Source organism: Syzygium oleosum, unplaced genomic scaffold (assembly GCF_021117445.2).
Source record: "Syzygium oleosum isolate NSW1041296 unplaced genomic scaffold, Sole_v2.1 Sole_v2.03, whole genome shotgun sequence".
In the NCBI taxonomy this organism is placed as follows: domain Eukaryota; kingdom Viridiplantae; phylum Streptophyta; class Magnoliopsida; order Myrtales; family Myrtaceae; genus Syzygium; species Syzygium oleosum.
Window position 1 is genome coordinate 585,906 of NW_026607487.1, and position 70,757 is coordinate 656,662.

The 70,757-nt window shown below is 38.8% G+C and overlaps 7 protein-coding genes, 1 long non-coding RNA gene and 2 pseudogenes across 9 annotated transcripts in view; 7 read left to right on the forward strand and 3 right to left on the reverse strand.

The window, feature by feature from the left end:
- Nucleotides 1–228: 228 nt before the first annotated feature.
- Nucleotides 229–4,028, reverse strand: LOC115678240 (flap endonuclease 1-like; annotated as a pseudogene).
- A 5,825-nt stretch (nt 4,029–9,853) lies between these two features.
- Nucleotides 9,854–14,104, forward strand: LOC115678197 (disease resistance protein RPV1-like). The gene is made up of 6 exons (XM_056309189.1): nt 9,854–10,306; nt 10,590–10,646; nt 11,193–12,330; nt 12,472–12,756; nt 12,862–13,560; nt 14,081–14,104. The coding sequence occupies exons 1-6, from the start codon at nt 9,930–9,932 to the stop codon at nt 14,102–14,104; spliced, it is 2,580 nt and encodes an 859-aa protein (XP_056165164.1). The 5' UTR covers nt 9,854–9,929.
- Nucleotides 14,105–14,147: 43 nt separating this feature from the next.
- On the forward strand, nt 14,148–18,525 carry LOC130137631 (cyclase-like protein 2). 2 transcript variants are annotated; one of them, XM_056309335.1, is made up of 4 exons: nt 14,148–14,338; nt 15,576–15,648; nt 15,844–15,938; nt 17,783–18,525. In XM_056309335.1, the coding sequence occupies exons 1-4, from the start codon at nt 14,221–14,223 to the stop codon at nt 17,800–17,802; spliced, it is 306 nt and encodes a 101-aa protein (XP_056165310.1). In that variant the 5' UTR covers nt 14,148–14,220; the 3' UTR covers nt 17,803–18,525. The 2 variants fall into 2 exon arrangements, with proteins under 2 accessions (XP_056165310.1, XP_056165311.1); XM_056309336.1 differs by lacking the exon at nt 17,783–18,525 and adding an exon at nt 17,122–17,394 and having other exon boundaries at nt 14,157–14,338.
- Nucleotides 18,526–21,239: 2,714 nt separating this feature from the next.
- Nucleotides 21,240–25,643, reverse strand: LOC115669616 (flap endonuclease 1-like; annotated as a pseudogene).
- An 8,991-nt stretch (nt 25,644–34,634) lies between these two features.
- LOC115668745 (disease resistance protein RPV1-like) lies at nt 34,635–39,358 on the forward strand (the record flags this gene model as incomplete). The annotated part of the gene is made up of 4 exons (XM_056309210.1): nt 34,635–35,293; nt 36,179–37,316; nt 37,458–37,742; nt 37,844–39,358. Coding segments are annotated over exons 1-4 (3,426 nt in total), but the record flags the coding sequence as incomplete, so codon positions are not given.
- A 13-nt stretch (nt 39,359–39,371) lies between these two features.
- On the forward strand, nt 39,372–42,138 carry LOC130137632 (uncharacterized). Its single transcript, XR_008815993.1, has 4 exons — nt 39,372–39,602; nt 39,781–39,889; nt 40,621–40,693; nt 40,889–42,138. It is a non-coding gene; the product is annotated as an uncharacterized LOC130137632 (long non-coding RNA).
- A 534-nt stretch (nt 42,139–42,672) lies between these two features.
- Nucleotides 42,673–45,000, forward strand: LOC115678196 (uncharacterized). The gene is made up of 6 exons (XM_056309211.1): nt 42,673–42,684; nt 42,733–42,801; nt 42,868–42,918; nt 43,387–43,509; nt 43,626–43,718; nt 44,501–45,000. Exons 1-6 carry the CDS (start codon nt 42,673–42,675, stop codon nt 44,807–44,809), a joined length of 657 nt encoding a protein of 218 aa, XP_056165186.1. The 3' UTR covers nt 44,810–45,000.
- Nucleotides 45,001–46,708: 1,708 nt separating this feature from the next.
- LOC115678195 (flap endonuclease 1-like) lies at nt 46,709–50,108 on the reverse strand. The gene is made up of 16 exons (XM_030601536.2): nt 50,097–50,108; nt 49,904–50,020; nt 49,728–49,786; nt 49,501–49,560; nt 49,344–49,397; nt 49,206–49,254; nt 49,051–49,098; nt 48,832–48,897; nt 48,698–48,748; nt 48,182–48,301; nt 48,031–48,115; nt 47,829–47,910; nt 47,318–47,429; nt 47,171–47,227; nt 47,008–47,054; nt 46,709–46,926 (listed from the first exon to the last, which is right to left on the reverse strand). Exons 1-16 carry the CDS (start codon nt 50,106–50,108, stop codon nt 46,842–46,844), a joined length of 1,104 nt encoding a protein of 367 aa, XP_030457396.2. The 3' UTR covers nt 46,709–46,841.
- A 4,266-nt stretch (nt 50,109–54,374) lies between these two features.
- LOC115678163 (protein NRT1/ PTR FAMILY 4.5-like) lies at nt 54,375–62,821 on the forward strand. Its single transcript, XM_030601492.2, has 6 exons — nt 54,375–54,458; nt 59,941–60,034; nt 60,241–60,458; nt 60,591–61,016; nt 61,534–61,661; nt 61,825–62,821. Exons 1-6 carry the CDS (start codon nt 54,375–54,377, stop codon nt 62,819–62,821), a joined length of 1,947 nt encoding a protein of 648 aa, XP_030457352.2.
- A 7,541-nt stretch (nt 62,822–70,362) lies between these two features.
- The window catches only part of LOC115678161 (pectin acetylesterase 12-like), a 4,120-nt gene continuing 3,725 nt past the window's right edge, over nt 70,363–70,757 (forward strand). The window contains exon 1 of the mRNA XM_056310311.1: nt 70,363–70,721. Within this exon, the coding sequence (XP_056166286.1) occupies nt 70,532–70,721 (190 nt within the window). The 5' untranslated portion in view covers nt 70,363–70,531. The remainder of the gene's footprint in view (nt 70,722–70,757) is intronic.

Here is a 70,757-nt window from a genome sequence, read left to right on the forward strand (position 1 = left end):
TATTGACTCTGCCCGACAAGAAGTACCCCTCTCATTCTAGCATAGAGGGCAAGCTTCATCCATCCAATAAAAATTTATACAACTCTTCCAAAATGGCAGTACCATAAGACATGACCCGTTTTTTAGGAAAGGAAAACGTCAACTTGCTTCCAACAACGCGCAAAAACAGCATCTACAAGTCAGGACTCGCTCAATAAATAGGGTTCTTACATTCACCAACATTTAGCTTTACGTCGAGAGGCAGACAACTGTCAATGGCCGTTTGAAGTTCCTCAAACCCAGGACAATGGTTGGCATCTTAAAGATGCCAAGGAACCAGGGCTGGAGATTTACAGAGACATGTGTAGAGAGTGTCTTAGGCTTGAATGCCAGATTGGGGGATTGAAGTGTGCATTTGCTTCCCTGTCATCCAGTGCAATTACGGTAGTTAATCAGGCCGAAACTCTTAACAGATCCGTATAAGCAGGCTGGTGCTTTTGTTTATCTAATTGATTTCATGAATAGGGTGGTGCAACACCATTAGCACATCCGTAAAGTTATATGAGAGTAATCGGGCATAAGCAGCAGTGGCATGGCAACATACTACCGTTGATTTACAACACTATCACCAAAAGGTTAAAAATGATCACAAAGATCTAATCATTTGTGCATCGCTAGGGCAATCAATGGCTTATGAAGTGAGTTAAAGGGAATACTATTCATCCATCAAAAGTAGCATATGAAGATATCTCTTCACTAGACCAACATGTGACATTACACCTTCACATACATTGAAAGAAGGAAAGTCCTGGTGCTCGGTACTCAAAGATATCAAGATGACATACCTTCCTCTTAGCAGGTACAGATGGATTCTTAGCTGGCTTCAAGAAGGGTTCTAATCTGTAGAAAATAAATGAAAGGAATCATCAGATAAAAGAAAGTGCATTTTGGAAGTTTTCAATTGTTCAAGCTTTAGTTACCGGCCTTGTGATGACTTATCCTTAGCTGCCTTAATCTTTTCTATCGCCTGATACCCATGGCAAAACAACATTGAAAACATGGATGCTCTCTCCTTCAGAGGAAAAGAAGCAACTTCCTCGAGTAGGCAACTGACCAACACATTACTGAAGATAGAAGTCATACCTTCGTCACTCTGTCAATGTTGAACCCATTCTCATTCACGAGAAAGGAAATTAAGTCCTTGAAAGGGAAAGAACAATTAGTTAGGAAACGAGTTGAGAATTCAAAAAGTGAAATGTTGCAAGTAAATCCCAACATGAAAACAGCCCACCTCCCCATTTGGAGCAGTCCATTTTATCTCATGTTGTTCTTCCGTAGAAGCTATTGGTTCCTTGAAAAGCAGGTGAGCTTCGATATAGGGCCCATTATCTGGTATCTGCTACCTATTCAAAAACAAGCAAACATTTCCTTAAGAAGGATAACCGAACTCAATAAAGACTTCCAAGTAATGAAAAAAACCTCTGGGTTTAAGGATAGAGAAACGATACGATTTTGTTCAAGTGAGAGAGAAATAACAGACAAAGCAGACATTGGAATAGATAAAAGTATTATAGTAGATCAGCACATGAAGTAGCATGGTTGATGCACTAATTGCCAGCCCAAATCTGCTAGTGGCAAATGATCTCTCAGCTTCAAATTGTTGATCAAATATATGCACGCCAGCTGAGTATGAGAGATAATTCTTTTAAGTCAAGGAATCCAGCAGACAAGACTATTATAGTGAGAAACTTTGCTGCCTTATTTTGCTTACAAGTCGGGGGACAAGATAAGAGAATAAGAAGCACCTTTGCTTGTTTATGTTCTCTAGTATGTTTTCTATGGAACCATGTTGACGGATGAGCTTAAGAGTAGTCAGCCCTTCAATACCTAATAAATTCATTCCAAAGTAAATCCACCGAAATCATCAAGCTAAAACATACGAGAGGGGAGAATGATACACAATGGCATAAAACAGTTAACAGTAGGCACTGCAGTAATATCACGTCTACCTTGAATGCTTTCACAATAAACACATCCAGAGAGAATCCACAGGTCAATGAATTGATCTATATTCAGATTCATATCCTCCAAGATCTAAAAGTCATGAAAGTGAGAAAAAAAAGATTAACCAATCGCAATGAATATACTTTTCTAAGTACCTTGGAAATTTCAAATTCCATGACTGGAACTTTTCTTGAGTTGCGATCCATCAAATGGCGAAGAAATATAGGAGCTCCAAAAGTAAGGGAATCCATATCTTCATATGCAACTGGATAAACCTGAAAAACAAAAATTAAAGCTAAAGCACCATTCACAATGGATGAATTCTGGTTACCACGCAACAATTAAGCAATGATAGGAATTTGAAGTCAGCGAAAATTCCTTGGACAAAGATGACTTGGTAAAGAACGTACCAAATGTAAATGACTACGCAGAAGGACATTAGACAAGTGAACAAGCATATGTGTGAGTGAAAAAGGAAATTAAACATGCAAACAAAATATGTCATTTCTGTAGAGGTAGGCGATTGGATTATTATGGGAAAACAATGAATTATTCTAAATCAGAAGACTATAAATAGGAAGATACGTGCCTTTCCAGCTTTGCAAAGTTCAGCACATTGTGCCTCTGCTTCTGAAGGGGCCTAACATACATAAACTGAATCTGGTATCTAACATTTTTGTTAGGAATAAAGAAGAATGAACTTCTCAGACAGAATAGCAACCTCAACTACTGGGACACCCATAAGTCTTAGTAGTTTTTTGCAGTCTTCATTGTGCTGTTGTGTCACCTACAATGGTATCAAAGCCATGTACCACAAACACACATATCCAGTTAGCTACATAGATAGGTTTTTCTGGAAAACAGAGACAACATCAAACTTCTCATTGGATAGAACAAAAATATCACATTGTAAGGAAGTGATCGAAACAAAGACCAACCTTCACAGTTCTCTTGCTGAATTTCTCTCTGTCTTCCTTGTTCTGCGACTGTAGGCAATAAATACAGAGCTCACTAAGCCTTCTTGTACTCTGTGTTTCTTCGTGCTTTTGTGAATGTGCGTGAGAGAGAGAGAGAGAGAGAGAGAGAGAGAGAGAGAGAGAGATGCTTATACCGCAATGGCTACTGCCAAGTCCTCAGAGGCATCTGCCCTCTTCAAAAAACTGCTCAGAGACTCATTAAATGTAACTAAACGTAATCATAGATAATTAAAAAAAATGAGAGACGAGAAGGCTACATAATAATAAAGTACCGTTTTGCAATCTCTTGCTTCTTCAAATCAGGAGGTTGACCATCAAATACGTAGCTATCATAACAACCGCAAAGCATATCAGAGAAAGATGAGCTTCATTCTTCTAGCACTCTATCCCAATGAAAACAGAGGAGGTAAAGAAGAAGACTTACACTGGCTGTATCCTCGCTTCTAATAGCCTAATCGTCCGGTAAAGCAAGCCTTGCAGATGACTACATGGGACAACAAATCACAAAGCATCAACACTTTCCAAGCACAAAGATGACATCGCAAGTACAAAATAATGTGAGACGCGTCGATCTAATATACATAAACCCGAGTCCAAGCAATAACATCTGAAGCATCAAAACAGAAACTTGAGCAAAGTGGATTTTCATTTCCATGGAGTATTGCGATGCCAGTAGTAGTACCTGGTCACTTCACCAGCCTCATTGGTGAGCATTTGAGTCCCCTTCGTCCCAACCACAACCTGATCCACCAATCAAAGTCCAAAAAAAACCACCAACACTCAAAATCCAAATCCCAACCGACACCGAAACGGGCAATCAATCACAGGCATCGATCCATAAAAAGAAAAGCACTTAACGAGGAACTGATAGATGCTCATGGTAGCATCGACGGCGATCCTCCTGCCGAAGTAGCTCTCCAGCGTCTGCTCCTTCATCGCCTTGGGGGCATTGTCCGCCAGTAGCTTCGTCAGCCCCTATCGAAATCAACGGGCGATTCATTTAGCAATCATATGGAGTGGAAATGATGGGATTGAAGAAGACGGAGGTCGAGCTACCTTGATGCCCATTTCCGTAGAGAGAAGAGGATTGCAGTGGAAATTGAATTCTAGGGTTCGAGCTCTTCCGCCTTCCCGCCTAATTTGGAGACCAGCGCGTGTGGGTGAAGCGAGTGAGCCACGCGCCATGTGTCGCGAGTGGTTTTCATCAATTGCCGTAGTATGATAATAATAATATTTAAAAGAAATTGTAGTCACTTTCCAAATGAATGAATTATGGTGGTGAGAATTGACTTTTTCACGGTAAACGTCAAGGTTAAGTATTTAAATTTGATTTTAAAATTCACAAACGAAGGAAAGAGTGAGAAGTGGCTTTTTAATATTGAATAAATACATAAAATTGATTCAAAAAGTTGAATTTTTACTACCTAACAACGCTGACTAACTTAATCGAACTAAATTCCCAAGCATGCCACGTCATCATTTTACTATTCACCATCCAATCATTTTGTTACATATAGATTCAACTGAGTACAAGGAAATTTACTTTTCACATTTTATTTGAAAATAAGTAAAGTTGGTCTCGAGATTTATCTTTTAATGAAACCTCCGATCCTTGAACATTTGTGTAAATGTGTCTATGTCATATCTAATCGAACAATTGATTCAATTAAATCCCTAAATTTGTCTGATGTACGCCGCGATTCCTTATCTTTTAATTGATTATGTTCCTAAAATATTTTAAAATGCTCAATATCATCTTCATTTTAGTTATTACAAGGATGGAATCCGTGTAGTGTCACTTTCTCGACTTTTGCTACTAATGTTGATTTGATTGCTCCGCCTAAATTTTCATTTGAAGACTTCTCATTCATTTGATAAGAAAACTAGGATCGAATTCGAAAGAGTTTGATCCTAAACAAAAATATCGAACTCGCACAATCTTGCATTTGCAGCTGTTACTATATTTCTTCTCATTTAGATGTTAGGAACATTTAAATTCAGGCATAAAGCATTCGCATTGAACAAAGTATGGATCCGGCTACTAGTTTCTTTGGTATTGGCCCGATAGATGGGCCCACTATGCGAAATGAGTCATGAACTCACTTGAGGTTACAAAACCGAGCCCGCGCGAGCCTAGCCCTAAGCTAATCAAACTCGCCCCCATGAAGGGAAAGGAATAAAGGAAATTCCAATTGGTCAACTCCCATTTTCGAAGCCAATTCCAGTCTGTTCTTGCTCAGCTGCACGCGTCGAAATTGGAAGAAAAGGCAAGGGAGAGTCAAAAGAAGGGAAGGGGGGGTTGCAGTTTCCATCTTGACCGAAGGGAGCAATCCCGGCATTCAGGGACCGGAATTCACGGCCAAAAAGAAAAGAGAGAAAAAGTAGAACAGAGGAGGCAGATTGTCATGGAGCAGGTGAAAAGAAAATGACAGGAAAAGACAGAGAGCGCTGTCGAGGCATGCGTGAGGAAGCGACGAAGACCAAAAGATGCAATTTCACCGTAAGTTTGTTTAGTTTACTTTCGTAAAATCTACGTTCCCTCAAAGTTCACTTTTCCTTTGCACTGTAATTTCCAAGAATTTTACTCCTCGGACTTAAATTTCTCCATCATTTCATTTCAAACCCAAAAACCAAATCAAGTTCAGCACTGTTTTTGAAGATGAACGGCTTTGGTTCAAGTTAGAACCAAAGTGAGAAAAAAACCATTTTATCTTGAAGAAAAGGTTGTGTAAAGGTGACCAGCATGGGGACTTTGCGAGTGGCCACCCTCTTCGGAGGAAACTCACTTTCCCAAATAATTTAAGCAAAAATACCAAATGAAATTAGATCAATTTTTTTTTCATTCCCGAGGAAGTGCATATTTTACGTGAATCTTCTTCAATAATGGTACAAAATAATAGTTTGATTGGAGTAGATACACGAATCACTTTAAATACAAGAAGCCGAGTGGGTGGATTAGTCCGAGTGGAGAGAAAAAAAAAGGATTGAACTGAAAATCTTTTCTAGAGATATACATTTTCCTAGAGAGATAGATAAGATATCCCAATACAGTGGCATCTTCATACCTCTAGGAACAGGAAAAACAAATTCTAAGGAATCCAAAAAATTGAAAAATTGAATCTCTATCCATCGGGTCTCAAGACTATTCGCATATTTGATGGACCAGAATCACTTGGCAACTGACTGTCATTTCTAGAATTAGCATCTACTCGTAAATCGCCTTCTGCTTTTTGGCATATCTTTCAAATGTGAGAAATGGACAAGAATTTCCTAGACAATTTCCTAACCGCGTGCCATTGTTTATTTGACTCTTCTTTGTTTTCACATTCATCCATCAAATCCAAGTACCTAACCATGCTGCAGAAGATGAAGACCACAGTTTTCACATTTTCACACACACAACAACCGAAGATATTTGCAATCAATTTTTCTTGCTACAAACCAAATTAAAACGCCATCTTTGAATTTCCCTATTCTAGTTTTAAAAATTCGAGATGTTTGACGTTAAATCAAGACCTGATTTCAAACTCTAAAAGGTCGAAAAAGAGAAAAAGCCTAAAGTTAAAGTAAAGAGACATCCGTACATCTGACAAAATTACTAGCCGAAAACCTCCCTTCAAATTAACACCTAATATCTATTTTATGTCCTCTTGGACTATGACCTTTTAACAGTAATATCAGATTGAAAACATTAATTTATGAAAGAACGTTACAACTTGTTAGAAAATATTTGTAATGCACATCATTCACAAATTACCAAATCTTTCCCGAATATCGCATGTATGTTATACATGGTCAGATTATGTCTAGAATCATGATATCATATATCTACTTTATATTAGTTTCTATATCAATGATCGTAATTACTTCTATAATGCATTCCGCTGATTTACGGAAGGCCTTTAGTTTATGTGTCTCTCGCTAACATAACCCTTCAATCAAAACTCACCACCAGTCACTTAGACAATGTCTGCCACAATTCACTATGAAAGACTTTGAACCCTAGAATCACGTTGTTGAGTCGACGCCAACTACGACTCAACTCCACCATGGACAAAAACCTCACGTGCCAGGACGAGACAACTCGTCCCGATCTTTTCCTTCATCAGACAAGTAATTGTCCTCCGAGTTGAACACTAGAAACCACGAACTTCACCTAGTCATGTGTCACTAGTCTTCTTTTGCTTCGTGCCACTATTTGGCCTTACTCTATGCTCCAGAATATGACGTCAACATCAAGGAACTACCAAATCATTAGTGCCACTCACACCTCCGCATCATCACAACATCATCGCTATTAGAGCTGGAAATTTATGTTCATGTATCATAATCAGATTTTGTAATCGTGTCAAGCAATTTTTCCAAATGCGGACCAGTCAAAAAACTGGTTCAGGTTACGGTTTGTGAGTCAACCAGTTGAACCACCCATTAAACCACCGAATCCATAAAGATGGAAAATCTACAAAGAAATTCATGATATATATTAAAGTATGCCAATTAGCACCAAAAAGATCGCTCATGTGTATAGATGCATGTTGAGTGTAAATGATATGTAGGGAAGTTTAGTGAATGAAGTTGTTATCTCTTGTTTAATTAACACCTAAAAAGAAACTAAGGGCAATCTTGCAAAAAAAAAAAAAGAGAGAGGGGGGGGGGGGGGCATTTGCATTTCTTTCTATTTTCTTCACTTTTGGAAAAAAAATAAAAATACGCCTGCTTGTGGGTAGTATGTCTCCTCTGTCTTGTTCACATGAAGAGCACTGAGAATTATAATGAAACGAGAGAAAGAAGTGTATCATGATATATTCTTCAGCCAGTCATCATATATGTCAAACAAAACCATTGAAAGCTCTGTTGCCTTCAAGATAAGATCAAACACACTTTGAACAATATCTTCAAGCACACTTTGAACGGTAGTTGCAGCTCATTTCCTTTAAGAACAATATCGAGGAAACCAAACAAGTGAACATCCAAAGGATCAAGCATCCCTTGCGACAATACATCCAGCGACCCGGTCCCATGATTTGGACAAATTAGGCATCATTGGAAAGCTCTTACAATGCACAACCCAATTGTACCCTTGATCATAATCTTAACGAGGTTAACTTTCAATCAAAATCTAGTCGAACCTCGGTAAACAATAAAGTGTTTACAGGTCAACAGTCTTCAACGAAGTAATAGATTCGATTCACGTGGAATATGTGTTTGGATTGAGGGAAGTGAAGGGAAATGGGCAGAAATAATAACCCAAGTATTTTTTCCCTTATTTGGCCGTCTAAATTAGAGAGGAAGTGGATGGAAATGATACAAATGTCAAAAACTCAGAGTCGTATTTGATGGGAATGCAAAGTCTGATTGGATTTTTAATTTTTTTCTTTTTAAAATTAAGAAAAGCTTAAAAACCATCCTCATTTTGAATCCCGATTTTACTTTATATCATCTATTTTCAAGGCTATGAATCTCCGATTTTAAATTTGTTATTAAACGCATGGGACATGAAAACTCCTAGGATGACAACCCATTGACTAACCAATGGAACCTTCTACGAAGTTTCTAGGATGACTCGTAAAACGCGTTTTATTTTTCGACACATCTTTCGAACGAGGCCTACGGACAAGAGTTTTCTGAGCAATGTCCTACACCGCGTGCCACATTTTTTTTTATTCAAACCTTCATTTTCACTTGTTCAAAAACCAAAGATATTGATTTAATTCTTCTTGCTATAAACCAAAATTCTCTTGCTATATAACAAATGGCACCACTATGATATCATGACATTTTAAAACCAAGTAGAGTTATATACTAAACATTTATTGATCATTTAGAGTTAAGATCTTGGAACCGCCTTATCAGCTAATTAAGTTCATCTTGTATGGTATTATGACAATACTCACTTCTATCTTGTTTGTCTATGTAAATTAAGAAAACCAAAATAGGAGCATAGCTAGGATTCGAAGATTGCACTGTCGACTCATGCCTGAACCAGTTAATACTTAGTAGACCTTTCACATTGTTAGGTTCTAGGGTTTATATATAATACTAGTTGCGTTTTTATTGTTGAATGGATGGGGTTGAAATCTCATGGGTTCCTTAATTAATACTAGAATAGGTATCAGCTTGATTTAGAATAGGTTCCTTAATTAATTGCGTGATCCATCTCTCGGTGAAATGAAGCAAGATTTACATCATAAAGAATTATGATTGTTTTGCTTGACTTATTCTTAAAAAGTTTGTGGTTGACTGAAATCTATTAAAATGCGTTTGGGAAAGGATTATATTCTCTATTGTGCTTTTATCATGTCAGAGACGGATTTGTTTTCTGCCTATTTTCATTTCTAAAACTTTCCCTCTACCGTAGATTGCTTAGCTTTGACACAGTCCACTTGTTAATTGACCAACTCAATTATTGAACCTACTCTCTCAAAGACCAAACTTTCTGATGATATACAGTTTCATCCCAAACACCATATAATAAAAACAGTGAATCTCACCTTCTTCCTGTCACCTTCTCTTTGTGTAGTCAAGTGGCGCTCAAACAGACTCGTCCCCGTTCACCCACAAACCCGTCTCCAAATGTCAAAAATGCCCTCAGCACCAATTATCAATTTATCTACCACCATCCCATGCAACAGAAACAAAAGTCACTCATCCAACACGATGGCACTTTCGTAATAATATTGCTAAACGAGACTGTTAACAATGGCATCGAAGATCCTGCACTCTCTCTCTCTCTTTCCTTTTCCTTTGTCTCCATTGTAAGCTACGGCACTTCTCTCTCTCTCTCTCTCTCTCTCCGCAGAGCTCTCATTCTTCAATTCTTACGCATTCACGTACTCCCTTCGTCTTTTCTACTCTCTCGCTCTTGGCTCCGCTCGAAACATGGCGGTTTCCGGACCTTCCTACGAGGTATTTCTAAGTTTTCGAGGACTAGACACTCGTCATGAATTCACTGATTTTCTTTACCATGGCATGGTTAAGGCCGGGATCCTCGTCTTTAGGGACAATGAATCCCTCCATGTCGGTAAAAGAATTGGCGATGAACTTCTACAAGCAATCAAGAACTCCAAGATCTACATTCCCATATTCTCCAAAAATTATGCTTCGAGTCACTGGTGCCTCCGAGAGCTTGCATACATGGTTGAGTGCACCTCCAAATCGAATGAGACTAAAGAGATTTTGCCCATTTTCTTGGATGTGGAGCCTGATGATGTCAAGCTCAAAACAGAATTATACAGCAAAGCTCTATCGAAGCACGAGAAAAAGTTTTGCACTGAAGTTGAGTCATGGAAAAAGGCTCTTATTGAGGTGGACGAGATAAAGGGATGGAACTGGAAGAAAGATGAAAGGTAAATGTCTCAAACTTTTCAACTGTCATCTGTAGATATCATTTTCCTCCCTAATCAGTTTACTTGTGGTATTGTTGGTGAAAATATTCATCTGGCTGATCCTATATAGTGTAAATTGTGGTCGTGGCCATTGCTGCTACTTCTATTGACCATAGTGGCCAATATTGGCTCTATCGCAGCGATAGCTTCGGTTGATGGTGCTATTGCGGTGGTAGCACACCCTACTCATCCTGATTCTGTTTCTCCTCTCACACTCAGTCTTTGACATAGTAGCCATGAACAGTAACAAATCTCCTAGCCGTTCCACCAAGCCACCGCCAGCCACCACAGCAACTCAACGGTTAGTCCCTGCCACTTCTTCGTTGCCAGCTAGCACCAAGCCGCCAGAAGCTGCGGCTCAGCCATCCGACCCCCACCATTTCTCCTTCTCACTCACGGTGACGAGTCGGATCTGGGCTCGGGATGCCAGTTCTGACGTCACCAAGCCCAGATCCGGCCTCACCGACCTTGGGTGATGCCAAATCTGATATTGCCCAAGGCCGGTTACGCCATCCCTGGCGGTCGCAAGGCCACGACCCACGTGATGTGGAGTATTGAGGCAAGGCCAAGATAAGCGGGTCGATGGGGCGCGATGGGCAACGGCACTATAATGCCACGGTGATGGCCCAGGGAGGTGAGTGATGTCAATGGCGGTGTGGCAGTGGCAGGGGCCGACGGTGTGGTGACTAAAATTGGGGGAGCGCAGATAGATTGGGAAAAATCCGGATTGTTTTGGCTTCTATATTTCTTTGCGTAATTTCTGCCAATTGAAAGGGCAATTTTGTCACTTAGGGAGTAGTTTTACAACATAAAATTTATCCCTAACATGGTTGTTCTGTTGTGGCAGCCAAGTAGATTTGACACAATCTATAATTCAATTTGTGTCGAATAAGCTGAACGTCGGATTTAAAAAAAATGTGACTGAACATCTAGTTGGAGTTGATGATCGTGTAGAAGTTATAATCAAAATGTTGCATGTGGAATCCGATAGCGTACAATTCCTCGGAATCCACGGAATAGGCGGGATTGGCAAAACAACACTTGTCAAGATCATCTTCAACCGACTATCTTCTCACTTCCGAGGCTGCAATTTCCTTTCAGATATCGGAGAGTCATCACGACGTCATGGTCTGGTACATTTGCAAAAACAGTTACTATCCAAGTTCCACGATTCTTGTTCTATCCTCGACAAAATTCACGACGTGGATGATGGGATCGACCTGATTAAGAGAGTACTTCGCAATAAAAAAGTTCTCCTTGTTCTTGACGACGTGGATGAGAAAGAGCAACTCAAAATATTAGCAAAAAAGGGCAATTGGTTCGGTTCCGGTAGTAGGATTATCATAACTACTAGGGACCAAAGTGTCCTAATGATTGAGGGAGAAGCAACAGATGAAGGCCCTGTAAAAAAGTTTGCAAATGTTTGGACTTACGAAGTACATGCAATGGAATTTGATCATGCTCTTAAGCTTTTTAGTAGGCATGCTTTTAGAAGAGACTCTCCACCATACCATTATGTCTCCCTTTCAAAAGCAATTGTCTCTACTTTGGGAATGCTTCCATTGGCTCTTGAGATTACAGGTTCATCCCTTAGCGGTAAATCCGAAAAAATATGGGTAGACACATTGAAGAAGCTAGAAGAAGCTCCTCCCAGGGGAGTCCAAAAAAAATTGATGGTATCTTATGAAAGGTTAGATCATGCACAAAAGCAAGTATTTCTGGATATAGCTTGTTTTTTTGTTGATCGGGACAAAACATACCCTCTGTACATGTGGGATGAATGTGGATATCACCCACACGATTCCCTTGAAGTCCTCTCTCTCATGTCCTTGATAAAAATCAAAGACAGCAATACTTTCTGGATGCATGATCAAGTGCGGGACCTCGGAAGGGAGATTGTTCGTCAAGAGAATTTTAACAATCCCTGCAAGCGTAGCAGAGTGTGGAATTATAAGGAAGCCTTGAGAATTCTGAAGCTGAAAGAGGTACAATAAGGGAATAGCAATTTATTTTCCTATGAATTGTTGCATACTATTCTTGCAAAAGGAAAAATTAATCGCTCTTAGCACATAAAATTGTTTGCTTTTGACCTTCACATGTGCACTTCTTGGTGTTTCCATTGTCAGGGAAGTCGGAAAATAGAAGCACTGTCTGTAGGATATCATGGAAATGAAGACGTTATTTTAAAGCATGATGAATTTGCTAATTTGCGGAACCTGAGGTTCTTTCGGGGGGATGGGGTGCTCTTTGTTGGAGACTTCAATAATCTTCTCTTCAATTTAAGATGGATTTCTTGGCAAAGTTGCCCTCCCCAGTTTGAGGCAACAAACTTTCATCTGGCTAATTTAGTCGTTCTTGACCTTTCACGGAGCTATATTTCTGAGGAATGGATTGGCTGGAACCAAATCAAAGTATGATTTGAGTCCCACTCCTTGCATAAGCATATTGTTTCTTTTGTCTATTTTTTTTCCCTACAGGTTGTTTCTTGATACATATTCTATTAAATTGTTTTGCAGGAGGCCAGAAATCTAAAAGTACTAAATCTCAGCTTCTGCTACCACTTAAAAAGAACACCTGATTTATCTACGTGGGTGTATCTGGAGAAATTGGTTTTTGAACACTGTTCCAACTTAATTGAAATTGACCCATCCATTGGTAAATTAAAGCTCCTAACTTCTTTGAACTTGGGGGGATGTTGGTCTCTTCAAGAGTTGCCTAAAGAAATAGGAAGTCTACAAGCTTTGACAGAGATTGTCATGCCTATTACGCTACGTGAACTTCCGGAGACGTTTGGTAATTTGCAGTCACTATTGACCTTAGATGTATCATATAAGGATATCATCAAATTGCCATACTCGATTGGAGGGCTGGTGAAACTTACGCGGTTGAATTTATCTGGGTGTACATACATAAAGGAACTTCCAGACTCGGTTGGGAAATTACAATCATTAGTCGAGTTGGATTTGTCACGAACAAGAATTTGTCACCTACCTGATTCAATCGGCAATCTAAAGCAACTGAAGGTACTAAGGATGGGAAGCATAGGAGGGATAACAAAATTGCCAAGTGCGATTGGGCTGGTGGAGAAGCTCGAAGAGTTGAATGCTCACGGATGTTGCAACTTGATCGGCGAAATCCCTGAAGAAATTGGGAGACTATCCCATTTGAGGATCCTAGACTTGTCAAACACAAGTATATCCGGATTACCCACCACGGTGAGTCACCTTTCTAATCTCCAAATACTTAAGCTAGAAAGATGTCCCGAGCTGAGACAATTGCCAGAGCTTCCCCCAAGTTTGACTTGGTTGATATGGATCCCTTTTTATTTCCAATGGCCCCCCTCGATAGCCCTCATCAATCCCACTAGAATTGGTGCCCTATCTCGACAGGGAACACTCGTCACCACTCTTCCCACTAGCATCGGTATCCTATCTCAGCTTAAAACACTATTATTGTCCTGCAAATACGTGCAATTCCTCCCCCGGCTCCCGTCTAGTTTAAGAGATTTACGACTTGTAGATCTGGCGACCACACGATCACCTGATTTTTCCAATTTGAAAAACTTGTCAATCTTGGTATTCTCTCAATGTTCGCTAAAACTCTCGAGTATATTTGATGCGGAGTCGGAGGAACTCCATGTGGAGCGCTGTAAGCTTAGAAAACTGGACTCCCCATCGCAGCCGGAAATGAAAAGATTGAGATTATTAAAGATGGTTGAATGTGAGTTCCTTCCAGAAGTACTTGATCTATCGCGCATGAAGAATCTATACGAGGTAAGTTTGACACGTTGCCATTCATTAGTCGAGATTCGTGGCCTTGAAGAATTGGGATCCCTTCGCTCCCTAGTAGTCGTCGATTGCCCTTCCCTGGAGAGGATGTCAGACCTCTCAAAATTGAAAAAGCTATGGAAGCTCGAGGTAATAAATTGTGGTAATCTAAAAAGAGTGCAAGGTCTAAACCACTTGGGGCCTTTAAAGACGCGGACAATCGAAGGTAATGGAGAGTTTCGGGGGTGATACCTCAAACGCTGCCACTGCGTCCGCCGTCATACACAGAATTCCCATTGGCGGCTCTGATTCCTAGATCCGCTGCATTCTTCGGCGGGTCGCCGCGGCCTCCACCCCTACTTACGCCTCCGCCATCATCGCCTCTAGGAGCCCCTTGGCGGCTGCTGGTTGGAATATGGCAGCATCAAATTTCGCACCAGAACTTGCAACTGGTAATTCTAAAATTGCACACCAAATGCTTGCGCAATTGCCTCTTTCCCTGTTCGAATCTGGATATGAAGTTTCGTTACGGTGGTTTGATGGGTGAAGTTTCTGGTGTTGAGCTAAATGGGAAAACTGTGCGAATGGACATCTTAGTTTTGATTTGATTTGATTTGGTGTGCAGAGGGTGGTAAAAACCCGACGTTTCAAGAGAAGTTTGTGTTCACGCTCGTTGAAGGGCATAGGTAGTTGAATCTTGCGGTGTGGAACGGCAATATCCTCACTTTGGGCATGTACGATCCGTTGAATCTATTCCTCTTGTTTTATGCCTGTAGAATTATGCATAAGGTTCAAAAGCAAAATACGAAAAAAAAAATGTCAGAAGATAGAGTACATAAGATGACCTTTGTATAAGAACAGTGGTGTGGTTTCTCTAATTCACTCATTTGCAATAATAATGCTAGGTTCTAACTTTGCTTTCAAAATTACATGCTGACTGCCAAATTATTGCTGTTGTCATCGTCATTATCATCATTAGTAGGTTTGATCGTTTGACCAATTTGCTGGAAACTTGGGTGCTTCATAATAGTGGCTGCATTTTCCATGTCCATTTTAGTTAGTCATTTGTGTGTTAGGGCTTGGCACGTCATATTTGCCAACTTTTATTGTTTTATTGTCTATGGATATACTATATTTTGTTTTCAGGTGAAATATGAGCTATTGGAGAATATTGTGAGTATTTATTCCTTTCAGAAGTAAAATTCTTGCACAGTTTAGTTGTCCCAGTAGTGACCATTACTGGAAATACACTAGTTCTTCTAGCTAGATTCTAATATGGTCAATTTTGCAATGGACCAAGTAGAATACTTGTCTTGGTGTGAGAACAAGCCCTTGGATTTTTCCTTTTTATTTTCAAGGATATAGTTGGGCACGTACTAATATTTGATCCGACAACTTTGAGATTGAAACATATTGATATGTCCAACCAATTCTGTAAGAATGACATGGACTATTTCCTGCAGCTGAAGTAATGGAGTCTTTACATATTCCCAAGGGTGTGGGACGGGTGTTGTTCAGAATCCTACATACTGCCAGGTAAACTTTGGTTCCTAAGCATCCTTTTGTGGGTCATGGTAAGCTGAACTAATGTGGGATTTCCAAATTGTTGGAAATCATGTCACCCATGCATGTGCTATTGGAGTACTCATCTGAGTATTTTAGTATACTGTGGTACTAGTCAGTACTATGATTAGAAGGACAAATTAGATTTGTGCTATGTTTTGTTCTTAGATGGCTTATGTACAAAAAAGAGTTCGACACGAGCCATGTGGAATTCGTGAGAGATGGAGCAAAATGGTTGGTAGAGAACATAGAAATTAAACTTGGTAGTATTCGTCCTTTTCTATTATTCTGATGCAATCTTAGTGAGAAAGCTCTTTTTCTCTTTTCTTTTTTTCTTTTTTGTTTGTGTGTGTTTGGTGGTTTGCTTCATTTTAATCTTATCTTCACCTTTTACCAAGACTCACTGATTTATAGTGTACTTCATGATGTTTCCTAATCGTTACCCAGAAACCATGTTAGGATATATTTCTCTGTTAGGTAGCTACCTTTTCTATTACCACCAATTTTTACTTGCAGCTTCACTACAAGCAAATGTTATTTTTCTTAGGCATGGCAACAAATGCATACTTTCATCTTATTTGATTTTCTCCTTGCCGACACATGAGTCGCAGTATGGTGCTGTAATAACTGTCAACATGAACACATGATATTCGGTTGATCTCTAAAGACATGGTTGTGTAAGAAAACGCTCAAGCATATGTTGCTATTAGGCTTTTTGAGCACTACACAGGTTCAATTTTCACTAAACCTACCTCTTGAGAAATAGTGCGACTTGATCATGTATTTTCTTTCTTCTTCTGCAACTTGTAGATTATTACATGTCTGAGATTGAGATGCAATCATGCATGACACAGTCTGTGCTATTCGATGCATGAATTGATTACCTGTCTGTTACCTCATATGATCATTTGATCCCATCCCACCTTATCTTCCTCGAAAGCTGGGTAAGAAATTGATTTGACGTATGACAAACTTCCCCATCAAAGTTAAGGATGACCATGTTTCATTGCTGAATTGCCATCTTAGACCTAAACTAGTGTTGGTGATTTTTCCCTAATTTCACATCGTTGCATTCTCATATGAAGTCTAGGTTCAAGACATTGACACTACGGTAAAGTTGCAAGAAATTATTCTTGTTGAGGGCTTGAAACTCGAAGATGCACCCATAGGAGTGTATACAGTCCATGTCTGCCTTTGAGATTACTTGGTGCAGAAGGATCACGTATAAGATGCATCCTTATCAAATAACTTCTCCGAGTTTTGTTCTTTTTGAGGGGAATTAATTAGACGACTGTTTTATCTACGATCATCATTATCGTCATCACACGAGATCAACTTATCCCTGATTGGTTACCATAGAGGTGTCAATTGAAGATTCTTTTGTTGTTTTCGTGACTTTGCATGTGATAATGCCAGGTGCTAACAATATTTCGTTTTTGGTTCCAGGGGAGTAGGAGTTATCAAAAGTGCCAAGTGAGAAAGGCATTGCACGCACGTTCTCCTCAGAATTCAAATTTACTTTGACAGGACACGTTTTGCAGAGATTGTGGAACTTTAGCGATCATTTGAATATGTAATATTACTATAGGCAAAGCAGAGGCTATGGTTATGTTTACATAGATAATGTTATGCTTGCAAAATAAGACTCATTTGGATTGTTTCTCATGTTTCTTCTTTTCTGTTAATAAAGAGCTGCTGAGGATTGACTTCATTTGAACATATACTTGATGAGGCCCGCCGAAATTGGTTATAGTGACTCATGAACAGAAGCCTTTGAGAATCTGTTTGTCTATTTGAGAGCAGTTCTCTCCGGTGGAATTGTACATGACAAGGGCAAAAAAAAAAAAATCATTTTTTCAAGTCTTTCCTATATTTATTTGCAAATATTTTTGTACATGACAGGCGTTTCTGGTGTGGTTTTAGATTGATTTGGCATTAGGATACGCCATTCTCTAGTGTTCTCTTTGTTGAGGTCTTATGGGGGCTGAAGTTTGCTTATATCACTGCAGTTTGATTTTTTTTTTTCCTTCTTTTACAGTCCAGTATCTTCTGCGTTCTTGTGAACTATTTGATTGAGCTAATAGGGGTCTACTCTGACTATGTCCAAGTTTGGCTTGGTCTTACTAGTCATTTCCTGATTCACATTACCCTTTTACTATAATATACCCGAAGATAGTGTTGCTCAAAGTCTTATCCAGGCTACTTTTTCTGCAGCTTCAACAAGTAGCTTCTTTACATGTCCACTGTTGAAATATTGCGCCAACCTAATTTTCTCTCTTCTTTTATACTTCACTAACTGCATCTTCTTGTTTTGTTCGGAAACCTTCATACAATCACCGGAGCACTTGGCACCCGCTGGTTATGTCAAGATACTCCCATGACTATGATTCTGTGTTAATAGAGAAAATATTTAAACACGATGACTTTTTGTTTATATCTTCTTGATGGTCCTAATTTTGTACATCTTACTATATTATCCTGTCAAAAATTTTTATAACCATTCCAAAATAGGCGTGGCCGACAATACTCTTTGTATAACATAGGAGCAATGCATATTTTCATAGATTCCCTGTTTTTAGTTTCATATGTTTGATATTATTTCTCAATGCAAAATCTCATTTCACTCACTATTGTGTCACAAAGTAAATGTCATTTCAATTAAGCAATGCGTGAATTGCCTTTCGTTTCTGCAGGACCTTGCTAACTGTCTAAAAGGCTGCAGGTATCTCCCAAAAGTAAACATTGATCTCGTGGATTACAGAAACTCAACCTACAAGGAAAGATTTGCTAACTTGCGGAACCCTGTCCTTATTATGGTTAGTTTTGTATATGTTGTTGATTTTGGATCCTTGTCTTTTGCAGCTTTGTGATGCTAACTCTTTTTATTTCCTCTAGTTTGAGCAAGACACTGTGTTGATACCAGAGGAAACATCCTAGTTCGTATACTATCTAGATGAAACTTTTGATACTGTTTTGCCTACCCAGGAGGTAATTGCTGCATTACCTTGAAATGCAGTTATCAATGTCTTTATTGGTGCCATTGAATCATGGTAATTTGGGTGATACTGATGGTCGCTGAAAAGCAGCGGTAAAGTATTTATGGTGGATGAGGGTGGAATCTCCTTGTGGTACAGAAAGCATGCATTTTGAAAGGTTCCATTCTTTTGAGATTATTTCCTGTCCTCAAACTGATTCCATAATTAAGAATTTGCTCGAGGACTTGCACACACATAAATATGTGAAAAATCAAGGGTGTAGAATATATAAAGTCTCTGGTAACATTGATATTGACTTGGAATCAACTTGTTTTATTGTGCGCAAAATCAACTTGTTTTATTGCACTTTGCGCAATCAACCAAGAAATGTAACAGAGAACAAGCTGAAACATTTTCTAAGCCCTAGATGTGAATGATTAACCATGTTGAAAGTAATACTGAGGATTGTGAAAGCATTATCTTTACTGAGCCCTAGGGTGTAGGAGGTGTATATCCATGACATGGTCTGAAATTACTTTTGGTAGTGATTTATGATTTTCATTTCATCATTGAGCATTAACTATTGACAAGTCGATAATCGAAGGAAAATTGCATTTACATGAGAAAAATGGACAAAAGAGAATGGGCGAACGACCATATTGTGATATTGTGTGGTCGCTGTGGTGTAAGCTTGTCATAACATGCTTTTACCCTTACTCTGCTACAATTTGTATCCTTTTACCATTAGGACTGGATTGGATTGGATTGAAAAAAACAAATAGAAATGTATCTAATCGATGCATTTCCTGCAGACCGAGCTTTACACCAAGGATTGGATTGGATTGAACACCTTGGATGAAGCTGGGAAAGTCAAATTCATCAATGTCTCTAGGAACCATCTCCAGATCTCTCTTGCTGACATGCAAAAATATATAGTACCTTACTTGGTGGATGATGCAGCTTTAGCAAAGAAAATGGCAACAAGAATGGCTTCTAATAGTTGGACCCCATGGGTTCAGGGATTGTATCGAAGAATGTTGAGGCAAAGATTGGTTAGGCTGTTTGAGGATTGGCCACTACTCCTCTTGGTAGTTACCTTTAGCTTCTGCTTAAAAATGTAAGATTATGACATACAATGTGATTTGAGAGATCAATTCAGGCAGAAACTGAGACGGTCAATGCAAATGAACTCCATACAGATTTTGATTTACATGTGACTTAAAGATAAAGCAGTTAGGACTTGATCATTTGCAAAATATGCACAATGTAACTGGGCTCTTACACCTACCGTGTGAGTTAACCATTTTCATTGTGGCATATACTCTATCAACAAATATAGGTGGACCAAATCAATGGTTGAATTTTCATTTACCTTAATGTACTATACACATAGGTAAATGACCCAACAGATGATAGGATTTATACCACACAAATAAATAAAATATATGATCTGATTAAAGATCATATTACAATTTACTTATATACATTATAAGCTATAGTATACTATATGTCAATTTAAATTTTGCATGCATTAGCTAATTCCGGTTTCTTGGTAACTCCTTTGCTTCTCCATGCAAATTTATTTTATGATTGCTGGCTCTTTCTAGCATCCAATTTTCGGTTCCTAACATGATAATGTTCTTATGGTGTTTCGAAATAATCCTCCTAAATTATGTTATGTAATTTGTTAATTTGGATATGACTCGATGTAAGAGACAATAAACAAGTTAAATTTGTAATTGGAGTTTTGATATGATTTGTTAGTAACATAAGTGGCAACAAATCAAAGTCATCTACTAACTATTCGATATCAAGCTGGTGTAGTTTCGTATCTCCATCTTCTGAGTTATCAGTCAACCCATCAAATGTATGCGCACTGAGAAACTTACACATGAAACACACGATAGTAGTCCAACAAGATAAACAAGTAGTCATGAATGAAAGTTAAATCAGCATTCAGCACCCATAAACCTTCCATGATATGATGGTATCCAGCAAAGACTACATGAGACTACAAACTGACATCAAGTTTCCACTCGTAATTTGCAAGCAAACCTCCTGGATAAGGCAAGAAACATAACGACGCATATATCACAATTCCAAGCGGGGAGATTTAAGAGAGAAATCGAAACCAAGAATTGTGAAGAATCGCCATTGGGAAACTCACAAGTACCTGACATAGATGTCGATGGTTTTGCTGTTCCATGATCTGTTATATGCCAACTAAACTATTTCTTACCACCACCAGCCTGGAACTCTTGTTAGTTGCTGCTTTGGCAATATATTCAGGGGTTTCCTGTTGCATGAATGACAATAATATACACATTGTATAAGTGACATATACGTATCGTAAAATGAACACTAAAATGCAATTTGCCCGATCAGAAGTACCAATCTCGTTCTAGGATAGAGAGCAAACTTCATCCATCTAATAAAAATTTATACAAATCTCTTCCAAAATTGCAGTACCATAAGACATGACCCGTTTTTTAGGAAAGGAAAGCATCAACTTGCTTCCAACAATGGGCAAAAACAGCATCTACAAGTCAGGACTTGCTCAATAAATAGGGTTCTTACATCCACCATCATTTAGCTCCATGTCGGGAGGCAGACAACTCTCAATGGCTGTTTGAAGTTCCTCAAACCCAGGACCATGGTTGGCATTTTAAAGTTGCCAAGGAACCTGTGCTGGAGATTTACAGAGACTTGTGTAGAGCATGTCTTAGGCTTGAACGCTAGATTGGGGGATTGAAGTGTGCATTTGCTTTCCTGCCATCCATTGCAATTATGGTTGTTAATCAGGCCGAAATTCTTAACAGATCCGTATAAGCATGCTGGTGCTTTTGTTTATCTAATTGATTTCATGAATAGGTTGATGCAACACCATTAGCACATCTGTAAAGTTACATGAGACTAATCGGGCATAAGCAGCAGGGGCATGGCAACAAACTACCGTTGATTTACAACACTACCACCAACAGTTTAAAAATGATCACAAAGATCTAAAAATTTGTGCATCGCTAGGGCAATCAATGGCTTATGAAGTGAGTTAAAGGGAGTACTATTCATCCACCAAAAGTTGCATCTGAAGACATCTCTTTGCTAGAGCAATGTGTGACATTACACCTTCACATACATTAAAAGAAGGTAAATTCTAGGTTCTCAGTACTCAAATATATCAAGATGACATACCTTCCTCTTAGCAGGTATAGATAGATTCTTAGCTGGCTTAAAGAAGGATTCTAATCTGTAGAAAATAAACGAGGAATCATCGGATGAAAGAAAGTGCATTTTGGAAGTCACTTTCATTTATTCACGCTTTAGTTACCGGCCTTGTGATGACTCATCCTTAGCTGCCTTAATCTTCTCTATCGTCTGCTACACATGGTAAAACAACATTGAAAACATGTATGCTCTCTCCTCCAGAGGAAAAGAAGCAACTTCCTCGAGTAGGCAACTGACCAACACATTACTGAGAATAGAAGCCATACCTTTGTCACTCTGTCAATGTTGAACCCATTCTCATTCACTAGAAAGGACGTTAAGCCCTTGAAAGGGAAAGAACAATCAATTAGGAAATGAGTCAAGAATTCAAAAGTGAAATGTTGCAAGTGAATCCCAACATGAAAATGGCCCACTTCGTCATTTGGAGCAGTCCATTTTATCTCAGGTTGTTCTTCCGTAGAAACTATTGGTTCCTTAAAAAGCAGTCGAGCTTCGCCATAGGGCCAATTATCGGGTATCTGATACCTATTCAAAAAACAAGAAAACATTTCCTTAAGAAGGATAACTGAACTGAATAAAGACTTCCGAGTAATGCAAAGAGCCTCTGGGTCTTAAGGATAGAGAAACGAATTTTGTTCAAGTGAGAGTGAAAGAATAGACAAAGCAGACATCATAATAGATAAAAGTATTATAGTAAATCAACACATGAAGTAGCATGGTTGATGCACTGATTTCCAGCGCAAATCTATTGGTGGCAAATGATCTTTCAGTTTCAAAGCGTTGATCAAATATTTCCGCTCCAGCTGAGTTTGAGAGATAATTCTTTTAAGTGAAGGAATAAGCAGCCAAGACAATTACAGTGAGAAACTTTGCTGCCTTATTTTGCTTACAAGTCGGGGGGACAAGATAAGAGAATAAGAAGCACCTTTGCTTGTTTATGTTCTCTAGTATGTTTTCTATGGAACCATGTTGACGGATGAGCTTAAGAGCAGTCAGCCCTCCAATACCTGATAAATTCATTCCAAAGTAAAGCCACTGAAATCATCAATCTAAAACATATGAGAGAGCAGAATGATACACGATAGCATAAAACAGTTAACAGAGCACTGCAATAATATCACGTCTACCTCGAATGCTTTCACAATAGTCACATCCAGAGAGAATGCAAAGGTCAATGAATTGATCCATATCCAGATTCATCTCCTCCAAGATCTAAAAGTCATGAAAGTGAGAAAAAAAAAATTTAAGCAATCGCAATGAATAAACTTTTCTAAGTACCCTGGAAATTTCAAATTCCATGACTGGAACTTTTCTTGAGCTGGGATCCATAAAATGGCGAAGAAATCTAGGAGCTCCAAAAGTAAGGGAATCCATATCTTCAGAAGCAACTGCATAAACCTGAAAAACAAAAATTACATCTAAAACACCATTGGTGATAGATGAATTCTGGTTACCGCACAACAATTAAGCAATGATAGGAATTCAAAGTCAGCGAAAATTCCTTGGACAAAGATGATTTAGTAAAGAACGTACCAAATGTAAATGACTACGCAGAAGAAGACATTAGACAAGTGAAAAAGCATAAGTTCAGTGGATCCCGTAAAAACTTCTTTCGAGGAAACAAGTGACTATGCAGAAAAAGACATTAGACAAGTGAACAAGCATATGTTCAGTGAACAAGGAAATTAAATCATGGAAACAAGATGGTAATTTACATAGAGTTAAACGATTGGTTATCATGGGAAACAATGAACTATCCTAAATCAGAAGACGATTAAACAGGAAGATACTTGCCTTTCCAGCTTTGCAAAGTGCAGCACATTGTGCCTCTGCTTCTGAAGGAGCCTAACATACAAAAACTGAATTTGATATCTAAGCTTTTTGTTAGAAATAAAAAAAAGAACAAACTTTTCAGACAGAATAGTAACCTCAACTAGTGGGACACCCATAAGTCTTAGTAGTCTTTTGCAATCTTCATTGTGCTGTTGTGTCACCTGCAAGGGTATCAAAGCCATGTACCACAAGTCCACACACACCCAGTTAGCTACGTACATAGGTTTTTCTGGAAAACAAAGACAAAATCAAACTTCACATCGAACAGGACAAAAAGATCGCACTGTAAGGAAGTGATGAAAACAAAGACCAACCTTCACAGTTCTTTTACTGAATTTCTCTATGTCTTCCTTGTTCTGAGACTGCAGGCAATTAATACAGAGCTCACTAAGCCCTTTCATAGTCTGTGTTTCTGCATGCTTATGTGTGCGAGAGAGAGAGAGAGAGAGAGAGAGATGCTTATACCGCAATGGCTACTGCCAAGTCCTCAGAGGCATCTGCCCTCTTCGAAAAACTGCTCAGAGACTCATTCAAGGTAACTAAACGTATTCGTAGATAATTCAAAGAAACAAGAAAAGAAAAGGCTACATGATAATAAAGTACCGTTTTGCAAGCTCTTGCTTCTTCAAATCAGGAGGTTTACCATCAAATATGTAGCTATCGTATCAAACGGTAAAGCATAATTTAGAGAAAGATGAGCTTCACTCTTCTTAGCATCTATCCCAATGAAACAAAAGAGGTAAAGAAGAGTATTTTACACTGGCTGTATCCCCGCTTCCAACAGCCTAATCGTCCGGTAAAGCATGCCTTGCAGATGACTAAATGGGAAGACAAATCAAAAAGCAGCTCCAAGTCAACACTTTCCAAGCACAAAGATCACATACATAAAACAGAGTCCAAGCGATAACATCTGAAGCATCAAAACAGAAACTTGAGCAAAGTGGATTTTCATTTCCACGAAGTATTCCGATGCCAGTAGTAGTACCTGGTGACTTGACCAGCCTCATTGGTGAGCATCTGAGTCCCCTTCCTCCCAACCACAACCTGATCCACCAATCAAAGACCGAAAAAACCACCAACACTCAAAATCCAAATCCCAACCGACACCGAAACGCGCAATCAATCACAGGCATCGATCCATAAAAAGCAAAGCACTTAACGAGGAACTGATAGATGCTCGTGCTGGCATCGATGGCGATCCTCCGGCCCAAGTAGCTCTCCAGCTTCTGCTCCTTCATCGACTTCGGGGCATTGTCCGCCAGTAGCTTCGTCAGTCCCTATCGAAATCAACGGGCGATTCGATTAACAATCATATGGGAAATGATGGGATTGAAGAAGGAGGAGGTCGGAACTACCTTGATGCCCATTTCCGGAGAGAGAAGAGGATTGCAGTGGAAATTGAGGATGAAATTGAATTCTAGGGTTCGAGCTCTTCCGCTTCCCGCCTAACTTGGAGACCAGCGCGTGTGGTGGTGGAGAAGCGTGTGACCCACGCGCCAGGTGTCGCGAGTGGGAGCGCTGATAATCTAATAGCGATAATTAATCACAACGTCACCAATTTCATCAGCTGCACCTGACCTATCATCTCCTTTACTAGTGTGCTTAATCTCCGAATTTTCACGATAAATAATAATTTAAGAGGGAGATCTGGAATCGATTCTCTTTGTAGGTGCTCTTGGCCTATTTGGATTAGCAACCGTTATGACAAGTCGCGAAAGCACGCCACGATATGTACATATTAAACAATGGGTCGCCATCCTAAGTGTTTCCCACGTCCCGATCATTTAATAATAAATGTTAAATCGGAGATCCACGGATTTAAAAATGGAGGATATAAAGAAAAATCGGGATACAAAGTGAAAGTGATTTTTGAGCTTTTCTTTATTTCAACCATATCAGAAAAGATTTAAAAGAAACAAACTGAAGGGTTTGATGTATATAAAATTTACGTACTATCGTCGGACATCCAGATTAAATGAATTGTCCGAATTTTAACCGAGTCCCACTGTTAAACATGAGTTTTAGCATAATTATTGTATCGTGATTGATTTTTTCTAGTCGTGTCACTAATAATAAGTCTATACGACATTTTCACGGAAAATAAGGGTCCCTCGTCTCGCAATGCTAGATTGAGGAAGACTTCGGACTTCACCGGTCTTTTCTTTTCTCCCTCTTCTTTTGAGTAGGTTTTTGTCGCGGGCTTTTCTCCCTTATCAATGAATTGGAAGCTCTCGATATTTCAAGCAATAAAGCTCTCGGGAAGGATCCCTCCAGAAGAACAAACACAATTCACGTCCCTAAGCTTTCTTCAATGTGTCAAGACAACCATCTCTCGAGAGTTACTATTAGCATTTTACATGATTTTCAATCACCTTCGAAACAATAATAATAAATGTGAAAAATATTAAATTGCGTAAACATCTCTAATATATCATATTAGTGATTGTTACTACGAATTCACATGAATTAACTATTCCGAAAAATGTGGGAAAAAAAACCTCGAAAAGGAATTGGTCTTGCATATCTTTGTCGACTCGACGTCATTAGCAATACTTGAGAAATCAATGAATAAATTTTAAGACGTGTGCATGCACTAACTGTGAACACTACAAATCAGGAAATGGTTTTGTGGTATTATCAGTGAGACAAATGTTAGAACTCAAGCAAAATGAACATTTCATGAATTGTCGTAGTATAATAATAATAATATCTAAAAGAATTTGGTATTGCATACCAAATTATAGTCCTTTTCAAATAAATGAATTATGGTGGTGAGAATTGACTTTTTCACAATGAACTTTCAAGGTTAAATATTTAGATTTGCTTTCGAAATTCACAAACGAAGAAATGAGTGAGAAGTCGCCTTTTTAATATTGAGTAACTATAGAAAATTGATACAAAAAAAATGAATTTTTACTACCTAACAATGCTAACTAACTTAATCGAACTAAATTCCCAATCATGCCACATCATCATTTCACTATTCACCATCCAATCATTTTAGTACATATAGATTCAACGAGAACGATGAAATTTACTATCCACATTTTATATGAAAACAAGTAAAGTTGGTCTCGAGATTTATCTTTAAATGAAACCTCTGGTCCTCGAGCTTTTGTGTTAATGCGTCGTCCATGTCCCATCTAATCAAACAATTGATTCAATTAAATCCCTAAATTTGTCTAATGTATGCTGTGGTTCCTTATCTTTTAATTGATTATGTTCCTAAACTATTTTTAAAATGTTCAATATCATCTTCATTTTAGTTATTAGAAGGATGACATCCGTGTGAGAAACAGTATATTGTTCTTTATTTTCTCCAAGCTTTAGCTACTAATGTTGATCTGATTCCTCACACTTCTAATATGTGAGAAACGATGGTTATACATAATTTTGCAGCTCACATTTTCAGTTCCGAGGGTGAAGCTTTGGACAGTTATCTAGAGGAACAGTATATTGGTCCATACACCACTATGCTTTCATCCAAGTTATTTTTTGGTATAAAAAAGCAATAAAGTAATTATACAAAATTAGTATGATTAGTAACTCCTTTATTACCGAAAAAGTATCTACCTATTAGTAATTAGTAATTTTTCTATGCGATAAATAATTATGGAATATGAAAAAGTAACGTTTCTGCCTATCTATTGTTAGTAAATCTCAATGTTTATAGTAATTTCTCTAGACTCTATATACATCAACTTATGTCTGTAATCTTAAAGGCGAGAGTATGTAAGATTTTTATGTCGTGGATGGACATATTGCATCTAGTGGTGTGAGCGTTGGATATGCTATGCTACTACTAAATTAGTTTCTGCCATTTGACGCCTAAATTTTAATCCGAAGACTTCTCCTTCATTTAATAAGAAAACTAAGATCGAATTCGATAGAGTTTGATCCTAAACAAAAATACCGATCTTGCATACTCTCGCATTTGCAGTTGTTACTGTATTTCTTCGCATTGGGCACATAGCATTAGCACCGAACAAAGCATGGATCCGCCTATGGGTTTCTTTGGGATTGGCCCGATAGATGGCCCGATATGCGAAATGAGTCCCGAACTCACTCGAGGTTCCCAGACCGAGCCTTGTGCAAGCCCGGCCCTAAGCTAATCAAACTCGGCCTAATGAAGGGAAAGGAGGCGCGGCCATTCAGGACAGTCTGAACACATAAGATGGGAGGAAGGTCATGTTCAGCTGCGCACGTCGAAATTGGAAGAAAAGGCGAAGGAGAATCGAAGAAGGAAAGAGGCGTGCAGTTTCCAGCTTGACGAAGGGAGGAATCTCGGCATTCAGGGACCGGAATTCACGGCCAAAAGGAAACAAGAAAATCTGGGCATGAAAAAGCGGAGGATTCTCGGCCCAGTGGGGTGGGGGATTTTTCAGCATGTAATCATTGCCAAAGAGAGCTCGAAAAAGAAAAGGGTGGAGCTTTTCCTTCACGGCCAAGAAAGAGAAATACAGAGAGAGAGAGAGAGAGAGAGAGAGAGAGAGAGAGAGAGAGAGAGGCCTATGGTCAGCAAAAGAGAGAAAACTTTGATAAAAAGAAGAGAAAAAAAAGGAGTAGTCGGCAAAGAAAAGGGAGAAAAAGAAGAACTGTCGAGGAATGCGAGAGAAAGCGACAGAGACCAAAAGATGCAATTTCACCGTAAGTTCGTTTAATTCACTTTCGTGGCAGCTGCATTCCCTCAAAGTTCACTTTTCCTTTGCACCGTAATTTCCAAGAATTTTACTCCTCATAGTTAAAGTTCAGCACTGTTTTTGAAGTTGAACGAGTGAGAAAAAACCATTATATCTTAAGAAAAGGTGGGTGTAAAGGTGATCAGCATTGGGGACTTTGCAAGTGGTCACCTTCTTTGAAGGAAACTCACTTTCCAACTGGTCTCAAGAATACTCGCACATTTGATGGACAAGAATCGCTTGGCATCTGACTGTCATTTCTAGAATGAGCATCTGCTCGTAAATCGCCTCCTACTTTTTGGCGTATCTTTCAAATGTGAGAAATGGACAAGAATTTCCGTGATAATTTCGTAATCGCGTGCCATTGTTTATTCGACTTTGCTTTGTTTCCACATTCAACCATCAAATCCAAGTACCTAGCAATACTGCAGAAGACGAAGACCGCGTTTTCTCATTTTCACATGCACAACAACCAAAGATACCTTAACAAAAAACAAAAAAACAACCAAAGATATTTACAATCAATTTTTCTTGCTATAAACCAAATTAAAACGCCATCTTTGAATTTCCCTATCCTAGTTTTAAAAATTTGAGATGTTTGACGTTAAATCAAGACCTGATTTCAAACTCTAAAAAGTCGAAAAAGAGAAAAAGCCGAAAGTTAAACTAAAGAGACATCCGTATAACTGACAAAATTACTAGCCGAAAACCTCCCTTCAAATTAACACCTAATATCTATTTTATGTCCTTTGGACTATGACCTTTAAACAGTAATATCGGATTAAAAGCATTAATTTATGAAAGAATGTTACAACTTGTTAGATATATTTGTAATGCACATCATTCACAAATTACCAAATCTTTCCAAAATATCACGTGTATGTTATATATGGTCAGATTATGTCTAGAATCATGATATCATATATCTACTCTATATTAGTTTAGGTTCTCTATAAATGATCGCAATTACTTGTATATTGCATTCCACTTATTTACAGAAGGCCTTTAGTTTATTTGTCTCTCGCTAACATAACCCTTCAATCGAAACTCACCACCAACCACTTAGATAGTCTCCGCCTCGATCCACTCCGAAAGACTTTGAACCCTAGAATCACGTTGTTGAGTCAACGCCAACTGCGACTCAACTCCACCATGGACAAAAACCTCATGTGTCGGGACGAGACAACTCGTCCCAATCTTTTCCTTCATCAGACAAGTAATTGTTCTCCGAGTTGAACACTGGAAACCACTGACTTCACCTAGTCATGTGTTACTAGTCTTCTTTTGCTTCGTGCCACTATTGGGCCTTGCTCTATGCTCCAGAATATGATGTCAGCATCAATGAACTACCAAATCATTAGTGCCACTCACACATCCACATCATCGCTATTAGAGCTGGAAATTTATGCTCATGTATCATAATCGGGTTTTGTAATCGTGTCAAGCAATTTTTCCAAATGCGGACCTATCAAAAAACTGGTTCAGGTTACGGTTTGTGAGTCAACCGGTTGAACCACCCATTGAACCACCGGATCGACAAAGATGGAAAATCTACAAAGAAATTCATGATATACATACATATATATATATATATATATATATATATATATATATATATATATATATATTGAAGTATGCCAATTAGCACCAAAAAGATCGCTCATGTGTTTAGATGCATGTTGAGTGTTAATGATATGTAGGGAAGTTTCGTGAATGAAGTTGGTTATCTCTTGTTTAATTAACACTTAAAAAGAAACTAAGGGCAATCTTGCAAAAAAAAGCGGGGGGGGGGAGAGGCATTTACATTTCTTTCTATTTTCTTCACTTTTGGAAAAAAATAAAAATACGCCTGCTTAAGGGTAGTATGTCTCCTCTGTTTAAAATCATTTCCAACCACTTCCTCTCTAATTTAGATGGCCAAATAAGGGAAAAAATACCTAGGTTATTATTTCTACCCATTTCCCTTCACTTCCCTCAATCCAAATACATATTCCACGTGAATCGAATATATTACTTCATTGAAGACTGTTGACCCTGTAAACACTTTATTTTTTACCGAGGTTCGACTAGATTTTGATCGAAAGTCAACCTTGTTAAGATTATGATCAAAGGGTACAATTGGGTTGTGCATTGTAAGAGCTTTCCAATGACACCTAATTTGTCCAAATCGGGCGACCGGGTCGCTGGATGTATTGTCGCAAGGGATGCTTGATCCTTTGGATGTTCACTTGTTTGGTTTCCTTGATATTGTTCTTAAAGGAAATGAGCTGCAACTACCGTTCAAAGTGTGCTTGAAGATACTGTTCACAGTGTGTTTGATATGATCTTGAAGGCAACATAGCCTTCAATGGTTCTGTTTGACATATATGATGACTGGCTTAAGAGTATATCATGATACACTTCTTTCTCTCGTTTCATTATAATTCTTAGTGTTCTTTATGTGAATAATGAATGCTAAAATGTTACTACTGCCTCATAAGATCAGTTGTCTCTATCTCTCATGATATCTAACATTCTCTCATGAATGATTAGTGGATGAAGGTAGTGTTATCCTTTGAATTTCTTCGTTAGCTTGAAATTCTCCAATTTGATGATGCCACACTCTACGTAATATATGTGGCAAATTTTGCCAGGTGAAATCTTTATTTTTATGTAAAATGTTATAATGATGACATATGGCTACACTTTGTACTGAAATCAATCTTTCACCCTTTTGTGTTAATGGCACTCATGTTGTTTTTAGGATGTTATATGCTTGTAATTAATGAATGGTACTGTATGTTTTCTTATGGAATTTTTTCGTGAATTTGCTGTTGACCTTGCAATCTTTTGGCCGGTGAAAATAAACAATCCTCTTTATGCTCTTCATAGGGATAATGATACCACAAGTGCCATAACTTTCGTACGGCATTTACTTTAGTGTCATAACTTTTTCTTTTTGATAACTTGAGTGCTATGATTTCTAAAAAATGTGCGCTTGAGTGCCATAATTTTTAATCGATTACTTAAGTGCCATAACTTTTAAAGACCTTTTACCCAGTGTTGAAAATCCGATGTGGCATGGCACTTGTGTTGAAAGTTTTTTAAATATTATGGCACTTAAGTGATCGATTAAAAAGTTACATGAGATTTAAGTGAGCACTGTACGAAAGTTATGGTACTAAAGTGATCAAAAAAAAGTTATGGCACTTAACTGAGCATTATACGAAAGTTATGACACTTGTGATGTCATTTTTCTCTCTTCATGTGCTTGATGGTTTGCTTTTGTTTATTGCGCAGCAGAGCCCATGATTTTTAACCCCGTTTCAGAAGCTTAAGTTTTGGTGGTACTAAGAAGATAGGTGGAAATGAATTTGTTCCATTTTGGGCCATTGATGTCTCATCTCAGTCAATGGATGAAAGAAGGAAGAATCAAAGAGCCAATGTACCATAGATATTCCATTTATCTTAATATTGCTCTAGAATATACACTTGGAGAGCACCAAGGTGCCTTTGATTTGTGTGGTTTTCCATCTTCTAATTACAAGTTCGATCCTCAGAGGAAGCCGGGGAGAAGAAAATGGATCTTGGTTATGTTGATGTATATTCCAAGTAACAAATGGCTTCCACGTATCAATTTCAACTCTCCTCCAATCCTTGATGAGACTAATGTTAGGATTACATGCATAATATACTTGCAGGTTCACATTTATGGATAGTGGCTTGTGTTGGCTAGCTCACTGTGTTTGATTTATAGAAAAAATATAATTATAAAATAATAACATTACCACATATGCTATCAGATCCATATGAGCTATTTAGAGTCAATAGACAAATTGAGGAGCCTCACGTATACCGACTTAACGCAACATTGTCGGACATACCGAGTCCCACGTAAAACACAAGTTTTAGTATAATTACTATATTGTGATTAATTTTCTCTATCACATCACTAATAAATTAATTTTATATAATGTTTTCAAGATAAATAATGGTCTCTCGCCTCGCAATATAGCTAAGCAAACAAGATGATGGAAGGCTTTGACAGTCAAAGTCTTTGACTTGCTTTCAATCGCCGGAGTCTTCCTTGCATGTCCCCTTTTCTTTCGAGTAGGTTTTGTCAGCTTTTGCCATATCACTTTCTTTGCAATTAAGCAAGTGAGATGGTGGAAGACTTTTGACTTGCTTTCCCACGCGAGTCTCTTTCTTTCTTTCTTTCAATCGAGTAGGTTTTTTAGGCTTTTGCCTTTTCCCCTTCTTTAGTCCGAAGAAAAGAACAAGAAAATGCAAAGAAGCAAGCAAGAAAGTAGAAGACTTTGATTTGGGACCTGTGTGCTGTCCAGACAATTAACCAATCAAGATTAATTTAAACTCGATAATTCGCCGCCTCCTCTCATTACCTTCTTTTAAAATTTTAATTTAAAATTTGAGATAAGTGAGTTGCAATTTTAAGATTTGGAATAAAATATATCAAGCAATTATATCATAATTAATAAAATAATTCGTATTGGGAACTTTGCAAATCAATCCATTTTGTAATTCGAAAACATACTGTTTGTGGCAATCTACGTTCACTCCATTACAAAAATTGATTATCTAAGTCAAGCTATTTTCAATGCAATGATCTTATATTGAGTAGGATGCTAGATATATTTGATTCGATTTTGTGTAATCTTTATTGATATGATCCACGATTTGTCGAATCTCACAAATATTCGAAATATTGTCGGCGTCTTTTATGTAGCTATCTTTATGTTTAAGGTGTGGTATCATATATCTTTCCATATTTCATGCGACAGATGATTGGGGACAAGGATGGCAATGCTGATTGGTAGTATGGTGGGGGGAGAGAAAGAGAGAGAAATGATGTGGTAAAATAAAAGATATTTCATGTGACAGTTGTATCACATGGTGTGATAAACCAATGCAAAGTATATATTTTTAATATTTCAATACCCGTTAGAATGACTTGGACATTGCATGGACAACATGGATTGATCGATTATATCACATCCGTCATGTGATCGATGCATAATATTACTTTCACTTTGTATCCTAATTTCACTTTATATCCACTATTTTTATGGCTATGAATCTCTGATTTAAAATATTTTATTAGATGAATGGGACATGGAAACTCCTAGGACGACAACACATTGATTGATCAATGAAATTTCTGGGAAACTTCTGGGATGACTTGCAAACCGTGGTCTACTTTTCGGCATGTCCTTTAAATGTGACTAGTGGGCAAGAATTTCTTGAACAAGTTTGGAAACCGCGTCTGGGGGAGACTTTTCAATGAAGGTCCCTCCTCGACTCTCAATGCAAGATGGACGACTCCGATTCAAATTATTTAAGTCGAACGCGGTTTATGAATCTCTTATTTAAATTTTGCTATTAAATGAGTGGGACATGGAGTACGTTTTGTAGGCTTTTGCCTTTATCCCATTCTTTGGTTGGAAGAAAAGAACAGGAAAATGCAACGAAGCAAGCAAGATAGTAGAAGACTTTGACTTGGGACTTGTGTACTTTCCGAACAATTAGCCAATCAGAATTAATTTAAATTTGATAATTCATCGCCTTATCTCATTATATTCTTTTGAAATTTTAATTTAAAATTTAAGATAAGAGAAAGGCAATTTTAAAATTTGGAAAAAATTTATTAAGCTGCTCATGATTAGATCATAATTAATAAAATAGTTTGTACTGAGAATTTTGCAAATCAAAAACATATTGTTCATAGCACTCTACATTCACTCCTTTACTAAATCTGATTATCTAGGCTGTTTCACGGCTTAATTTCTAAACTCAAGTTGGTTTTATTTTGAATGGGACACTAGATATATTTGAGTTGATTTTGTGTAATCTTGGTTGATACGTTCCTCGATTTGTCGAATCTCCATATATTCGGAACATTGTCGTCGTCTTTTATATGATTATGTTTAAATTTGTGATATCATATGTCTTTCCATATTTGTTTGGGATTTAGATCCATATAAAAGATCATCATATTTGTTTGGGATCTAGCTCTATAAAATATAAAGTATTATTTGAAAAGGTAGGGCATAGTCAAGCATTCAAAGTTTGTCACGTTATTTTATAACTAAGTAATAGTGTGAATGATTGTTTTCAGTCTCTTATACTATTTAACTGCTTTTATTGGTAACACCGGCACTTCATTAAGTGATGTTAATATTATGACGCATATATGATAATTTTAATTTTAAATTTGTTATTAAATGAATGGGACCCGAAACTTTTAGGAAACTTCTCAGAAACTTCTCAGATGACTCATGGAAAGTTTTCCCCTACCCCATGACGCCAGAGACCGAGAGAGCTTATCATATTGACAGCCCTCTCTCAGATCCAAGCACACCCAAAGCAAACTTCCCTGAGAGATAGAAAAGATTTGATATCTTTGGTGTTTAGAGATCCTACAATGGAGAAAGGGACGCATTCACGGGCATCATCCGGATCTTCGTATGAGGTTTTTCTGAGTTTTCGAGGAGCGGACACCCGTTATGAATTCACCGATCATCTTTACCATGGCATGGTTGAGGCCGGGATCATCGTCTTTAGGGACAATGAATCCCTCCATGTCGGTAAGGAAATTGGTGGTGAACTTCTACAAGCAATTGAGAACTCCAAGATCTACATTCCCATATTCTCCGAGAATTATGCTTCGAGTCACTGGTGCCTCCGAGAGCTTGCATATATGGTGGAGTGCACCACGAAATCGAATGGGAAGAAAGAGATTCTGCCGATTTTCTTGGATGTGGAACCTGCCGATGTCAAGCTGAAAACAAACCTGTACAGACAAACTCTTTCAAAGCGCCAGAAGACGTGGTGCACTGAAGTAGAGTCATGGGAAAAGGCTCTCATTGAGGTGGGCAAGATAAAGGGATGGAACTGGCAAAAAGATCAAGGGTAAATGTCTTAGAACTTTTCAACTGTCATCTTTAGATCTCGTTTTCCTCCCTGTACAGTATAATTGTGGTATTGTTGGTGAAATTATAGTCTATTCATCTAGTAGATTCTATTTAGTTCAAATAGCGGTCGCGGCCGCTGCCGCTACTGCTACCGGCCGCTATGGCGGCGAGAACGGAATTCTTACCGGCAGTGGTGGTATCACTGCAATAGCTCTGGTCAATCGCACTATTGCGGTGGTAGCGCACGCCATTCATCCAGATTCTGTCTCTCCTCTTACTCTCAGTCTCCGACACAGTAGCCAGTTCTCCGAGCAGCTCCACCAAGCTGCTGGCCAGCTACCGCAGAAGCTTGTCCATTAGTCGCTGCCACTTCTTTATCGCCAGCCCGACACCAAGCTGCAAGAAGCCTCCTCCGAGCCATCCGGCCCCCACCCTTTCGCTCTCTCACTCACTGAGGCGAGTCGGATCTGGGTTTTGGACGTCGGGTCTAATGCCACCGAGCCCATATCCGGCGTTGCTGACCTTGGGCGACCCCAAATCTGGTGTCACCCAAGGCCGATGACATCATCCCCGGTAGTCGCAAGGCCATGACCCATGAGATGTGGAGGATTGAGGCAAGGCTGAGATGGGCGGGTCGATGGGGCATGATGGGCAATGGCACTAGAAGGTGACGGCGACGGCCCAGGGAGGCGAGCGACGTCAACGGCGGCGTGGCAGTGGCAGGGGCCGATGGTGTGGTGACTGAAATTTGGGGGAGCGGAGATAGATTGGGAAAAATCTATATTGTTTTGGCGTCTAGAAAATTGTAGGGGCAATTGAGTCACTTAGGGAGTAGTTTTACAACGTAAAATTTATCCCTAACATGGTTGTTATGTCATGGCAGCCAAGCAGACTTGATACAATCTGTAAAGCAAGCTGTGTTGACTAAGCTGAACATCGGATTTAAAAAAAATGTGACGGAACATCTAGTTGGAGTTGATGATTGTGTAGAAGCTATAATCAAAATGTTGCATGTGGAATCCGATAGCATACAATTCCTCGGAATCCACGGAATGGGCGGGATTGGCAAAACAACACTTGCCAAGATCATCTTCAACCAACTGTCTTCTCACTTCCGAGGCTGCAATTTCCTTTCCGACATCGGAGAGTCATCACGACGACATGGTCTGGTACATTTGCAAAAACAGCTACTATCCAAGTTCCTCGATTCTCATTCTAACCTCAACCAAATTCACGACGTGGATGATGGGATCGACATGATTAAGAGAGTACTTTGCAATAAAAAAGTTCTCATTGTTCTTGACGACGTGGATGAGAAAGAGCAACTCAAAAAATTAGCAGAAAAGGGCAATTGGTTCGGTTCCGGTAGTAGGATTATCATAACTACTAGGGACCAAAGTGTCCTAATGATTGAGGGAGAAGCAACAGATGAAGGCCCTGTAAAAAAGTTTGCAAATGTTTGGACTTATGAAGCACACGCAATGGAATTTGATCATGCTCTTAAGCTTTTTAGTAGGCATGCTTTTAGAAGAGACTCTCCACTAGACCATTATGTCTCCCTTTCAAAAGCAATTGTCTCTACTTTGGGAAAGCTTCCATTGGCTCTTGAGATTATAGGTTCATCCCTTAGCGGTAAATCCGAAAAAATATGGGTAGACACATTGAAGAAGCTAGAAGAAGCTCCTCCGATGGGAGTCCAAAAAAAATTGATGGTATCTTATGAAAGGTTAGATCATGCACAAAAGCAAGTATTTCTGGATATAGCTTGTTTTTTTGTTGGTCGGGACAAAACATACCCTCTGTACATGTGGGATGACTATGGATATCACCCCCACGATTCCCTTGAAGTCCTCTCTCTCATGTCTTTGATAAAAATCAAAGATAACAATACTTTCTGGATGCATGATCAAGTGCGGGACCTCGGAAGGGAGATTATCCGTCAAGAGAATTTCAACGATCCCCATGAGCGTAGCAGAGTGTGGAATCATAAGGAAGCCCTGAGCATTCTGCAGCTAAAAGAGGTACAATAAGGGAATATCAATTTATTTCGCTATGAATTGTTGCATACTATTCTTGCAAAAGGAAAAATTAATTGCTATTAGCGCTTAATATTGTTTGCTTTTGACCTTCACATGTGGACTTCTTGGTGTTTCCATTGTCAGGGAAGTCGGAAAATAGAAGCACTATCCGTAGGATATCATGGAAATGAAGACGTTATTCTAAAGCATGATGAATTTGCTAATCTGTGGAACCTGAGGTTCTTTCGGGGGGATAGGGTGTTATTTGTTGGAGACTTCAATAATCTTCTCTTCAATTTAAGATGGATTTCTTGGCAAAGTTGCCCTCCCAAGTTTGAGGCAACAAACTTTCATCTGACTAATTTAGTCGTTCTTGACCTTTCACGAAGCCATATTTCTGAGGAATGGATTGGCTGGAGCCAAATCAAAGTATGATTTGAGTCCTACTCCTTGCATACGCATATCGTTTCTTTTGCCATTTTTTTCTTACAAGTCGTTTCTCATTATATATTGATCCAATTGTTTTGCAGGAGGCCAGAAAACTAAAAGTACTAAATCTCAGCTACTGCCAATCCTTAAAGAGAACACCTGATTTATCTACGTGGGTGTCCTTGGAGAGCTTGGTTTTTGAAGGATGTTCCAACTTAATTGAAATTAACCCGTCCATTGGTAAATTAAAGCTCCTAACTTCTTTGAACTTGGGGGGATGTCGGTCTCTTCAAGAGTTGCCTAAAGAAATAGGAAGTTTACAAGCTTTGATAGAGATTGTCATGCCTCATACGCTACATGAACTTCCGAAGACGTTTGGTAATTTACAATCACTGTTGACCCTCGATGCATCACATAGGCGGATCAACAAATTGCCATACTCGAGTGAAGGGCTGGTGAAACTTACAAGGTTGAATTTATCTGGGTGTACATACATAAAGGAACTTCCAGATTCGGTTGGGAAATTACAATCATTAGTCGAGTTGGATTTGTCATGGACGAGAATTCGTCACCTACCCGATTCAATCGGCAATCTAAAGCAACTGAAGGTACTAAGGATGAGAGGCATAAAAGGGATAGCAAAATTGCCAAGTGTGATTGGGCTGGTGGAGAAGCTCGAAGAGTTGGATGCTCGAGGATGTTGCAACTTGATCGGTGAAATCCCTGAAGAAATTGGGAGACTGTTCTGTTTGAGGATCCTAGACTTGTCAGGGACCCAAATATCTGGATTACCCACTACGGTGAGTCACCTCTCTAATCTCCAAATACTTAGGCTAGAAAAATGTCCCGGGCTGAAACAATTGCCGGAGCTTCCCCCAAGTTTGACTTGGCTGATATGGATCCCTTCTTATAGCCTATTTTTCCCCTCGAGAATTGGTACCTTATCTCAACAGGGAACACTTGTGACCACTCTTCCCACTAGCATCGGTACCCTATCTCAGCTTAAATCACTATCATTGTCCTGCAAATACGTGCAATTCCTCCCCCGGCTCCCGTCTAGTTTAAGAGAGTTAGAACTTCAACATCTGGCGACCACACGATCACCGGATTTTTCCAATTTGCAAAACTTGTCAATCTTGGCATTCTATGAATGTTCGCTAAAACTCTCGAGTATATTTGATGTGGAGTCGGAGGAACTCCATGTGGAGCGCTGTGAGCTTAGAAAACTGGACTCACCGTCGCAACCGGAAATGAAAAGATTGAGATTATTAAAGATGGATGTTTGTGAGTTCCTTCCGGAAGTACTTGATCTGTCGCGCATGAAGAATCTATGCGAGGTAAGTCTGACACTTTGCCATTCATTAGTCGAGATTCGTGGCCTTGAAGAATTGGGATCCCTTGGCTCCCTATCAGTCTACGGATGCCCTTCCCTGGAGAGGATGTCAGACCTATCGAAATTGAAAGAGCTACGGAAGCTCAAAGTAATAGATTGTGGCCAGCTAAAAAGCGTGCAAGGTCTAAACCACTTGGGACCTTTAAAGGAGCGGACAATCTTTGGTAATGGAGAGTTTGAGGGTGACACCTATCAGTCATCGGTTGCCTCCGCGTCCGCCGTCGTATCCAGGAGCGGAGAATCTTTAGTAATGGAGAGTTTCGGGGGTGATACCTCAAACGCTGCCGCCGCGTCCGCCATCATACACAGAATTCCCATTGGCGGCTCCGATTCCTAGATCCGCTGCATTCTCGAGCGAGTCGCCGTGGCCTCCACCCCAGCTTCCGCCTCCGCCATCGCCCCTAGGAGTCCCATCGGTGCTGGTTGGAATATGGCAACACCAAGTTTCGCACCATCACTTGCAACTGGTAATTCTAAAATTGCACACTAAATGCTTGCGCAATTGCCTCTTTCCCTGTTCGAATCTGGATATGAAGTTTCGTTACGGTGGTTTGATGGGTGAAGTTTCTGGTGTTGAGCTAAATGGGAAAACTGTGCGAATGGACATCTTAGTTTTGATTTGATTTGATTTGATTTGGTGTGCAGACGGTGGTAAAAACCCGACATTTCAAGAGAAGTTTGTGTTCACGCTCGTTGAAGGGCATAGGGAGTTGAATCTTGCGGTGTGGAACGGCAATATCCTCACTTTGGGCATGTACGATCCGTTGAATCTATTCCTTTTTTCTTATGCATGTAGAATTATGGATAAGGCTCAAAAGCAAAATACAAAAAAAAAATGTCAGAAGATAGAGTACATAAGATGACCTTTGTGTAAGAACAGTGGTGTGATTTCTCTAATTCACTCATTTGCAATAATAATGCTAGGTTCTAACTTTGCTTTCAAAATTACATGCTGACTGCCAAATTATTGTTGTTGTCATCGTTGTCATCATCATCGTTAGTAGGTTTGATTGCTTGACCAATTTGCTGGAAACTTGGGTGCTTCATAGTAGTGGCTGCATTTTCTATATCCATTTTAGTTAGTCATTTGTGTGTTAGGGCTTGGCATGTCATATTTGCCAACTTTTATTGTTTTATTGTCTATTGATATAATATTTTTTGTTTTCTGGTGAAATATGAGCTATTTGAGAATATTGGGAGTATTTATTCCTTCGAGAAGTAAAATTCTTACACAATTTAGTTGTCCCAGAAGTGACCATTGCTGGCAATACACTAGTTCTTCTAGCTAGATTCTAATATGGTCAATTTTGCAATGGACCAAGTAGCATACTCGTCTTGGTGTGAGAACAAGCCCTTGGATTTTTTCTTTTTATTTTCAAGAATATAGTTAGGCACTTACTAATATTTGATCCGACAGCTTTGATATTAAAACATATTGATATGTCCAACCAATTCTGTAAGAATGACATAGACTACTTCCTGCAGCTGAAGTAATGGAGTCTTTACATATTCCCAAGGGTTTGAGACGGGTGTTGTTCAGAACCCTACATAGTGCCAGGTAAACTTCTGTTCCTAAGCATCCTTTTGTGGGTCATGGTCAGCTGAACTAATGTGGGATTTCCAAATTGTTGGAAATCATGTTGCCCATGCATGTGCTATTGGAGCACTCATCTGAGTATTTTAGTAAATTGTGGTATTAGTGAGTCCTATGATCAGAAGGACAAATTTGATTTGTGCTCTGTTTCATTCTCAGACGGCTTATGCACGAAAAAGAGTTCAACACGAGCCATGTGGGATTCATCAGAGATGGAGCAAAATGGTTGGTAGAGAACACAGAAATTAAACTTGGTAGGATTCGTCCCTCTATACTATTCTGATGCAATCTTAGTGAGAAAGCTCTGTTTTTTTCTTTTTTTTTGTGTTTGGTGCTTTGCTTCATTGTCATCTTATCTTCACCTTTTACCAAGACTCACTGATTTATAGTGTACTTCATGATGTTTCCTTATCGTTACCCAGAAACCATGTTAGGATATATTTCTCTGTTAGGTAGCTACCTTTTCTATTACCACCAATTTTTACTTGCAGCTTCACTACAAGCAAATGTTATTTTTCTTAGGCATGGCAACAAATGCATACTTTCATCTTATTTGATTTTCTCCTTGACGACACATGAGTCGCAGTATGGTGCTGTAATAACTGTCAACATGAACACATGATATTCGGTTGATCTCTAAACACATGGGTGTGTAAGAAAACGTTCAAGCATATGTTGCTATCAGGCTTTTTGAGCACTACGCAATTTTCACTAAACCTACCTCTTGAGAAATAGTGCAACTTGATCATCTATTTTCTTTCTTCTTCTGCAACTTGTAGATTATTACATGTCTGAGATTGAGATGCAATCTTGCATGACGCGGTCTGTGTTATTCAATGCATGAATTGATTACCTATCTGTTACCTCATATGATCATTTGATTCCATCCCATCTTATCTTCCTTGAAAGCCGGGTAAGAAATTGATTTGACGTATGATAAACTTCCCCATCAAAGTTAAGAATGACGATGTTTCATTGATGAATTGCCATCTTAGACCTAAGCTAGTGTTGGTGATTTTGCCCGGATTTCACATCGTTGCATTCTCATATGAAGTCTAGGCTCAAGAAATTGACACTATGGTAAAGCGGCAAGAAATTATTCTTGTTGAGGGCTTGAAACTCGAAGATGTACCCATAGGAGTGTATACAGTCCATGTCTGCCTTTGAGATTGCTTGGTGCAGAAGGATCACGTATAAGATGCATCCTTATCAAATAACTTCTCCGAGTTTTGTTCTTTTTTAGGGGAATTAATTAGACGACCTTTTTATCTACAATCATCATTATCGTCGTCACATGAGATCAACTTATCCCTGATTGGTTACCATAGAGGTGTCAATTGAAGATTCTTTTGTTGTTTTCATGACTTTGCTTGTGGTAATGCCAGGTGCTAACAATATTTCTTTTTTTGTTCCAGGGGAGTAGGAGTTAGCAAAAGTGCCAAGTGAGAAAGGCATTGTACGCACGTTCTCCTCAGAATTCAAATTTACTTTGACGAGACACGTTTTGCAAAGAATGTGGAACTTTAGCGATCATTTGAATATGTAATATTACTATAGGCAAAGCGGAGGCTATGGTTATGTTTACATAGATAATGTTATGCTTTCAAAATAAGACTCGTTTGGATTGTTTCTCATGTTTCTTCTTTTCTGTTAATAAAGAGCTGCTGAGGATCAACTTCATTTGAACATATACTTGACGAGGCCCACCGAAATTGGTTATCGTGACTCATGAACAGAAGCCTTTGAGAATCTGTTTGGCTATTTGAGAGCAGTTCTCTCTAGTAGAATTGTACATGACAAGGGCAAAAAAAAAATCGTTTTTTCAAGTCTTTCCTATAATTATTTGCAAATATTTTTGTACATGACATGCGTTTCTGGCGTGGTTTTAGATTGATTTGGCATTAGGATACGCCATTCTCTAGTGTTCTCTTGGTTGAGGTCTCATGGGGGTTGAAGTTTGCTTATATCACCGCAGTTTGATTTTTTTTTTCCTTCTTTTACAGTCCGGTATCTTCTGCGTTCTTGTGGACTATTTGATTGAGCTAATAGGGTTCTACTTTGACTATGTCCAGGTTTGACTTGGTCTTACTAGCCATTTCCTGATTCACATTACCCTTTTACTGTAACGATACCCGAAGATAGTGTTGCTCAAAGTCTTATCCAGGCTACTTTTTCTGCACCATCAACAAGTAGCTTCTTTACATGTCACTGTTGAAATATTGTGCCAACCAATTTTCTCTCTTCTTTCATACTTCACTAACCGCATCTTCTTGTTTTGTTCGGAAACCTTCATACAATCACAGGAGCACTTGGCACCCGCTGGTTATGTGAAGATACAACCATGACTATGATTCTGTGTTAATAGAGAAAATATTTCAATAGGATGACTTTTTGTTTATATCTTCTCGATGGTCCTAATTTTGTACATCTTACGATATTATCCTGTCAAAATTTTTTATAACCATTCAAAAATAGGCGTGGCTGACAATACTCTTTGTATAACATAGGAGCAATGCATATTTTCATTGATTCCCTGTTTTTAGTTTCATATGTTTGATGTTATTTCTCAATGCAAAATCTCATTTCACTCACTATTGTGTCACAAAGTAAATGTTCTTTCAATTAAGCAATGCGTGAATTGCCTTTCGTTTCTGCAGGACCTTGCTAACTGTCTAAAATGCTGCAGGTTTCTCCCAAAAGTAAACAATGATCTTGCGGATGACAGAAACTCAACCTACAAGGAAAGATTTGCTAACTTGCAGAACCTAGTCCTTATTATGGTTAGTTTTGTATATGTTGTTGATTTTTTTTTTTTGGTAAGGTAAGAATACGTTGTTGATTTTGGATCCTTGTCTTTCGCAGCTTCGTGATGCTAACTCTTTTTATTTCCCTCTAGTTTGAGCAAGGCACCGTGTTGATACCAAAGGAAACATCCTGGTTCGGATACTATCTAGATGGAACTTTTGATACTGTTTTGCCTACCCAGGAGGTAATTGCTGCATTACCTTGAAATGCAGTTATCAGTGTCTTTATCAGTGCCATTGAATCATGGTAATTTTTGGGTGATACTAATGGTCGTTGAAAAGTAGTGGTAAAGTATTTATGGTGGATGAGGGTGGAATCTCCTTGTGGTTCAGAAAGCATGCATTTTGAAAGGTTCCATTCTTTTGAGATTATTTCCTGTCCTCAAACCGATTCCATAATTAAGAATTTGCTCGAGGACTTGCACGCGCATAAATATATGAAAAACCAGGGGTCTAGAATGTATAAAATCTCTGGTAACATTGATATTGACTTGGAATCAACTTTTTTTATTGCACTTTGTGCAATCAACCAAGAAATGTAACAGAGAACAAGCCGAAACATTTTCTAAGCCTTAGATATGAATGATTAACCATGTTGAAAGTAATACTGAGGATTGTGAAAGCATTATCCTTACCGAGCTCTTCCTCTACAATCTTTGGGTGTAGGAGGTGTATATCCATGACATGGTTTGGAATTACTTTTGGTAGTGATTTATGATTTTCATTTCATCATTGAGCATTAACTATTGATAAGTCAATAATCGAAGGAAAATTGCATTTACATGAGAAAAATGGACTGAACAGAATGGGCGAACGAACATATTGTGATATTGTGTTGTCGCTGTGGTGTAAGCTCGTCATAACATGCTTTTACCCTTACTCTGCTACAATTTGCATCCTTTTACCATTAGGACTGGATTGGATTGAAAAAAAAAAGGAATGTATCTAATCGATGCATTTCCTGCAGACCGAGCTTTACACCAAGGATTGGATTGGATTGAAGACCTTGGATAAAGCTGGGAAAGTCAAATTCATCAATGTCTCTAGGAACAATCTCCAGATCTCTCTCGCCGGGATGCAAAAATATATAGTTCCTTACTTGGCGGATAATGCAGCTTCAGCAAAGAAAATGGCAACAGGAATGGCTTCTAGTAGTTGGACCCCATGGGTTCAGGGTTTGTATCGAAGAATGGTTAGGCGAAGAATGGTTAGGCTATTCGAGGATCGACCGCTACTCCTCTTGCCAGTTACCTTTAGCTTTTGCTTAAAAATGTAAGATTATGACATACAATGTGATTTGACAGATCAATTTAGGCAGAAACTGAGACGGTCAATGCAAATGAACTCCATATAGATTTTGATTTACATGTGACCTAAAGATAAAGCAGTTACGACTTGATCATTTGCAAAATATGCACAACGTAACTGGGCTCTTACACCTACCGTGTGAGTTAACCATTTTCACTGTGGCATATACTCTATCAACAAATATAGGTGGACCAAATCAATGGTTGAATTTTCATTTACCTTAATGTACTATACACATAGGTAAATGACCCAACAGATGATAGGATTTATACTACACAAATAAATAAAATATATGATCTGATTAAAGATCGTATTGCAATTTACTTATATACATTATAAGCTATAGTATACTATATGTATTTTGCATGCATTAGCTAATTCCGGTTTCTTGGTAACTCCTCTGCTTCTCCATGCAAAATTATTTTATGATTGCTAGCTCTTTCTAGCCTCCAATTTTCAGTTCCTAACATGATAATGTTCTTATGGTGTTTCGAAATAATTCTCCTAAATTATATTATGTAATTTGTTAATTTGATATGACTTGATGTAAGAGGCAATAAACAAGTTAAATTTGTAATTGGAGTTTTGATATGATTTGTTAGTAACATAAGTGGCAACAAATCGAAGTCATCTACTAACCATTCGATATCGAGCTGGTATAGTTTCGTATCTCCATTTTCCGAGTTATCAGTCAACCCATCAAATGTATGCGCACTGAGAAACTTACACATGAAACACACGATAGGAGTCCAACAAGATAAACAAGTAGTCATGAAAGAAAGTTAAATCAGCAGTCGGCACCTAGAAACCTTCCATGATATGATGGTGTCCAGCAAAGACTACATGAGACTACAAACTGACATCAAGTTTCCACTCGTAATTTGCATGCAAACCTCCTGGATAAGGCAAGAAACATAACGACGCATATATCACAATGCCAAGCGGGGAGATTTAAGAGAGAAATCGAAATCAAGAATTGTGAAGAATCGCCATTGGGAAACTCACAAGTACCTGACATAGATGTCGATGGTTTTGCTGTTCCATGAACTGTTATGTGCCAACTAAACTATTTCTTACCACCACCAGCCTGGAACTCTTGTTAGTTGCTGCTTTGGCAATATATTCAGGGGTTTCCTGTTGCATGGATGACAATAATATACACATTGTATAAGTGACATATACGTATCGTAAAATGAACACTAAAATGCAATTTGCCAGACAAGAAGTACCAATCTCATTCTAACATAGAGAGAAAACTTCATCCATCTAATAAAAATTTATACAAATCTCTTCCAAAATTGCAGTACCATAAGACATGACCCGTTTTTTAGGAAAGGAAAGCATCAACTTGCTTCCAACAATGGGCAAAAACAGCATCTCCAAGTCAGGACTTGCTCAATAAATAGGGTTCTTACATCCACCATCATTTAGCTCCATGTCGGGAGGCAGACAACTCTCAATGGCTGTTTGAAGTTCCTCAAACCCAGGACCACGGTTGGCATTTTAAAGTTGCCAAGGAACCTGTGCTGGAGATTTACAGAGACTTGTGTAGAGCATGTTTTAGGCTTGAACGCCAGATTGGGGGATTGAAGTGTGCATTTGCTTTCCTGTCATCCATTGCAATTATGGTTGTTAATCAGGCCGAAATTCTAAACAGATCCGTATAAGCACGCTGGTGCTTTTGTTTATCTAATTGATTTCATGAATAGAATGATGCAACACCATTAGTACATCTGTAAAGTTATATGAGACTAATCGGGCATAAGCAGCAGGGGCATGGCAACACACTACCGTTGATTTACAACACTACCACCAACAGTTTAAAAATGATCACAAAGATCTAAAAATTTGTGCATTGCTAGGGCAATCAATGGCTTATGAAGTGAGTTAAAGGGAGTACTATTCATCCATCAAAAGTTGCATCTGAAGACATCTCTTTGCTAGAGCAATGTGTGACATTACACCTTCACATACATTAAAAGAAGGTAAATTCTAGGTGCTCAGTACTCAAATATATCAAGATGACATACCTTCCTCTTAGCAGGTATAGATAGATTCTTAGCTGGCTTAAAGAAGTATTCTAATCTGTAGAAAATAAATGAGGAATCATCGGATGAAAGAAAGTGCATTTTGGAAGTCACTTTCATTTATTCACGCTTTAGTTACCGGCCTTGTGATGACTCATCCTTAGCTTCCTTAATCTTCTCTATCGTCTGCTACACATGGTAAAACAACATTGAAAACATGTATGCTCTCTCCTCCAGAGGAAAAGAAGCAACTTCCTCGAGTAGGCAACTGACCAACACATTACTGAAGATAGAAGCCATACGTTTGTCACTCTGTCAATGTTGAACCCATTCTCATTCACTAGAAAGGACATTAAGCCCTTGAAAGGGAAAGAACAATCAATTTGGAAATGAGTCAAGAATTCAAAAGTGAAATGTTGCAAGTAAATCCCAACATGAAAATGGCCCACTTCGTCATTTGGAGCAGTCCATTTTATCTCAGGTTGTTCTTCCGTAGAAACTATTGGTTCCTTAAAAAGCAGTCGAGCTTCGCCATAGGGCCAATTATCGGGTATCTGATACCTATTCAAAAAACAAGCAAACATTTCCTTAAGAAGGATAACTGAACTGAATAAAGACTTCCAAGTAATGCAAAGAACCTCCGAGTCTTAAGGATAGAGAAACGAATTTTGTTCAAGTGAGAGTGAAAGAATAGACAAAGCAGACATCATAATAGACAAAAGTATTATAGTAAATCAACACATGAAGTAGCATGGTTGATGCACTGATTGCCAGCCCAAATCTATTGGTGGCAAATGATCTTTCAGTTTCAAAGTGTTGATCAAATATTTCCGCTCCAGCTGAGTTTGAGAGATAATTCTTTTAAGTGAAGGAATCAGCAGCCAAGACAATTACAGTGAGAAACTTTGCTGCCTTATTTTGCTTACAAGTCGGGGGACAAGATAAGAGAATAAGAAGCACCTTTGCTTGTTTATGTTCTCTAGTATGTTTTCTATGGAACCATGTTGACGGATGAGCTTAAGAGCAGTCAGCCCTCCAATACCTGATAAATTCATTCCAAAGTAAAGCCACTGAAATCATCAATCTAAAACATATGAGAGGGCAGAATGATATACAATAGCATAAAACAGTTAACAGAGCACCGCAATAATATCACGTCTACCTCGAATGCTTTCATAATAGTCACATCCAGAGAGAATGCAAGGGTCAATGAATTGATCCATATCCAGATTCATCTCCTCCAAGATCTAAAAGTCATGAAAGTGAGGAAAAAAAAATTTAAGCAATCGCAATGAATAAACTTTTCTAAGTACCCTGGAAATTTCAAATTCCATGACTGGAACTTTTCTTGAGCTGGGATCCATAAAATGGCGAAGAAATCTAGGAGCTCCAAAAGTAAGGGAATCCATATCTTCAGAAGCAACTGCATAAACCTGAAAAACAAAAATTACATCTAAAACACCATTCGTGATAGATGAATTCTGGTTACCGCACAACAATTAAGCAATGATAGGAATTCAAAGTCAGCGAAAATTCCTTGGACAAAGATGATTTAGTAAAGAACGTACCAAATGTAAAAGACTACGCAGAAGAAGACATTAGACAAGTGTAAAAGTATAAGTTCAGTGGATCCCGTAAAAACTTCTTTCGAGGAAACAAGTGCCTATGCCGAAGAAGACATTAGACAAGTGAACAAGCATAAGTTCAGTGAACAAGGAAATTAAATCATGGAAACAAGATGGTAATTTACATAGAGTTAAACGATTGGTTATCATGGGAAACAATGAACTATCCTAAATCAGAAGACGATCAAACAGGAAGATACTTGCCTTTCCAGCTTTGCAAAGTGCAGCACATTGTGCCTCTGCTTCTGAAGGAGCCTAACATACAAAAACTGAATTTGATATCTAAACTTTTTGTTAGAAATAAAAAAAAGAACAAACTTTTCAGACAGAATAGTAACCTCAACTAGTGGGACACCCATAAATCTTTGTAGTCTTTTGCAATCTTCATTGTGCTGTTGTGTCACCTGCAAGGGTATCAAAGTCATGTACCACAAGTCCACACACACCCAGTTAGCTATGTAGATAGGTTTTTCTGGAAAACAAAGACAAAATCAAACTTCACATAGAACAGGACAAAAACATCGCACTGTAAGGAAGTGATCAAAACAAAGACAAACCTTCACAGTTCTTTTACTGAATTTCTCTATGTCTTGCTTGTTCTGAGACTGCAGGCAATAAATGCAGCGTTCACTAAGCCTTTTTGTACTCTGTGCGTGAGAGAGAGAGAGAGAGAGAGAGAGAGAGAGAGAGAGAGAGAGAGATGCTCGTATACCGCAATGGCTAATGCCAACTCCTCAGAGGCATCTGCCCTCTTAAAAAAACTGCTCAGAGACTCATTAAAGGTAAGTAAACGTATTCATAGATACTTTAAAAAAACGAGAGAATAGAAGGCTACATAATAATAAAGTACCGTTTTGCAAGCTCTTGCTTCTTCAAATCAGGAGGTTGACCATCAAACACGTAGCTATCGTAACAAACAGTAAAGCGTAATTCAGAGAAAGATGAGCTTCATTCTTCTTAGCATTCTATCCCAATGAAAACAGAGGAGGTAAAGACGAGTATTTTACACTGGCTGTATCCCCGCTTCCAACAACCTAATCGTCCAGTAAAGCATGCCTTGCAGATGACTACACGAGAAGACAAATAAAAAAGCAGCTCAAAGTCAACACTTCCCAAGCATAAAGATCACATACATAAAACCGAGTCCAAGCAATAACATCTGAAGCATCAAAACAGAAACTTGAGCAAAGTGGATTTTCATTTCCACTAAGTATTCCGATGCCAGTAGCAGTACCTGGTGACTTGACCAGCCTCATTGGTGAGCATCTGAGTCCCCTTCCTCCCAACCACAATCTGATCCACCAATCAAAGTCCAAAAAAAACCACCAACACTCAAAATCCAAATCCCCACCAACACTGAAACGCGCAATCAATCACAGGCATCAATCCATAAAAAGAAAAGCACTTAACGAGGAACTGATAGATGCTCATGCTGGCATCGACGGCGATCCTCCGGCCGAAGTAGCTCTCCAGCTTCTGCTCCTTCATCGCCTTGGGGGCGTTGTCCGCCAGTAGCTTCATCAGTCCCTATCGAAATCAACGGACGACTCAATTAACAAACATATGAAAATGATCGGATTGAAGAAGACGGAGGTCGAGTTACCTTGATGCCCATTTTCGGAGAGAGAGGAAATTGCAGTGGGAATTGGGGATGAAATTGAATTCTAGGGTTCGAGCTGTTCTGATTCCCGCCTAATTTGGAGACTAGCGGCTTGCACGCATGGGGGTGAAGCGTGTAGGAGTCACGCGCATGTGTCGCGAGTGGGAGCATTTGTGGGTGCTTACGAATTGGGAGGAATTACAAAAAGGTTCGTGAATATTTTGATTTAACGTGTAATGTGATTTTCAAATTTTTAATTTGTTCGATTTGATCCTTGAATTATCGATGAATGTTCAATCCAGTTCATAAGTTGCTTGAAAATGTTCAATGCTGGTCTTCTGTTAATTCAAGAACTCGAAATTTACTGATGTGGTTTCTAGTACGTTCAATTTGAACGGTGGGACAAAAAGTTAATGGTGGATTATCCACGTAGAATATTCACATCAAATTATAAATAATAATCCATGTTCATCAAATAATGATGGACATGTTAATGCCTAAATTTTTTTCCTTGTTTTAAGCAATTGGATAGGAGGATGGAATGTTGACTTCTCACTATTAGAGATCCAACTCAACATATAATAATACACGTCACAAAATTACGTCTGATTTGTTGTTTGAGCAAACTGAAAGGACTACATTTACTAATAGTTCGAAGATCATATTAAATAAATTAAAAGTCCATAAACGACATTACACACAAGCCAAAGTTCATGAATCATTTGTTCCATTTTCCTTTTGATAGTCCCTTCAACCTTCGTGCGGCACATTACTAGACTTTGGTTATTTCTTTAGTACTAGTGATGAACTTTTGGACATAAAATTTCAAAATATCGGGGAGACTAAATTTACAGGCCTGAGGCTAAATAAACTTGTACTCGATATTATTTCTAATGAATTCTTATTACGTTGCCCCTTTTGTGCTTTATCGTGCTACGATTCATGTGACGAAGTATTTCATGTATTGCTTACTTTACTATCGTGATCCAGTTAATCAATCACTCGTGTCGATTGTGATGTTACCGATTTCATTAGCTACACATAATCTAGTGCGATATTGATAACATGTATCTCGCTTTATCAATGTGTTTAATATCCGAATTTCCGATAAATATAATAATTCAAGAGGAAGATATTGAATCGGTTCTTTCTATATGTGTTGTAGGTCCAAATGAATTAGCAACCGCTACGACACATTGTGAGAGCACCGTGTGATATGTACATATTGGATGTATGACTCGTGTGATATGCATAATCATACTCTTATGATCTCTCGAGATTTCCAAATTGTCAAACTTAAATCAGCAGCTGATACTATTAACTTCTCATTCCTTGTAATTGAGTGGATGGAAATGTTGAATTCACGTAGAGGTCGAAATCAATGAATTGATTGACAGGCATTCGAGTATTTGAAAGGCCTTTCATAATTCATCTTAGGTGCACTATTCTACCCATATGTTTGTAGGGAAGAGAAAATGGACAATAGTAATTCTTCATGTTTTAATTGAGATACTCGATGGATCAACCCATGTTGAATTCGAGATGTTCGACCGAAACGACCAAAATTGAATAACGGCCAAGAAGATGGTGGCGGCGATGTATTCATCGGAAATACATCGGACATGACGATGGCATGCTTGTTCAAAGTTCTTGAGACGTTACATTTTCTCTCTTATTTGTATCAATATCGTTGCTGTGCTTTAATCAACGAGTAACCCTAGGCATACTAAAATATCTTACCGAAGCCATGACGTGATGGTTTCGTATTGATTGTAAAAACAAGTGGGAGACGTGATCTGAATAATCGACAACAAGAACATAATTTCTCTCGCATCTGATTAATATTTCTCTTTTTCTGTTGTACGATTCTCACGAGGAGAGAGACAATCAATTAGAGCCTACCGAGCTGCTCGAGCTCGCGGTCGAAACGTTCATGTTACGAACAGGAGCATTAGTCATGCTCTTGCTCTTGCTCTTCCCCTCCAAGTGTGGTTTCGAACTACTCCATCCAGACTGCTGATGAGATGAATACCTTCTGTTACCTGCAACATCACCACCATTATACAGAACGTAAAAGGGTCACCATGGAAGTCTTCATCAACGAGACAGACATTGTTTTGCAACGCATGACTTTGCATGGAGAGACAGAGATCTTCACCTAAGGACAGCCAGTTGGAGCTATTCACCGAGCTTGAGCTCGAGACATCGAGCAACGAAACAGCCTTGGATTCGCGTGTGCTCGCGCACCGTCGATGGAGGTCTCGTCTGCTCTCGCTGTTTGATTGAGCAGGCTGCTGATTATCTCCAATGAGTATTGTCTTAGGGGGCGTCCCAGGGTTGAAGAAGTCGTACAACTTCACTGATCTCTTCATTCTTTGGTGTGACTCAAACCGTAGCCAAGACAGGGTATGAATAATTACAGACGGTCGACAAACATATATTAATTATCGACTAGAAAATGGTAAGTGTATATTTCTAATTATATGCATTTTCCTACGAATTCTTTCATTTTCAAGAAAATGTTTATTTTAACTTATTTCTCGACTGTCACTAAAGCAAACTCGACAGCAATTTTGACCTTAAATTTTCATAAAAAAAAGATTTCTTGAAAAGCACATGTGTGAATATACCATTATCTATAGATGTATGTACTTAAAAATTGATAAAATCGTAACTTACGTCCATTTATATTATCATCGAGCAATCCGTGAATCTTTCACTTTCCGAATTAGATTGCAAGATAAAATATCAAGTATTTCACGAATGATCTTTTCGATTTTATAACAACTTAAGCTCACATTCCCAAAATGGTTCAAATCTTGACACATTATTCTTTACTAATTTAATTTTTTTTCACTATTCTTCCGGGCCTGTGCTATATTTTTAGTAAAGAATTATGAATTACGTTGCTACAAGAAAAGTAAGAAAATTATATTTAAAATAGTAGAGATAAGAATTGATTCTTGTAGAACAAAATCCATTCCTTGCTTAAAACAAACCAGCAAAACAGCACGAACATAGTGCAAATATATTCAAATGAGTAAACAAATCGATAATAATTAAAATTTGATCTACTTTGGGGAAAAGAACGGATTCAATTTGTAATAAAATCGAAAAGATCTATCAATTCAATTTCACAAATTGATACCGAAGTGTTTGTATACTTATTAAAAGTGATTCTGGATTAGTCTGATAGCAATTTTCACAGTTATAAATTTTTCTATTACACTCTTATTTTCTGGGTTCCAACTAGGAGTACGTTAGCTGACCAAAAAAAAAAAACTAGGAGTACATTATTTCGCGGACAATCAATGGTTGGAAAATATTTGTATATTTATTTGTATCGCTTCGAAAAATTAATGCACAGAAAATATTTTCATTATCAACCACATTCTACGTTTGAACATTTTCGTTGATGATGAAGATATATTTCGTTAATTTATTTTTGTAAGTGATATAGACGATCAATTTCTAGAGAAAATTTTCCAAATTGGTGATCTTCCGCGAAACAAATGCTCATGTAGAAAAACTTATCAAATTAATAGTTAGCTAAACATAAAAGAGGAACAATAATGACTCTAAATTCAAAATTAACCGTCGCACAAATTTCAGAGTCATTATTTATATAATAAATTATATCGATAATCACATATCTTAAATATAAATTTGTATTTATTAATATAGATCTTCATTAAATTCTTATTGAAAACAATATTGGTTTAAACTTGAAATTTTCAACTACGAACTGACCACGTATTTACAATCACATATTTGTAATTTTTTTTTTGTGTTGGACGATCATTAATATTTGAGATAGGAGACCAATGTGTGTTGATTATATTGAAAAAATATCAAATTAAACAGTCACTGCTCCAAAAGTAGGCATTCGACTTCACTCCTGCAAAGCAATTACAATTTGGTGATGCTCCCAGATAGCTTCTAATTGTCTGTGCAAAGACTCTGAGTCTAGGACTTACATAATACCTCAATCGCATCTGTTCCACCTTCTCTGTCTTGTTTGACTGGCCTTAGGGCACTTTACAATTGAACTTTTGGACGCGTTTAACAAAACTCCTTCCAAGCTTAGAGGCACTAGTGCATCTAGAGCTGCTAGAAATCCGACGCGCTGGAAACATCTCTTTACCTATATTTAAGTTGGATGTTTAACCCAACTGAGATGGTTTCCGCATGTCATCGTCCAATTTTGGCACAGAAAGCCAAAGTGATTTCAAACCTTTCATTATTGGAAGAACTTATCATTGATGTAGATCCAAATACTTGATGGCTACGCTCTCAGATCTCCCTATCTACACCGCCAAGTTCTTCCCTGCCTCCTCTTGTGGCTTCCTCACCTCCTTCCCTAAGGTACTCACTCATTTTATTTTCTTTTTTTAATTAATTTTGTAGCATCTTTTTCATTTTTTTTTATTTCATCAATTTTTGTCTTTTTCATGCATGTTGAACGTGCATTCTTCTTGTTATGGGAAAATTTGAAGTTGGAAAGGTGATTGCTTTTTTATACGTCATAGTAGGTATAGATCAAGTCGGGTGGCTGTCGATATTGTGAGCAGTGTCGATGGGATGATATTCTCACTCGCCTCCCTCGAAACGTGCCTCACCATCATTGACCACAGCCACACGAAGCTCATGCGGGCGATGGACATGTGCATCTCTCTCTATTCTCTTGACACCTAATTTTCCTTCAAAGGTTTCTTATTCATCTCATAAGAAAATTAGAGATTGAACTCGTCCATATACAAAGAGGTGGACCCCTAAACAATAACATCAATGTTACATCGTGTTGCATTCTCATTCTTCACTGCATTCTTCTATATATAGAAATTAGAGATAATTTTGTTTAGGCATTGCGTGTCTGCATTGAATATAAACCTAAGCGATTTTGTGAATTTCTTTCAAATTGGGCTCTTAACTCATTGAATTCTTAAAATTCTCCCATTTTACCCGGCCCCACTTTGTAGTTGGGCCACACTCTCTTTTCCTAGGCCTCGTCAAAATTTCCTTATGTCGTGCATGTGTCTTGAGTGTGTCGTGCATGTGCCTTAAGTGTGTCATGAATTGGCGTACATATACCGTGCACATGTTGTGCACAAGCCATGCATGTGCTGTATATGTTTAATACACATTTTCTAGAAGGACTCCTCGCCAAGGATTAAAGAGAGCTTTCCATACTTATGGTTAGAGAGCACGTTGGTTTGACACCGTTGGTTGATAAAGTGGGAAAGACTTTTAGGAAGAAGGATAGTGAAGGATGGATAGAGGACTTCAGTTAATGAAGAGTTAGAATGCTGTATTGTACAACTCAATACAGAAAGAATAATATGATGACAAAGCTCTTGGTAAAACCTTAGTACACGTTGCATTACTCTCAAACTTCTGTGAAAATCGAGTTTGAATTTTAATTGTGTTGATGCAACTAGTAAAGTTAAGAAACTTCCTTTTGGTTCATGACCATGTAATTTTCCGAAGCGCAGAACCAGATTGCTAACTATGCTTGTTCAAAAGCCGTGGTGCGCTAAAACCATGAATACCTAAAAACAATTTGAATCACGGAGCATAGTAGCCTAATCGTGAAGGCACTTCCTATTTATTTGCGAAGTCCCAAGAGTGCTCTTCACGCTGGAATGTCATTAGAGCTACTATGACCAACTCGCTCCTCCCAAAGTCTCGACTCCAGAGACCTCTCTAGGATCGAGAGACTTCATTTAAGTAGTCATGATTCAAACTAAATACCCTACAATGGTGTGAAACTCTCATGTTAACATACGAGAATTAAAAATTGTCCAAAAAGTCAAAAAATTATTGCACTTTTACCAATTCAGTCTCAAACATTTCAATTTTGCCAATTGAATCCTAAATCTTTTTACATTTTGCCAATTAAGTTCATTTGGTCAATTTTAATCGTAAATTGCTGACATGGATGTTAGTAGTGCCCCGTAGGACTGTCGGCGCTGACTTGGACAATTTTTCATAATATTTTTATAACTTTTTATTATTTTCTTTTCTTCTTTCTTTCTTTTTCTTTCTTTCTTTTCCTGTTTTTTTTTTATCAAGTCTGGCAAGGGTCACTAACCAGCCCTCGCCGGTTGTAGGCGAGGGTCTAGCCCTCGCCTAGATCTAGCGAGGGCCACAAAGCCCTCACCTGCAGCAGGCCATGCGATGTAAAATAATTAAAAGAAAGAAAAAGCAAAAAGAAAAGAAAAAAAGAAGAAAAATAATAAAAAGATTCAAAAAATATTAAAATTATCCACGTCAATGCCGACTATGCCACGTAAGACGACATCGTCCATGTTAGCAATTTCCAACTAAAATTGGTCAGATAGATTTAATTGGCAAAATGTGAAAATATTTAGGACTTAATTAGCAAAATTGAAAGATTTATTACTGAATTGACAAAAATGCAACATGTTTATGATTTTTTGGATAATTTTCCCCTAGGATCGAGAGACCTCATTTAAGTTGTAGTCATGATTCAAACTGAATACCCTGCAAGGGTGTGAAACTCTCATGATAACATACAAGAAGGGGTTGTTACTAGTCGTTGCCTCTTATTATTCTTTTATTGGAAAAAAGAACGAAACTCTTCGACGAACAAAGAGATTGCGCAGGTGGGTAAACGCAACTACATGTGGAAAAAGTGAGGAATGGGAGGAACTCTATCCCAACCCCAAAGCAATTCTCTTTAGGATTTGACAAAAGTTATAGAGCATTCTTTTTTGGAGGACAAAAAGGTTGAGGGAGCGGGGGGATTGATCTACAAAATAAAGCTAAAAGTTGATAAGAGGAGTGGAAGGTGGGGTTTCATGCATGTTACCATGCGTGGGAAGGTCCCAAATTATTGGATTTAATTGAAAAATGATGGGTCGAAGCAAAGAACATGAAGTAGGGATGCACCATAGGATAAAGATAACAGTTGCACACAAATTTCATTTCTATCCGGCCAAATCCAAAAAGGAAAAAGAAGACCAAAAGGAAAGTCTCTCAATTTTTTTTTAGTTCAATCAATTTACTCATTTGAGATCAAACACATTATCTAAAAGTGCATCGCAACCTCTCATCCATTGTCTCGAACAAGGTGTCGTAATTTCGAGAGCCTAAATTTAATCAAATACAGAAATCAGAACAGATCATACTTTCTTTGAGTAAAAAGGGTATGGGAATATCCCGAAATATCGACTTGGATAATTGCTTGAGAAATGAGATGCAAGAAACTCTAACTCTATTTGGGACATTGGGAAGAACGAGGGGAATGAAAATTTGGGTGGAAAATGACTGAAAGATTTTAAAGTAAGGGGCATCTTCTCTACATTGTCATCTCCCGAGTGTCTTCGAAACGTAGTTAGCACCTAATAAGAATTTGTCGTATCACTTCGAATCAATCGGCAGGTCACTGTTCTTTATATCCATATCCACAGCATGATTCACTTTCTTTTCAAGCAAGGGTCACCCTAATAAGCTATTGAAATCTAGAAGCTATCTCCTCGTAGCATGAAGTTAAAGAGGCCATATGTACATTTCAATTCTTCATTTACTATGATGTGACTAAAATAGTTGAGATCGAAAGACACCCAGGCCCATCCCTTTCAAAGCTGAGAGCGACGGGGCTCATGCGTTTGATGTACTTCCATTGGAGATGGAGATTGACATAATCTCCTAATCAACTTTCTCTATAAGGGAAAATGAAACATTGTTTTAGGCCTAATAAAGTTGACAACGACAATAATTGTTCCATTGAACTTCTCAAGAGCGCTGTACGATACTTTCAACATCAGATTACGTCTGTTTCTCTTATCAAAATAGGCAGATCATCCATGTCAAGACCGAAAAAAATCCTTGGCAAAACCACTTCCTCTCGACCTAGCTCGAAGAGTTCACTACATATTGAATCAAAACATGAGATCTCGCATTTCTTAAGCACAAACTTTCAAATTTTTATCTCACTAGCTTAACTAATCAAACCCTAAAGCCAAGTGATCATAGTCCGTTACAAGTTTAGCAGGTGTTACGCGAGTATCTCTTTTAGTACATCCCGATCCATGTCGAATGAGAAAGATCTCGACACATCCCCTCTTTAAATTTAATTTTTAAAGGATGGGACACAAGATCCAATCATCTCCCGACTTCTTGTAAATCAAGCAGCTCGAACAATCAAAACAAATTATTGGCCGCTCCATTCTGACATATATTGGAGCCAGGTTTGCACAACTATTACGTATCTTCGCAAACTCTATACTTTACCAAAGAGGACAAGCGCCGAGGTTTTTAGCAATTAGGTCCTCTATAGAACATAGATGCATGTTGCACATCCATGTAACATTTCTCCGACATTGAAACTACATAACCTAACACTTTCCTATCTCCATGGCCCCCCTTCAAGCCCCTTTACAAGCTACAAATCCACGACTTTTATATGCCAACAAGTAGAGAATTGGATAAGATCACTCAGGTACAAGCTTTCAGGCTATCATTCAGTACAAGCCAGTGTAATTTCACTTTTTTTGCATCATACATGTGATCATGAAACAAGATGATTACTCAACATCATCTGTTGATCTTAAAACACACTTTATAAATGGCAAATAATTGAGTGGACTCACAACCTCCAGCGATTGTTTCAAAGCCATTTGTCCTATGCTGCGTTCTCTCTCTCTCTCTCTCTCTCTCTCTCTCTCTCTCTCTCTCTCTCTCTCTCTCTCTCTCACACACACACACACACACACACACACTCACACACACATATATAAACATACATGGACGATAAATTATAGCTAATTGGCAATAAGTTACATGTAATTAGTGGAGAGAACAATGAGAAAAGAATCAAAGATCTACTGCTAAGTGATGACTACTCAATTTCTTGTCGAGTTCGAGAATCACAATAGCATCAGGATATATCAGAGCTGTATTATTTCCTTGCGATATGCTGATGGGACCAATGAAAATTTTCGTCCCATCGCTTTGTTTCGAGGAGATACAAATGATGAGTTGGGCGCTAAGGTTTATACTTTATTCATTCTTATTAGGTCATTTCCATAAGAAACTCATGACCCGAGCAACGTTGAAGAACGACGCGAATGAAAATTTAGCGTTATATAAATTACTCTATAATTGCTTTACTTCTCAATAGCTAGAAGATAGCGTATTTTATCGAATCATTTCAATCATTCAAAATCAACCAATCTGAGAATCCTTCGCTTTTCGAATGTGAATTACCACATATTAACCAAAACGTGTAGAAATCATTTCAAAAGCCAAGGAATCCGACTCTCACTCAATTTAAGGAGACCTTTTGTATTTCATGAAACTATCTTCATCAATTAGCATGCAAAGCATATTTGTAGCAGCTAATAAGCATGCCTGCATACGGCCAGCAAAATTCTTAATCCATCGCCTGCCAGCCAAATCTAAGACATTCCATTCAATAAAATTGTCACAATCTTGTCGACTATATTGTATACATATGATGGACTCCCCAATCTCACACGACCAATGGTCCAATGAAATTAACTGAGGGGGAAAAAAGGGTCTTTTGACATATACAAGTTAGAGAGAGAGAGAGAGAGAACAAAAATGAGGACAGATTGGCGATCAATTTAAAGCGTTAACGTTATATACAAAGCCTTTGATCCACTATATGTTCTTTGCCCACCAACTTGCTAATAGCATCACCCCTCTCTCTCAAGCTTTCTCTCCCTAGCTAAGCTTCAAAGCCCTGAAGTCTCCACCATGGTTAGCTACAATTCTCCTGTCAACCCTCTCTCGCTCGCTCTCTCTCTCTCTCTCTTGCTCGCTCGCTCTTGTATGATGATCATTCGATGCCTTCATGCAGGAGGAGGGGAAAGCTATAACCAAGATGAGCTACGACTCTCCAGGCTCATGGAAGAAAGGAAAAGGAGGATTCCGAGCGTCCGGATTCATTTTCGGTAATTACAATCGATGCGTTTAACTCCGTTCATAATATCCCTACTAAAAAATCTGAGATTTTATTGGACCTGCTATGTTATTGATACAAGTGCAGCCAAGTATCAACCATCTTTTTATGTCGATATCAGCAGATGAAGTAAACATCTTCAGTTTTTCATCGTGTACTGGACTTGACGTGGTCACGTTCTTTTTTTTCACTCGACAGTGCAGTCGGGGCTCGACAACATGGGGTTCATCGCGAACCTGGTGACCTTGGTGCTATACTTCTACCAGGTGATGCACTTTGATGTGCCGACCGCTTCTAACACTCTGACCAACTTCTTGGGTTCAACCTTCTTGCTCACAATTGTTGGTGGCTTCATCTCCGATACCTACTTGAGCAGATTCTCGACCTGTCTTATTTTCGGAAGCCTCGAAGTTTTGGTATACTTATATTCTTCATTTGGGATGACCGTGACTTTTGATTTCAGCTATAACTCTAGGATTGGCTTTGATTCATGATTTAGTCTAGCTTAATGCCTTAATGCCTTGTGATTTGCGCTAAATTGCATGCAGGGTTTGGCAATGTTAACCATCGAGGCCCGCTCCCAGCATTTGCACCCAAACCCATGTGTTGGGAAATCAAGCTGCATCCACGGAGGGACAGCTATTTACTTCTATGCCACCCTCTGCGTCTTGGCCCTCGGCTATGGTGGCGTCCGTGGCGCGTTCCCCGCCCTCGGGGCAGACCAATTCGACCACAGGGACCCTACCGGGGCCAGCGCTCTCGCCACCTTCTTCAACTATCTCATCCTCAGTATTACGGCCGGTGCCACCATTGGGGTCACGGCCATTGTGTGGGTCAGCATGAACAAAGGTTGGCACTGGGGTTTCTTTATTGCGACAGTCGCTAGCTTTGTTGGCTTTGTTGTTTTGGCTATGGGAAAGCCGTTTTATCGCCTGCAGCGACCCGGAGAAAGCCCACTCCTCCGAATTTGGCAGGTAAAGTTATTGGGTTCCTTCCTTGAATTCAAGAAATCGTTACAAAGTGAAAGATTGGTGCTATGGGAGAAAGTTTGGCACGATCGGGATGCATGTGCACCCATTAATCTCGACTGATCAACCTATGTGTTGAGATCCACATGGGATTTGATCTGATGATTTAAAGTTACCGGAACCGGGTGCATGTGCAACACTTTTGGAATACGAAAGGTTAGTATATAACATGGGTTTGTACGATGTAGCAAACCGCGATAAGGTCTCTAATCACATGAGGAAAAAACTAGGTGCATCTGCCACTTTGGACACCGTCAGATCAAGCGAGATCCAGTGGGACACCTCTGCTTGGTCCAGCTAAATACTTGTCATAGATAGATATCCAAATAGGTCGAATTCAAGCCTACAATAAAATTTCGTCGCGTCATTCTTGTAAATCAATCTCTGTATATCTAGTCCTATGAAAAGGCAGATTATGGGACGGAACTCAGTATGTTAGTTTGTTGCTGTCAAAATCGGACAGGTTGTGCTTCTGGCCATCAAGAACCGGAAGTTGCCCCTACCGGAGAATTCAGCTGACTTGTATGAGATCAGTGACAAGGAGAGCAGTGTCTTAGCTGTGGCCAAAATCGCTCACACTGACCAATTCAGGTAAACGCGTTAAAACAACATTGATTGACGAATGTTAGATTTATTCGAACGCCCTTTTAGTGTTTGCCTCATCACTTTATAAATAATTATCGAGCCAAAGGCTCGGAATGTCGATCCATAGTTATTAATGCACATGACTGATTGATCCTATGTTTGGGAGAAGGCTCCTGGACAAAGCAGCAATCCTACCAAAAGAATCAATGCCGGAGCCATGGAAAGTGTGCACAGTGACCCAAGTTGAAGAGGTCAAAGTCCTGACCAGGATGCTTCCAATCTTGGCCAGCACCATCATCATGAACACATGCATGGCCCAACTCCAGACCTTCTCAGTCCAACAGGGCCGACTCATGAATCCGCACCTCGGGTCCCTCAACGTCCCGACGCCGTCCATCCCAGTCATTCCCCTCCTCTTCATGTCCATCCTCATCCCAATCTACGAGTTCGTATTCGTCCCCTTCGCCCGCAAGCTCACAGGCCACCCATCAGGCATCACGCAGCTCCAGCGTGTTGGGGTCGGCCTTGTCCTGTCCGTGATCTCCATGGCTGTCGCTGGGATCGTTGAGGTCAAGCGACGAGACGAGGCCAACAAGAACCCTTCCCACCACATCAGCCTCTTCTGGCTCTCTCTGCAGTATGGCATCTTCGGGATCGCTGACATGTTCACGCTAATCGGGCTGATGGAATTCTTCTACAGAGAGGCGCCGGTCGGGATGAGGTCACTCTCAACGTCGTTCACTTGGCTCTCACTGTCCTTCGGCTACTTCTTGAGCACCATCTTTGTGAACATCATCGATTCGGTCACCGAGAAGATCAGTCCTAGCAAGCAAGGATGGCTACATGGGCAGGACATCAACAAGAATAATGTCGATCTGTTCTACTGGTTCTTGGCCATCCTGAGCACGCTCAACTTCGGAGTATACCTGATCGCTGCCTATTGGTACAAGTACAAGACGGACGACCCTGACGAATCAGAGATGAAACTGGGGGCCTCGGATGGCATGCCTCTGGTTACGAACAATAAAGCAACGACCGACCTAACCACTCAGAACGACCGGTCCGTGGTGATTGATCCCGTTTCCTCTACTGCCGAGCCTGTCGCTAAAGATTATAATGCTGTGGAAAAAACAGGAGCTGCTGTTGAAGGAGATCATGTGAACTAGGTGCAAAGCACAATCAACTGGAAGATTGAGATTGGCATATTGTGAACAAGAGATTGTTCTCTACTTTGCCTTTATTTTTGGTTGTGCTTATGTTGCGCACGGTGTGCTGTTGATCAATCGATTGCGGGTTATTGGCACACACTTGGCTTGGATTCTGAAGTTAATGTTAATATTGTTTTCGGTTTCTACATAATAAAAAGCCGCTCACACAAATTCTGCGGTGTTTCTTCACTTTCATATTTCTAATTTGCCCTTCGCAATTGTGAAAGGACAAGTCTTTGGCAACTTTTTAATCTTTAATTTTACATAATTTTCATTCATTTCTCCGCTAATTTATACTGTCTTTCCACTTTCATAGTCCATCAACAATTCTGAGAAATTTTATCTCGCAGTTTCGTTGCTTACATCCATTTCATTGAAATTCAATTAGTACTATCCGATAAAGTAAAGAGAGCCTCCTACTTTTAAGGGATCTCAATCCGTCATTTGTACTCCAAGTGTCCTCGATTGCTTATAATATAACCCTTTTACAGATATCGTGTCCACGGACATGTGTAAATTTATGATTTTATTCTATTTTTCACATTTTTAATGGGGAAAACTGTCCAAAAATCTTAAATCTATCATATGGAGGCGAATTCAGTTATAAATCTTCAATTGTGCCAATTTAGTCCTAAATTTTTTGAAGATTTGTCGATTTAGTTATAAACATTTTGACGATTTGCCAATGTAGTCCTTTCGTCCAACTATTCAATAATAGGTTCATGATTAAATTGACAAATCGTAAAAAATATTTAGGACTAAATTGGCACGATTGAAAAGTTTAGAATTGAATTGGCCTCTGATCAATACGTCTAGGACTTTTTTTTTTTTGACAATTTTCTTCATTTTGAAGTATAGATAATTCCAATACTTTTATCGTACAACAATGAATTTACTGAAACCTTCTAACTGGAAAGCCGAAAGCAAGCCCAACACTAGTGCAGCCGAGATTAAACAGAACGCTTGGAAAATCACGACAAACCCAAGATTTTGGTAAAAACCCGATCTCCAAGCATCACCCAAACCGGCAAAACACAGCCGGCCCAACCACGAATTAAACACAGAACATTACAACTCAATCAACAGGATTGCTGAGAGAGCTCTAGAGAGGATCTTTTCAGTGGGGTTTCGGGTTTAGGATTTTCTGTTTGTTTTGGTTTTATAGGGTTTGTTAATGTTCTTCGAATGAGCAATGTTTGTAAAATGTGCATAGTTGGTGGTCAGTCTCGTGGAGAAATAAGTATCACTCACTAAGGTTTTGGTTTGCCCAATCCTTTCGTTCAACGTATCAAGTTTCATACCGTGTGACGCTTATCAGGAGTGTTTCGATGTGAAAGTTTTGTTGTAACCAGCTTTTGTTGGCCTTACTTTATGTTGGGGAGAAAGGACGGAGAAAGGACAACAATTATCTGTTTAAACCAGTTAATGATCGATATCTTTTCAAAACTCAGCCAACTAATCTCAAATTAACCCCAACAACAACTGGTCATGATATTCTAGCAATATCAACCTCAAACCAGCAAACATAGTACTGAAGAAAAAGGCAAAGCAGAAAAACAGCACTCACAAATTTTATGTGGAAGTATCAATAAGGGAAAAATCATGAGGCTGCTCAGAAAAATTTCACTAGTCAACAAAAATAGCAAGATACACAATAGTTCATCTCTAATCACACAGCTAGAGGCTCTTCACAGTAGTAACACATCAATATATCATTGCCACAAAAGTGAATTCATACAAAGAAGCAATAAAGATCTAATTGCCGCCAAAAAAATTGGGAGACAATTTGGTTAAGGATTTCAACAAACAAAATCGATCAACTTGTAGATTTTGATCTCACAAACAACATACTAAAATTTCAGTCAATTCCGATAAAGTTTCACCGTCGAATCTAGACTGCCTTTTCTCCTCTTCGAAGCTACGCTTCTACCTCTTTTCTCTACTTCAGCGGACACTCCTCTCTCGAGGAAAAGGTACCAGATATAAAACAAGCCTTAAAATTTGTCAGAAGTAGGGAAGTTTTGATATCACGAGTCTTAAATGTCAATGCTATTTCAATGTAATACAGGCTCCAATGCACCTAAATGTTTCGAGAACATATTATTGTCGCATATTAGAAGAGTTCTTATAAGAATATATTATTTTCATGTCGATGGTTAGCTAATCAAACTATCTCTCCTCTCATCTTGCCTAACCCAAACCCTTGCAGCGTTCTAACCATGAGTGCCGTGGCCAAGGTTTGAACTTTGAACGTTGGTGTTGCTCAAAGAAGACTGCCTTTCCAGGTGCCCCTATTCATTCACGCCGTCACTCCATTTTCTTGTGGACTTGAGAAGCATTGCCTTCTATGATAATAGTGTTGTCTATTTTGGTGTTGTTTTTTGTAGGAGTGTTGTACACCGATGTTGTCAAATTCTAAAATGTATAAATGTATGTCAAATACAGTATTGTGATGTTTCGTTAATGCAAAAATATGTAATGTTTTCGACATTTAGTTTACGTCCAGAATTTAGAACAAAATATCAAACTTGATTATGACACTCCTGAACGTTAATAACTTGAAAGTGATAGAATTTAGATAAGTTTCGACACATTTTTCATAAATAAATAAATAAAAGGAACTCTTCATCTTATTAGACAATGTTTAAATTATCTTGACAAGGTAAAAAAAAATACAAGTAGTGGACATGAATACCAATTGCATTTAAATATAAGCCAATCAATTTGGGGAAAAAAGTGGCCTAATACACTAAAACAAACCCCAAGTTTAGGTCCAGTCCCAATTCTACATAAACTTTTTTGAGTTCATGAAAACCCTCAACTTATATTCAAGTCACAATTCTATCCAAAACTTTTTTTTTTGTCCCATGAAAAACCTCCATTAGGTTATGTCCATGAAATTATTTTAGTCTCATAAAAAACACAATTTTTTTTATTAATTTTTTAATATCATAAAAACGCAAAATTTTACTTGAGTCATAAATCTTCCCTCGTTAACCTTCCGTCCAAAATTTCTCATTGACAATCAAGAGATGGAAAACTCCCAAGCATGAGTTGTTCGAGCGTCCCAAGCTGAGTGTCCCGAGTGCAAACTCTCTGATAGCGAGAGATGGAACACTCACGAGCACAATAGATTGAAGGCCAAGCACAAAATCGAAGATTTCTGACCAAGATGGAAAGTAGACTCTCTTAAGAGTAAGAGCAATTGAAGAAAGCCAACCCTAATTGCTCTAGTTTTTACTCAAATTTCAGATCCAAGAAGAAGTTGTTTGGGCAGATGTGATAATTCAACTCCAAAAGACTTCTTCTTTGATCTAAAATTTGGGGAAAAACTAGAGTAATGACGTGGAAATGCCATGCAGGATTACTAAGGATGATTTTAGACGGAGGGTTAATAGTGGCAGATTTAGGTTTCAAGTAAAAATTTATGATTTTTAAAGAGAAAAAAAAATTAGTGTAGAATTAGAACATGACCTAAAGCTATAGGTTTTTTATGAAACAAAAAAAAAGTTTATGGTAGAATTGAGACTAGATTTAAAGTTGGGGATTTTTTATAAGAAAAAAAGTTTTGGATAGAATTGAGACTGGAGCTAAAGTTGAAATTATTAACAATATTAGGCTAGAAACAAATTATAATAGTCGAGGTCTTGTTCTCCCACAAATTAAATTAACAAGTTGCTATGCATCTTCCACTCATTAAATGTTTAGTGATAAATTGACTTTAACGACAAAAAGAATGATTAAATCGACTTGGATCAATAAAGCATGCATTCAGAGTATGTGTCATCGCAACACGTGTACACATTTCTAGTTCTTTATAAGTAATTCAATTTATAGGTTTTTTTATGTTTTTTGCTTTATTTACTAACATTTTTATTGTGTTAATTACTTTTTTAAATGACGTGAAGTTTTATCCAAATAACACATACATATGAAGAGCTTAAAGTTGATTAAATGAGTCAGTATGGATTTTCCTAGATTTGATAAATATTAATGTATTTTAGTAATATGGTCGAGTTGGGTATGGGTTGGGTACTGGTTAGTTCGAGTATGTAAAATCTGTATTCATGCTGCTCCTTCCTTGTATCACAAGTTTACAAGTCTTTTTTTAACTGAAAATGCTTACTTTGTGAGTTTCTCCTCTCATTGATATTTTGTAATTTCTTCCACAATGTTCTGGCCTTAGTTTCCTGAGCAACAAGATGAAAAACATTATCATCAATCCATTGTCAAATAAATCCAACCGTTTTCTGATTTATTCACTCCCATTCTTTATCATCTTTGTCTTTTTTAGACGCATCACCATCGATCGGATCATGCAAATCCTTACGGGTGTAATATATATTCTATCCGAGTTTTCCAAAAGAGTAATTTGAGGCCTTTAACTTAAACATGGTGCAGCTAGTTTGATCCATCACGCTAGCTTTGATACCACTTTATTGGAGAGAAAGGATAACAAGTTACTATTCAAATCTGATTAGGATCAATATATATCTTCTCCAAAACTCAACCAACTAATATCAAATTAACTCCAGCAGCAAGCGGTCACAATATTTCAGCAACATCAACCCCTAATCAGTAAGTTTAGTGCTAAAAAAAAGAAGAAATAGAAAAACAACACCCACAAATTTTACATGAAAAATCCAACGTGGGAAAAACCATAGGCCGTTCAAAAAACTTCCACTAATCACCAATAATAGCATAATACACAATAATTCATCTCTGGTTACATAGCTAGAAGCTCTTTACATCAGCAAAACATCAATTTATCATCACTACAAAGACAAATTAACACAAAGAAGCAAAAAATTATTAACCATTGCTAGAGAAATTCAAAGACAATTTGGAGAAGGATTTTAACGAACAAAACCAATCAATTTATAGGTCTTGATCTCACGAACAACACACTAAAAATTTAGTCTATTCCGACAAAGTTTTACCGTCGAATCTGGACTGTCTCTTCTCCTCTTCGAAGCTTGCTCTCTGCCTCTTTCCTCTGCTTCAGCGAACCTCTTCTCTCTCTCTCTCTATCAAGAACGTTCAACACATTTTCTTCTTTCTCTCTCTTTTCTTTTTCTTAAGATGATGAGTTGGGCCTCATAAGAGGCACACCTAGCCCAACACCTTATGCACGTTTACGCTGAGGCTCCGTCCTTCTCTCAATGGACGACCACGTCAAACCATCCAACCCCAACGACGCAATCCCAGCTTAATTGACCCGTACGTCGCACGGAAGTCGTCTCGATAACGAAACGAGAGATACCAGAAGCAACGTAAAACCTTGGTCCCAAAGGAGAAAGGAACTTGGGCGATCGAGATCTCTGGACATGACAGCCTAAATCTTTAATAAAGTTGGAGCCGAAACTTCCTACGCTCTTCTCCCTTGAATTTGTCGCGGTCGCTCCCTCTCTTGCTTCCAACCAAAGGCTCGTGAAGAACCTTAAAAGTGTTTCCCATTTTAAAAGCAAAAGAATTTGGCTTGGTGCTCCGCTGCTCGATGCTCATTATAAAATAATGTCCATTTTTCAGATTAGATTCGCCGCATGTAGATCGCCTTTAAATAAATTTACCTATGCAAGAGCGAATTAAATGCTGCACATCTAATCTAATCTAATCTAATCTAATCCTTAGATTAATCTTGGTCAGGTCTTCACAGAAGGAGAGTGTTGGCATTCTCTGTTTAGAGTTACTCTTGTAGTTTCTCTTGTTTATCATCTTTAAATCTTGCGATTTGGGCACGTCGACTTTTATTTGATACGAGACATTTAAATTTATCTCATATGTGTAAATGTTGAACTGTTAATATGCATATAGCACTTTTGCAATTTGAGGCCCCGCCTGATTTAATAGTTCGCATACAGGGTAAAAGCACAAAATCGATTTAATTAAATTGCCGGGTGGTGAGAGGCGAGTCGAAGCGAATATACCTCGGCTATATATAATTTTTTTTTCCGACTTCACCTTGAGATGGATGGTTCGAATCTCGCCGCGACCATCTTCTCAAGTCCTATTACATCATCCTCGGTGTCTTTTTGTCCGATCGTTATCGTCATTCAGGACGTGGATACTCCGCACCGCACGCTGCACGGCGCACGGTGGGTACTTCCATCGGCATCTCAATAGATCTCCACCGCTGATTCACGAAAACGGGGTTCGCTGCCGACGGCCGAGATTTATGGAGGCACCGAGAGGAGCGACGCGCACCGAGCGCGGGGATCTTCGAGATTTATGACGCGGAAAGTGCCCGAGCCATATTAATAAAATCGTAAATGAGAAGTACCGAGTCAAGGAAATTTCGTGAGGGCCCGGGAATTGCGTGAATCGAACGTCCTTTTTGGACGAAGTAAAACGAAGCGAATGCAGACATCGATGTGGAGGCACCTCCAGATCTACGCCCCCCCCCCCCCCCCCTCAAAGCACGGGTCGCCCCCCCCTCACGACAGACGTCTGCGGTAGTGGAGACGTTGGACCGCACAATATTCAATGACCACATAGAGTCACCCACTAAAGTCCAGCAAATTCAAATCATCAATAAAGTATAGTCTGAGATACGCTATTTCGCGAAAAACCCAGGTTCCGAAAATCATTTTCCTCAAGACGACCGCCCGTGCCGCTTGTAGAAATGAATGGACGGAAACTATTTTTATTGTTCATGAAAATATATAGGTATAAGTTGTCGTCGATAATGAAATTATTTTTTGTTGGCCGATTATTCCAATCGATGTAACAAATTATTTTTAAAAAAATATTGTAGGAATCTTTCATTTTCCGCGAGACAAACGAATCTGAACTCGAATGGAATCTGTCTTTTTCTCATTCTTCTCGTACTTTTGAGAGTATTTTTTGGAGTATACTTTCACCTGTGTCGTGTGAATAGGCTCAGGCGATTTCCGTGAGATAGTGTGAGGGATGGAGTATACTGATAGTGTGAGGGATGGAGTATACTGTAGTTCTGCATTATAGCACAACAATATAACGAAACGCGAGCTATGGTATGCGTCACCTTGATTTGTGCGCGTAAATTTTGCCCGATGGGGATCAGGTTACTAAAGTTACGATTTGTTTTTCGTTGATGTGCTTTGACCGATAGTCGATTGATTTCCATGTGGAAGGTTGATGCGTCGGCTGCGTTACTAACTGAAGCGAAAGTCCATTGCCTGATTGAAATCAATCGAAAGTTTAGCGATCGCCGGTCGAATTCCCCCTTCTATACGTGATAAGTATGCTTTTGTGACCGAGTTCTTACGTGTATTTGTTATCACAACAAGAAAAGATTCACGCATTCTGCGCATCCAACGGTGAATGTGTAAAAAAAAAAAATTCATGAAGACCCGGATGACAGAAGCATTGCCAGAAATGCTGACTGCTGCTAACTAGTTGGGCCTACAAGATTTAGTTAAGAAGTCAGTTGCTTGTTGATGAGGAGACCGGGGAGACTCGCACTAGTGCGAGATTCGAAACGTGCCGCTTTAAAAAGCCCGGCAACACAACGCTCTCCCTGCAAGCATACCCTTCCCTCTCTCTCTCTCTCTCTCTCGCTACAGGCTCTTTCAGGGGCAGCTTGTGCTCAAACCTTGGCTAGCTCCAGTGCATTAGCAGGGGAAATTTCTTGCCTTTGTGCTTTTGTGTTGTGCCAGAGAGATTTGAGCGAGAGAGACCCTCGACAAAATGAAGCTGTTGTGGGTTGGGATTGTTGTGGGACTCTGTCTCGGGGAGATGGTGAGTGGGAATGAGCTGGTTGGTTTCAATGCGACAGAGCTGTCCCATTTTGAAGCTCATGGAGCTTCCCTTGCTAATGCTAATGAACCTCTCATGGTTGGCCTCACTCTCATCCAAAGTGCTGCAGCAAAAGGAGCTGGTAACACCTCATTGCTTCAGAGATCATGTGATGTTA

Excerpts from the sequence above, each read along its gene's own strand:
- LOC115678163 (XM_030601492.2), top strand. The coding sequence starts at position 54,375 with ATGGCTACGCTCTCAGATCTCCCTATCTACACCGCCAAGTTCTTCCCT. Across the intron at positions 60,459-60,590 it reads TCGGAAGCCTCGAAGTTTTG|GGTTTGGCAATGTTAACCAT; the intron begins GTATACTTATAT and ends AATTGCATGCAG. Across the intron at positions 61,017-61,533 it reads CACTCCTCCGAATTTGGCAG|GTTGTGCTTCTGGCCATCAA; the intron begins GTAAAGTTATTG and ends AAAATCGGACAG.
- LOC115678195 (XM_030601536.2), bottom strand. Across the intron at positions 49,561-49,727 it reads GAGGCTGGTCAAGTCACCAG|TCATCTGCAAGGCATGCTTT; the intron begins GTACTGCTACTG and ends CTTCTCGTGTAG. Across the intron at positions 47,228-47,317 it reads GGACTGCTCCAAATGACGAA|GGCTTAATGTCCTTTCTAGT; the intron begins GTGGGCCATTTT and ends TTCCCTTTCAAG.
- LOC130137631 (XM_056309335.1), top strand. The coding sequence starts at position 14,221 with ATGTCAGACCTCTCAAAATTGAAAAAGCTATGGAAGCTCGAGGTAATA. Across the intron at positions 14,339-15,575 it reads AAAGACGCGGACAATCGAAG|CTGAAGTAATGGAGTCTTTA; the intron begins GTAATGGAGAGT and ends TATTTCCTGCAG. Across the intron at positions 15,939-17,782 it reads GAACATAGAAATTAAACTTG|GTTTGGCTTGGTCTTACTAG; the intron begins GTAGTATTCGTC and ends GACTATGTCCAA.
- LOC115678197 (XM_056309189.1), top strand. The coding sequence starts at position 9,930 with ATGGTTAAGGCCGGGATCCTCGTCTTTAGGGACAATGAATCCCTCCAT. Across the intron at positions 10,307-10,589 it reads AACTGGAAGAAAGATGAAAG|TAACAAATCTCCTAGCCGTT; the intron begins GTAAATGTCTCA and ends AGCCATGAACAG. Across the intron at positions 12,331-12,471 it reads GAATTCTGAAGCTGAAAGAG|GGAAGTCGGAAAATAGAAGC; the intron begins GTACAATAAGGG and ends TTCCATTGTCAG.
- LOC115678196 (XM_056309211.1), top strand. Across the intron at positions 42,919-43,386 it reads TTTTTCTGCACCATCAACAA|GACCTTGCTAACTGTCTAAA; the intron begins GTAGCTTCTTTA and ends TCGTTTCTGCAG. Across the intron at positions 43,719-44,500 it reads CTGTTTTGCCTACCCAGGAG|ACCGAGCTTTACACCAAGGA; the intron begins GTAATTGCTGCA and ends CATTTCCTGCAG.